Raw genomic sequence first — 72,089 nt, forward strand, 5'->3', positions numbered from 1 at the left:
CCATTCTCGGACCCCAATTACTGTGCCCGGTACTGTGAGGCAGAGTACCGGGTCCTTGCTGTCCTTGGTCGGGGAGCACCCAACAATCAGTGTTGCCTTTGACGTATCTGTTTCCCACTCTTCTTCTTTACCAGCTTTATCACCACCTTCTATGCCACCAGCAACTACTACATCTTTTCCATATTCATCCATGTTTCCCCTAACAACATCATCTCTAACGGTTGTACCTGACCGTGCTAAAAGCGTTCCTCTTCCCCAGTCTCCTGTTCATTGGAATTTGGGGCAATATTATGCTGCCCCTTCTGAAGATCCTCATAGAAGGAGGAATTTTACCCTTTCGGTTTCTACCGAGTGCAACCTTCTTTCCCGGCCGGTGGAGCTTGCAAATTATCTGAAGCCCTTGGCTTCAGAAAAGGATTGGCAAAAGATTCAGACGCTCTCGAGAGAGTATTTGTTGAACAATGCCATGCATAATGCCGCTGCGGTATGTTTCTTTCTTCCTCTGCTATTTTTCAGCTTCAGAATAAGTGCATATTAACTTTTACCTCTTCTTATCTTGCAGGCCAATTTTCTTGCTTCCGAGGGCCTGCAAAGGTTAATCCGCGAGAAGGAGGAACTTTCTTCTGAACGGGACCAGACTGTTCTTTGCCTCTTAGAACTGGAAACCAGGGCCACTGAGGTCATTGTTTTGGAAGCCCGCTTGCAGCAAAGTGAGCAGGAAGTAGAGATCCTTAGCCAGGAAATTGGGCCGCTGAGGACTAGTTTTGATGAACTCAATGCTAAATGGGCTGAGGTCCAGGATGCCATTCTTGCTGCCAATAACCGTGAGGCTGCTACTGCTAAAAGGGTAACTAACTTAGAAGCAGCCTTGATTTCTAAGGTCGAGGAGCTTACTGTTGCGGAGGCAAGATATGCCCGGTTGGAGGAGAAGTATAAGAAAAATATTGAGCATAACAAGCTCTATATTTCAACTGTCCATGATCTCGATGTTTGTCTTCGATCTACTAGGTCCGCCCTGGACAATCTTTCCACCGAGATCACCGAGCTCAAAGAGAAACTCGAGCGTCGAGAGGCTTCCCTCATTTTCGAAAAAAACTTACGCCATATACGGCATAAGGAGAAAAACCTTGGAAGAAGCCAAATCTTGCACTATCGATATTGATGTCGAAATTGCTAAGGTACGTAAGCTTGAGTTGACTGCAAAAAATGGAGTCCCGACGCGGTGTGATGCTCTAGGTTTTTCTGATTCTGATTCTTAGATTTCGGATACTGAAGAGGAATCGGAAGGCGATGATGCCGAAGACCCAGTTGGAGTAGAAGTTGAGCCATTGGTGGCACCACCTACTATTCCCAGGGACGCAGATACTTCTCTTCCTCCCGGTTCCGGCGACGCTGTAGTTTAGCTTTTCCTTTCTCTATTTTGTATTCCCTCTTGGTACATCCTTGTAAATAAAGAAGTATTGTTGCTCAAATATTTGGTTGAGTCCTACTTTTGCTTGGATATCTGTGCAAGTTTTTTTAACCCTTGTATCCTTTTAAGTAATATGTGCATGTTTTCCTGCTTTTCTGCATGTAGTCTCGGATGCATTTTCTTCGATGCACTTTTTTTCTGAGGAAACCCTCTTTTCGAGAGGGTTACAATAGATATTCGCGTAAGTCTGTTTTTTGTGTCTTTTTCATACGTGGCTTCAGGTGTATTTTTTTTCGATAGCATTTTGATTCCGGACATGCATTCTTCCGGGATCATCCCTTTAACGTGAGGGTGTTTTATAAGTATTTGTGCAAGTATTTCTTTTGCGTCTTATTCATATATGGCTTCTGGTGTATTTTTCCCCGATAGAATTTTGATTCCGGGCATTCATTCTTCCGGGATCAAACCTTTAACGTGAGGTTTTTTTTATAAGTATTTGCGCAAGTTTGCCTTTTGTGTCATTTTCCTATGTGGCTTCGGGTGTTTTGTTTCCCGATAGTATTTTGATTTTGGGAATTCATTCTTCCGGGATTAACCCTTTAACGTGAGGTTTTTTTTATAAGATAGGACCCTCTTATGTTTATGGTGCTCTTGAAGAGGACATCTCCTGTTCATTACGGCACTAGCATTTGAAGTACTTGTTTAACGTTCAAATGGCAATGTTACCCCATCGTTCGGACAGGAAACAAGATTTTAGTAAAAAGGGTTTTACTTAATCCCTTCTATTTTCAGAATTTTACATAAGCATTTTGTTATGCAGAAAAGAAATTGCCATGACTTGTGGCTATATTGTACAACTTATTTCTACGGGGCTGTCTATGCAGTCCTCGGTCCCGATGGTACGTTTTGTTGCCGGATTTTCTTTCCTGGTAGATGTGGCATTCAATGTTGCCGAGTATATAATTTGTTGCCAAATTTTCGTTCCCGGTGGATGTGGCATTCAGTGTTGCAGAGTTTATATTTTTTTGCCAGATGTTTTCCCGGTTGACGTGGCATTCAATGTTGCCGAGTATTCTCATGTGACCCCCCCCCCCCCAAGTGTTCTAATGTGATGAATGTGAAATGGAACATTGGAAGTCTTGTTCCACCAATGAATTGCTAGGTAATCCCTCCATTTGGTAACATATGTTGCTTCCCCTTAGGGGTCCATGCTATCGAGTAGAAGGATACCTAATAACCCTTTAGTGGTCCATGCTCTCGGATGATCGGGCAACCTCCATCCGGTAGCAGAATTAACTTCCTGATGGGAATCTGCTATCGAACAAAGATTATATTATCGTCCCCGAGTTGAAATTTGTTTGTTTGCCTTGTCTTCAAAGGTCTTATCACTTCTGTCTTCATGGTACAGTTTTTCGTTGTTTTTCGTTTCTTTGCTATTTGTCAGCAGTAATATATTTTTAGGTGAGCCATGTTCCAGTTGCTAGGTAATTTATCTCCGTTGTGGTTTTCCAACTCGTATGACCCTTTACCGGTGATAGCTGAAACCCGGTAAGGGCCTTCCCATGTAGAGGCTAATTTGCCGGTGTGAGTTCTCGGGTGTTCTGAGTCACCATCCTCAAGACCAAGTCTCCTACTTTGAAATAATGAAGGTTGATTCTTTGATTGTAATACCGCTCCATTCTCTGCTTTTGAGCAGCTATTCTTACATGTGCCAGGTCTCAACGTTCCTCGAGCAGTTCTAAGTTGATTAGCATTGCCTCGTTGTTTGATTCTTCATTTGTCTGGGAATACCTTAAAGTGGGCTCCCTTACTTCCACCGGTATCAAAGCTTCTGCGCCGTACACAAGGGAAAAAGGGGTTTCTCATGTGCTTGATTTGGTCGTTGTTCAGTAGGCCCATAGTACCCCCGGTAACTCTTCAGGCCAGTGGCCTTTTGCTGCTTCTAGCATTTTCTTTATATTTTGCACAATTATTTTGTTTGTTGACTTCGCTTGTCCGTTTGCGCTCGGATGGTAAGGTGAAGAGGTAATCCTTTTTATCTACAAATTTTCAAGGAATTTGTAACTTTTGCGCCGATAAACTGTGGCCCGTTGTCGCATGCAATCTTCTTCGATTTCCGAACTTGCATATGATATTCTCCCATAAGAATTTGACAACTTAGCGTTCTCCGATCTTTTGGTAAGGACCTGCTTCCACCCATTTGGAAAAATAGTCAGTCAAAATTAAAAGAAATCTTACCTTTACTGGAGCCGGTGGTACCGGTCCGACGATGTCCATTCCCTATTTCATGAATGGCCACAGGGACAGAATTGAATGTAGTGGTTCTACTGGTTGATATACTAGTGGTGCGTGGCATTGGCACTTATCATATTTTCGTACAAAGTCCTTGGCATCTAATTCCATACGGGGCCAATAATACCCTGCCAGGACTAATTTTAGCACCAAACAATCTGCGCCCGAGTGGTTGCCGCATATTGCTTCGTGGATTTATCTCATGATGTACCTGGTTTCTGATGCTCCTAAGCATCTAGCCAGCAGGTCTTGGAATGATTTTTTGTACAATTGGCCTTTCTCGAAGCTGTATCGCTCGACTTTTGTATGCAGCGTTCTTGATGCTTTGGGGTCTTTGGGTAGTTTCCCGTGCTCGAGATAATCAATTATCTCGTTTCTACAATCCCAGACCAGATTGGCTGAATTCACCTCATAGTAACCATTCGTGTCTAAGGCTGAGTTCATCAGTTGAACTGCCGTCCCCGATTCTAGTCCTTGAATTTTTGTCGATGAGCCTAGATTTGCCAATGCATCTGCTTCCGCATTTTCTTCCTTCGGGATGTGGGTTATTGACCACTCTCGGAATCGTGACAATAAGGCCTGAACTTTTACCGCGTATTGCTGCATTCACTCATCTTTGGTGTTAATAATTCCGTAGACCTGATTTACAACCAGATGCAGGTCACATTTGATGTTGATGTCTTCGGAATCGAGCCACCGAGCCAATTCGAGCACTGCAATCAAAGCTTCGTATTCTTCTTCATTGTTAATTAACGTAACGGTCCTGATAGCTTGCCTTAAGGATTCCCCCGAAGGTGTGACTAGGACTATTCCGAGCCCGGACCCTTTCACATTTGAAGCTCTATCTGTGAATAAGGTCCAGACTCCTTATGCTGGCTCCGACACCCTTATTGCCTCTTTGGTAACCAGGGGCAATAACCCTGGGCTGAAATCGGCTATGAAGTGAGCCAAAACTTGTGACTTAATCGCAGTCCTTGGCTTATACTCTATGTCGAACTCGCTCATTTCAACAGCCCATTTGGAAAATGTACCCTAGATCTTGGGTTTATGGAGTATATTTCGCAAAGGAAAAGCAGACACCACCGCTATCGGATGGCGTTGGAAGTAGGGCCTCAGCTTCTGGGCCGCTACCACGAGAGTTAAGGCTAACATTTCTAAATATGGGTACCGAGTTTCTGCTCCCGTTAAAAATTTGTTAACGTAATATGTGGGTAATTACCTACCTTTTTTCCTTCCGGACTTAAACTGCGCTTACCGCAACTTCTGAGACCGCCAAGTAAACTAACAATGTTTCTCCTTCTTTGGGTTTCGAGAGCAACGGAGGGCTTGACAAGTATTTCTTCAATTCCTTCAAGGCCCGTCAACACTCTGGTGTCCACTCAAAGTTATTTTTCTTTTTGATCAGTGCGAAGAAGCGATGACACTTTTCCGATGATCGGAAAATGAACTTGCTGAAAGCCGCTAATCTGCATGTGAGTCTCAGTACTTCCTTTACGTTGAATAGTTGATCCAGGATGTCCTCTATGGACTTGATTTTGTCGGGATTCACCTCGATTCTTCTTTGTGAGACCAAGAATCCTAAGAATTTACCTGAACCGCTTTTTTGTGGTTTGTGCTATAATAAGAAGGATCTTGCTATTCTAGGATGTGGTGTTCTAGGTAAGTTCCCCCTTATCTTTTTCAATGCTTTGGGGATCGGGCACAACAAGAAGGTGGAAAGCCCTTGTATAGGTTGGGCGCTAGCTAGCGCCTTCCTTATACTGATATAAAATGTTGGGCCTTCCCCTTATTTATTAGTATTAGGCAAGTTGCTCGAGGACCAATTTCTCTTCTTTCTTTTTGATTTCAGCTTTTTTTTTCCCCGAACGCACATTTCTCGGGGTTAAGCTTCATATTATGCTCCCTCGGTGTGTCAAACATTTCATGCAGATGTCTCGGTGGCTACCTGAATCCAGAGACTTAACGAGCATATCGTCTATATATACTTCCATAGTTTTTCCTATCTATTTTTTGAACATCTTATTTACGAGTCGTTGGTAAGTGGCTCCACCATTCTTTTAGTCCAAAGGGCATTACGTTGTAACAATATGTACCAAAATTTGTTATAAACGAAGTCTTTTGCCGGTCTTCTGGGTTTATCTTGATCTTAAGATACCTTAAATAGGCATCGAGGAAACTCATTAGCTCGTTCCCAGCCGTAGCGTCGATCATTTGATCGATATTTGGCAATGGGAACGAGTCCTTCTGGCATGCCTTATTAAGAACTTTATAATCTACGCACATGCAAAATTTATTGTTTTTCTTAGGAACTACTACCATATTAGCTAGCCAGTACGGATATCTCACCTCTCGGATTGAACCAATCTTAAGTAGATGGGTTACCTCTTCTTTGACGAATTTATTCCTTGCTCCTGCAATAGGGCGCTTCTTTGCCTTACCAGAGGTATGCTCGGGTCCAAGATTAACTTTTGCACGACTATCTCTATTGGGATTCCTATCATATCCTCGTGCGACCATGCAAAACAATCGACATTAATTTTAAGGAATTCAATAAAATCTGACCTGAGCTCTAGGTGTAGTCCAGTTCCCAAATGGAATTTCCTTTCTAGGAAATTTTCAAATAGTGTAACTTGCTCTAGTTCTTCTGCCATGGATTTCATTGCGTCTGTTTCTTTTGGCACTTGAAAATACCTTGGTACATGATATTACTCCAACTCCCCTGCCCCTGGGGAAATTTTCTTTGGTTCGGGGTCGAAAGCCGGTTCCGGTAACTGCTATGTCGCAGGTTCCTTTCCCTTGCTATGAGAGACTGGGACCGCATTCATCTCTCTTGCTATCGGTTTCTCACCTATTATCCGCTTGATCCCCTCGGGTGTTGGAAATTTGAGCAATTGGTGGTACGTCGAAGGCACGACTTTCATCTCGTGCAGCCATGGCCTTCCTAAGATGATATTATAGCCCATGTCCCTATCTTCTACTTCGAAGAGAGTTGTCTTTGTTACGCCATCAGCATCCATAAGTAGTAAAATTTCCCCTCGGGTTATCACATTTGCGAGGTTGAATCCAGCAAGGAGCTTCGTTGCCGGGATGATTTTCCCGGTGAGTTTAGCTTGATCTAGAACTCTCCATTGTATGATATTGGCAGAACTTCCTAGATCCACTAAAACACGTTTAATTTTGAAATTTAACACATTTAAAGAAATTACCAGTGCATCATTATGCGGCAGTAGTAATTCGTCTGCGTCTTCATCCGTGAACGTGATATCATATTCCCGGAGTCTCTTACTGTGGGTTATAGATACTTTTGTCTTCTTTGTGATGGAGAAGGTGTTCCCATTAATCTCATTCCCTCTGAAGATCATGTTGATCGTTTGGCATAAAGGTTTCTCTCTTGCTTTCGAGGTTTGCATGTCGCCCCTATCCCGGCCATAGTTGTTTTTGGCTCGGTCACTCAAGAATTCTCTTAGGTGATCATTCTTTAACAATATTGCCACTTCTTTACGGAGGTGCCGGCAGTCCCAGTTCGGTGACCATTAGTGATGTGGTATTCACATCATAAATTTGGGTCCCTCTGGCTAGGATCAGACCTCATTGGTCTCGAGAACCGCGCCTCCTTGATATCTCTCATGGCCGATACTAACTCCACCACACTGACGTTGAAGTTATATTCTGATAACTTTGGATAGGAAGGACCTCGTGCCCCTGGGATCTCTCTATCCTGCAACGATCTATTATTCCGCACGCGATCAGTTTTCCTGTCATTGATAAACTTGTTTACCAACCAAAAGCTCCTACCGTGACATTCCGTATGCTCGTAGGGTAGAAACCGGCCCCTTGAAACTCGTCTATCTGAGTTGACATCGTCTTTCATTTTTTCTTTGTTCTTCTCCCGGCCCTTTGCTAATGATGAGAAGTCAACCTGATCGTCTTCGATCCTTATCTTTGACTCATACTAGTTGTGGACATCCGCCCAAGTTGTTGCTTGAAACTTGAGCAGACTCTCCTTCAGCTTCCGGGACGCATCTGAACTCCTCAGGGTTAAACCCTTATTAAATGCTTCAGTTGCCCATTCATCCGAGATGACTGGTAACAACATCCTTTCCTTATGGAACCGGCTAACTAATCTTCATAATAACTCGGATTCTCCCTACGCGATCTTGAATATGTCAGCTTTCCGGGCTTGTACCTTTCTGGCACCGGCATGGGCCTTGATGAACGAATTCGCTAGAATTTCGAAGGAATCAATGGAATACTCAGGCAATAATAAGTACCAAGTCAAGGCCCCCCTTGTGAGAGTCTCATCAAATTTCTTTAATAACACAGACTCAATCTTGTGAGGATCCAGATCATTTCCTTTCATCTCTGTTGTGTAGATGGTGATTATGTCCTGTGGATCTGAGGTCCCATCATATTTTGGCACTTCAGGCATTCTAATTCATTTTGGGATTAATTCCGGGGTCGCACTAGGTTTGTATGGTAATTGGATATACTTCTTCGAGCTCGGGCTTTTCAATACTGGGGGTATGCCCGGAAATTGGTCCATGCGGGCATTTAATACCTTCATGAACAGCAGGAGTTCCTCCTTGAAAGGATCGTTATCTCTGTTGATGCCAGATCTACTCCCCCAGCCCTGTCGAAGCCAACTTCACCCATGGAAGTGTTGTTGTCGATTATCTGCGTTGTTTGGATCATAGGAACAATGGGAGGAACTTGATCTCGCCTATTTGCATTATTTGAAGTGCATATTTTAACTCCGTCATAACTTGATCCTGTCACGTGAGATGGGCTACAATGAGTATCTGTTACTCTTGCAGGATCCTTACCGCATCTGCTACCTGCCCCTGGTCAGCATCATCTGGAGTCGTCTCCCGTACTTGTCTGGGGTACCGCCCATCGTACATCGGTGTAGCATCTTTTCCCTCGTTGCAAATGTCGTTGATTGAGTCCTCAAAATAGGGGTGTTCCCCTTAAACCTCAAGATCGCGAGTGTTATTAATAGTATTGATTGCCATTTTTTGTGATTTTGCTAAGACAAGAACAATCAAAGCTTGTGAGTGAAAGAGGTGAGGATCAACTTAACCACACGACTGTCTAGACCCCACAGTGGACGCCAAACTATTTACCGGAAAAATGGTACAGTTGAAACAAAAATAGTATATTAATTCTTAACAGATAAGATGACCATTAATTCATTAAAAGAAATTGTACCACACTACCTATTCAAAGAAGAACTATTTTTAACTGCCCCACAGAATTAATATTAAATAATATACAATAAACAGACCTCGCTTGAAAATAATAAAAAGGCCTTAGTCTATGCTCTATATTAAATTTTTAAGAGACAGATTTATAGCTTGATGGGTTTGATTTTTAAAAATTTAAGCACTGAACTTATTGTACTTTTAAAATTAAAATTTAATTCTAATATTTATTAAGCTTTTCATTGATTTTCACAGAAAACACAAATATATATATATATATATATATATATATATATATATATATATATATATATATATATATATATATATATATATCGAATGAACCCACTACAATTGACTCAAACATATTTGGGTGCTAACTCGTGTAACCTGGTGCCACAGTAGATCAGGCATGATCAAGATTGTTATGGGCCGAAGCTTGGCCCAAAAACTGAAGGGGCAACCACACAAATAGCCAAAATGCATCGAATTGCTCTACGGACTTCCAAATCCAAATCCGGACATACGTCTATTTCCGAAAGAATCATACGAAGCTAATGTCACCATCAAAATCTCATTTCGGAGTCGTTTGTTCAAAAGTCAAACTCCGGTCAATTCTCTTCATTTAAACTCAAAAATAAGAATTGTTCTTTCAATTAAATTCTGAATCTTCCGAAAATGAAACTCAACAACACAAGCGGGTCATAATACATATTACGAAATTGTCCGGACCTTAAGTCGATGAACGGAACGTTAATTCTCAAAACAACAAGTCGGGTCGATACATACACACATAATACGCTGACATCGCTGAAAAATAATACAAGTAAACATCAATTTAAGACAGGAAATGAAGTTTCAAAAGTCAAAACCAATACAATCCTAAACAAATCTACTTACAAGTTGAACTATAGCAATAGACTAACACTGGTTCGATCTATTGTTGGATAAATATCTTTAGTAGATAATAATATCTAAATATGCAAATATCGTAGCAGGAGTATGGTCGGTCAAATCATATGCGAGTTTTACAAAATCTTGCATACTTTAGGTCGTTGTGATATAGTTTAGGATTGCAAATGAGAAAATAGTAGTTACATTTAACTTTCTTTCCCCTATTTTACATGTCAAATTGGTCATCATTATTACGGTAGTACTGTTTTTAACCTTTTGCCTGTAGAGTAGGTCGTCATCTCATTATTATAATATTTAGTTCGTTGCTTCCCATGTTCATGTGACAAGGTTTTTTGTTCGTAATAAAGGCCTATCTTAACATATAAAATATATATCATGAGTGTGTGTTAACCAATTTTTATAATATCAAATTAAATTGACATACAATAATATACGTGATATATTTTATAGCGACGAATTCAAAGAAACTTCAAACTTTGAAGAAGTAAATATAAAAAGTTTTGATCACGGGATGCACCAAAAGTTTTTCAACATATAAGGCAAATCGATATGCCATCAATACATTCTACCTTTGAAATCTTGCTTTACCTGATCCGCTTCTCGACTGTGATCCCTTCGCAACGGCCTAAAATTATTTGTCTAATGTTGTAGATGATATTTCAACTTCCTTGATAAAATATACCCCCACCATCATTAAAGCTTCCTAAAACTTCCAATCGATGATCAATGAGGTAAGATGGACAATTCAAAAAGTGACTAGTACTTTGGTAGGCAATGGTCCTCCTACGAGACATTATTAATATTATTGAAGTTATACACAATAATAGTATACAAAAAAAAAATTCACAATATTTTGTATTTACATGCTGCAGCTAATCTCACATATTATGAACCATTGTCTTTATCTAGATCTCTCTTAGATGGATTATTTGACGACCACCGTTTTGTACTAGCAAAAAAGAAGAAAAAAAGGTGTTTAACTAGGGTGTGTTTGGTATGACGGAAAATATTTTCTTGAAAAATAAGTGATTTTCTTACTTATTTTTTGATATCTGGTTAGCTAGCAGAAACTTTACGGGAGACAAAATGGGAAAGGCAAGGAGGGTGGTAGGCCAGGGTTTTGGGGCCGGAGTGGCGATGGCGAGGTTGGGGCTGGGGATTGGGAGGTGGCTGGGTGGGGGTGGAGGGGTAGGGGTGACAGTGAGAGGTGGGGGTAGTGGGATGTCGAGTAAGGGGTGGAGGGTGGGTGGGCGGTTAGCGGTGGGAATTGGGGTTGGGGTGGGGAATAAGATGGAGAATGTTGAAAAAGAGTTTTGAAAAATATTTTTACTCCAATCGGAGAAAAATAAGTTCATGAGAAAAATATTTTTCAAAATATTAGGCCGACGAAACATGAAAAAATTTAAAAATATTTTAAAAAAAATATTTTCCGTCATACCAAACACAATCATAATGTCCTTTCTAGTTGTGCCTATGAGGAGCAAGCTTTTGCAGTAATATTCATGGAACTTGGATATCTACGCAAATAATTTGCCAGATTTACTGTTAATTTTTTCTAACCAGTATATATAGATTATATATTGGCTTTGCACATCTATAAATATATTATACATACATGAATTATAAATATATTATATATCTACTGATCAGTTTTAGTTTAAACGGTTGGTGAATAAACGACTATTTAAGTTAATTATTCTTTAATTAAATAATGGTTCTTGGCTTATATGTTATCTCTAGTAAGACTACATCACCGGAAAGATGTCCATAAAAAAGCAAACCTAACTGGTTTGGTTAATCTCATTAATATATTTAATGAATATGTATGCGACATTTTTATCATTAAGGTTTAATCATTACTTATTGACTGTAACTTTCTTGAGTTGTCAAAATCTATCTAACAATTTCTTTTAATGAATTAATGGTCATCTTATCGAGTCCCGCGAACTTTATGTTAAGAATTAATATACTGTTTTTATTACGACCATTGAATTAATCAATGCCTTTTAATAAAGAAGAAGAACTATTTAATATTTCTATTGGCGCATAAATGCCAAAAATGATAACTTGTTGAGATAATAATCAATAGCGAAGTCAGAACTTTCGTTAAGGGATGTCAAAATATATAAAAGCAAACATACAACAAAATTAAGGAGAGTCAATACATATAATTTTATTTACCTACCTACACAGTATATTTTTTTCGCGAAGGGGTGTCATTTGACACTTTTTCCTATAAGGTGGCTCCGCCACTGATAGTAATGTACTTGAGTTAAGTTTTATTAATAAGATTCTAAATTCTAATTGTATGTCATCACAATATGTTGTTTATTTTTTTCAATTTTTAGATGTTGTCGCTTATGCCATTGAAAATAGTCCATTGGATAGAGGGATCAAAACTAGAGAAATAAATAATAAATTTCTCAAAATATTGGAGTTTGTTGAGCTATGTGCATAAAACAACAAAATTGAAGAGAATTATTTCACTATGTTTATGTTCAATAATTTCTACATACTACTGTTGAACTAGGTAGGTTTAAAATTTTATTTTTATGCCCCCACACTACCTATTCAATTATCAAAGAATATATGATGCATTTATTTTATTTTTTGAAAAAGACCCAATGCTAATGCTATGAGTATCTCCATTATTATTGAGCCGTTAATTAATCGCATATGCAAGGAATTAAAAGCAAAAGTCTCTCTCTCATTGAAAAGTCATCACAAAGTAGTATTGTAACTTGGGATTTTCCAAGTATTGGTGCGTGCACTATTAAAAAATTTCTTCTAATGTGGATGTAAACAAGAATGGGGTTCAATAAGATGTTTATTGACATGATTTGGAGAACGATGTCCAATAAATGGTACTCTGTAGTCATAAATAGAAGTAGGCATGATTTTTTCAAATCTACTAGGGGTCTGAAATAAGGAGATCCCTGGGCACCATATCTCTTCATCATTGGGGCAGAATTTCTCTCCAAAATGTTCAACAACCTTAACAATGATCAATTCTTTAATGTTTTTACATGGAAAAAATGGGTCTTCAAGTCAATCATTTGAGCTTCGCAGACGATATTATCATCTTCACATCAGGAACCAAAGTTTCCCTTCAGAAGTTTATGAGAATCCTAGGGGATTATGAGAATACTTCTGGTCAGTTGATAAATAAGGCTAAGAGTCATTTCATGATTCCCACATGTATTTTCCAATACAATGTCTCTATCTCTCGAATCACTGGTTTTATCAGGAAAGAATCACCAATCACATACCTTGGTTGCCCACTATACATTGGAAGAAAAAGAATTATACACTTCAATGGACTGATATCTAAAATAGTTAGCAGAATCAGAGGATGGCATAACAGATTGCTCTCATATGGAGGAATAGCTACCTTGATCAAATATGTGTTGCAATCCCTTCCCATTCACCTACTATTAGCTGTTTCACCACCCAAAACAGTAATGAAACAACTGAAAAGACTGACTACTAATTTTTTCTAGGGCATAGAGAAGGACAAAAACAATATCATTGGGCTTCCTGGGAGAAGTTATCTTATCCTCAAGAGGAAGGGGGTGTGGGTTTTAGAACAGTGGCTGATGTTTGTAAGGCTATGGAATTCACGCAGTGGTAGAATTTTAGAACAAAAGAGACTTTGTGGAGTACCTTCCTATCACCCAAATACTGCAAAAGATCTTACCCAATCTCAAAAAAATGGCACCGTGGCAATTCCCAAACGTGGAAAAAAATGATGTGCAACAAGAAAGAAGCAGAAGCTCACATAAATTGGAGGCTACATTCTGCCAGTGCAAGTTTTTGGTAGGACAACTGGCTGGGAACATACCCCTTAGTGTAACGACCCGATAATCGTTTTGCTTTCTAGAACCCCGTTCCCCTAAATAAAACTTTTCGTACATACTTTTACTATTTTATGACTTACAAAAATGGTTAGTTCGGGATTTGGAAGGGTTCAGGTTGAAATCGGAACACTTGGTTCCATAAGGTTGGCTTAAAAGGCCAAGTTTGACTTCGGTTAACATTTTGAGTAAACGACCTCGGAATCAGGATTTGACGGTTCCAAATGATTCGTATGATGATTTCAGACCTGAGTATATGCTCGGTTCAGATTTTGGATGACCCGGGAGTGTTTCGGCGCCTAGTATCAAAAGTTAGTTTTTAAAGCTCTTTAAAATTTGGTTTGGAATGGTTTTTGGTGATATCAAGGTCCAAACAGAATTCCGAAATCGGGAATCCGTAATGTCATTTAAGACCCGCACGCAAAATTTAATGTCATTCAGAGTTGATTTGATAGGAATCGGATGAGCGGAAGTGTTTTTAAAATTTTTGAGTTCATGAGTTAATTCATGCGTTTTGACGTCCGATTCGTGATTTTTGATGTTATTTCAGTGTTCCGATCGTATGAACAAGTTTGTATGATGTTGTTAGACATGTGTGGGTCTTTGGTGTGGAGCCCCGAGGGCTTGAGTAAGTTTCAGACGTGCGGAAGGGATGAAAAACAAACCAGATTTCTGGGGATTCTTGGCACCAGTTGCAGGTCTCGCAAATGCGAGAAATAATTCGCAAATGCGGACTTCGTATTTGCGAGAAGAGCTTCGCAATTGCAATGAAGCTCAGCCTGGGGATGTTTTGCATTTGCGACACCTGAGCCGCATTTGCGAACTCAGCAGTGATCGCATTTGCGACCCATCCGTCGCATTTGCGACCTTAGCAGCTGGAGCCTGGCTTCGCATTTGCGAGAGTTTTGTCGCATTTGTGAACCTGGTGTCGCAAATGCGACATCATAGGCCGGTGTCCAGCTCATTTAATGTGGGACTTAGGCCATTTATTTCATTTTACTTCATCTCTTGGGCGATATTTGGAGTTTTAGGAAGGGGGTTTTCACCTAGCACTTTGAGGTAAGTAATTTCTGTATAACATGAGTTAAATACATAGATTATGGTTAGATTAACATGTAAAAATCGGTACAAATTATGGGTTTAGATAAAAAAACCTAGGGTTTAATAAAAATAAGATTTTACTACGGAAATGATTATCAAACTTAGTGAAAATCATATATTTATGTTCCTAAGGTTTTGGGTAACAACTTTCTTCAAATATTTCCGCAATCCGGGCGTGTGGGCCAGGGGTGAATTTTAGGAATTCTTACAATTTGGGTTGGTAATCACTTTAATAGTGGAGATATAAACTTTTGAGCATAGATTGATCTATTTATATAATGTTTGGCTAGTTCTGAGTCGTTTGGCATCAAATTTGGAGGCTTGAGCGCATTCTTGGATTGGGAAGTAAGCTTTGAGATGAGGTAAGTCTCTTCCTTAACCTTGTAAGAGGGAATTTAACCCCATAGGTGAACTTAGTCAATATGTACTTCTATTTGTGGAGGGCTACGTATGCACGATGTGACGAGAGTCCGTGCGTAGCTACTATTCATGCTTATGTCTGGGTAGATTAAGGTTTATACCATGATTTGTTGATACCGTTGCTTGTTTATGCTTACTAGTTGTTGGATTAAAGTGGAAGTTGAAGGTATCAATATTTAAAGCCCCAAGTTGAATTTCTTATTTTTAAAAAGGAATTGAGAAATACTGTCACGACCCGAAACTCCCACCTTCGGACCGTGATGGCGCCTAACATTTCAATTGTTAGGCAAGCCAACGTTAGAATGATATTAACCAATTTTTAAACAATTTTTAAATTTATTAATAACAAAGAAATAAACGCGGAAGTAAGGTCTGAAATATAGAGATTAATCCATAAAAATAACGGTGTCTAAATACCATCCCAAAATTGGTGTCACAAGTGCACGGGCTTCTAGAATAAATACAAATAAAGGTCTGAATAAAATAAAGCTGTCTGGAAATAAACACACAGCTAAAGTAAAATAGACGGGGACTTCAGAACTGCGGACGCCATGCAGTTATACCTCAAGTCTCCTCTGGTAGCTGAAATCCGAGCAAGTCTATGGTACGCCGATGGGACCAACTCCAAAATCTGCACAAGAAGTGCAGAGTGTAGTATCAGTACAACCGACCCCATGTACTGGTAGGTGCTGAGCCTAACTTCAACGAAGTAGTGACGAGGCTAAGGCGGGTCACTTACATTACCTGTACGTGATATTAGTAACAACAACAATAATAGAAATAAATCGGGTAACTCGTTTATAATAATTGAAGCCAACTCAGCAGTCATAACCAATTATCATTTCCATCATTTCTGTTGCAACGTGCAACCCGCTCTCACAATATATTCACATTTAATTCTGTTGCAGCGTGCAACCCGCTCTCACAATATATTCACATTCGATTCTGTTGCGGCGTGCAACCTGATCCCCTAATATATATATATATATATATATATATATATATATATATATATATATATATATATATATATATATATATATATATATATATATATAAGTCTGTTGCGGCGTGCAACCCGATCCACCAATATGGACTTACCGCAACCCGATCCACCAATATGGACTTTTTAATAAGTCTGTTGCGGCGTGCAACCCGATCCTCCAATATGGATTTTTTAATAAGTCTATTGCGGCGGCAACCCCGATCCTCCAATATATTCATTATCATCAATTCTGTTGCGGCGTGCAACCCGATCCTCCAACATATTCATTTACCAATTTTTATAGAAGAAATTTTCCCAATAAATACAATAATTAATATAAAATTATAAGACAACAAGCATACAAAAATTATGATTTAATTATGAAAACAAACAAAGACAAATATCAAATTATTATAGAAATCAGAGAGAAAATATGCAGTTTAATATTTAATATGCTAAATGTAAAATAACAATTAAGGCACATAATTCAAATAGCATGTAACAATTAATGCAGGAATTCAAGAATTAATATTTGACAAAGAATAGGAGAGAAATAATTATTAATATAATAAATTCATGATTTAAAATAATTTATGATTTTTCAAGTAAGCAGGCAAACAATTAATTTACAACGTATAGACACTCATCACCTCGCCTATACGTCGTTCACATGCAATTCACATAACAAATAATTTAAGGGTTCTATTCCCTCAAGTCAAGGTTAACCACGACACTTACCTCGCTTTGCAAATTCCAATCAATTACTCGACCACAACTTTTCTTTTTAAATTTGTCTCCAAAATCTTCAAATATATTCACAAACAATTCGATATACTCAATACGAATCATAAGAACTAATTCCATATGAATTTACTAATTTTTCGGATAAAAATTCGAAATTCATTAAAATATTTGACAGTGGGACCCACGTCTCAAATCTCGAAAAAACTTGAGAAATCCGAACACCCGTTCCGATACGAGTCCAACCATATAAAATATATCAAATTCCGATGTCAAATGGACCATCAAATCTTTAATTTTCGTTTTTGGAAGATTTTATAAAAATATGATTTTTCTTACATAAATTCACGGATTCATGATATAAATGAGTATGAAATCATGAAATATAATCAATATAGGATAAGGAACACTTACCCCAATGTTTTTCCGTAAAAATCGCCCAAGAATCGCCTTACCCGAGCTCAAAAATTGAAAATTGTTGAAAATGGGTCGAAACTCCATTTCGAGAACTTAAATTCTGTTTTTCAGATTTTTATTCATCGCGATCACGTAGAACAAAATTTGCCCAGGTTTGTTTAACACTACGCGATCGCGTATAATGCCATGCGATCGTAGAGAACAATTTTTCAGCATTACGCGATCGCGTACAGGTTTATGCGATCGCGTAGCACAATTTCGATGCTTCAGCTTCTACCTCATTCCTTCTTCGCGATCACAACTTTGAGCTCGCGTTCGCAGTGCACTGGGAGCTAGCCTTTCGCGTTCGCATGCCTATCTTCGCGAACGCGAAGAGTAAAACTCACGGCTTAAAATTTTCTCTTCGTTATCGTAGGAATAGCTTCGCGATCGCAAAGCACAATGCACCAGAAGCTCAAAACCCAGATTTTCTAAGTTCATAATCATCTCGTAGCTTATGCGAAACTCACCCGAGCCCTCGGGGCTCCAAACCAAACATGAACCCAAGTTCTAAAATATCATACGAACTTGCTCGCGCGCTCAAATCGCCAAAATAATACCTAGAACTACGAATCAGACATCAAATCAAAGAAAGTTTTCAAGAAAATTTTAAAACTTAGATTTTCACAACCGGACGTCCGAATCACGTCAAATCAACTCCGATTCTCACCAAATTCGGCATACAAGTCATAACTATTATAGTGGACCTATACCGGGCTCCGGAACCAAAACACGGACCCGGGGTTATTAAATCCAACACCAGTAATTTCTTAAAAATCATTAAGCTTTCAAGCTTTTAATTTTTATTCAAAATTTCATATCTCGGACTAGGGACCTCGGAATTCGATTCCAGGCATACGCCCAAGTCCCAAATCACGATGCGGACCTACCAAAATTGTCATAACACTGATCCGGGTACGTTTGCTCAAAATGTTGACCAAAGTCAACTCAATTGAGTTTTAAAGCTCTATTTCATATTTTAATCAATTTTTCACATAAATATTTTTTGGAAAATTGTACTGACTGCGCATGCAAGTCGAGGAATGATAAATGGTGGTTTTAGAGGTCTTAGAATACATAATTACTTATTAAATTCAAAGATGACATTTTAGGTCATCACATTCTCCACCTCTGAAACAAACGTTCATCTTCGAACGGAGTTAGAAAAAGTACCTGAGCTGGTGAATAAGTGTGGATATTTACTCCTTATGTCTGACTCGGACTCCCAAGTAGATGCCTCTACCGGCTAACCTCTCCATTGCACCCGAACTGAAGGATAACTCTTACACCTCAACTGTCGGACCTGCCAGGCTAGAATAGCCATCGGCTCCTCCTCGTAAGTCAAATCTTTGTCTAATTGGACTGAGCTGAAATCTAACATTTGGGACGGATCACCATGATAATTTCGGAGCATAGACACATAGAACACCGGATGAACCACTGATAAACTAGGTGGTAATGCAAGCCTGTAGGCTACTTCACCCACCCTTTCAAGAATTTCAAAGGGTCCGATATACCTAGGGCTCAACTTGCCCTTCTTTCCGAACCTCATTACACCTTTCATAGATGAAACTTGGAGCAATGTTCTTTCTCCAACCATGAATGCAATATCACGAACTTTACGGTCGGCATAACTCTTTTTCCTAGACTGAGCTGTGCGAAGTCGATCCTCAATAATCTTGACCTTATCCAAGGCATCTTGTACCAAATCGGTACCCAATAACCGAGCCTCTCCCAGTTCAAACCAGCCAACTGGCGAACGGCATCGCCTTCCATATAATGCCTTATATGGAGCCATCTGAATGCTCAACTTGTATCTATTATTATAAGCAAACTCCGCAAGTGGAAATAAAGGATCCCAAGAACCTCCAAAGTCTATAACACAAGCGCGAAACATATTTTCCAATATCTGAATAGTGCGCTCTGACTGTCCGTATATCTGTGGATGAAATACTATACTCAACTCCACCCACGTGCCTAACTCACGCTATACAGCCCTCCAGAAATGTGAGGTAAACTACGTACCTCGATCTGAAATAATAGACACGGGCACACCGTGAAGGCGGACAATCTCATGAATATAAATTTCAGTTAACCTTTCTGAAGATTAGGTAACTGCCACTTGAATGAAATGTGCTGATTTGGTTAACCTGTCCACAATGACCCAAACTACATTAAATTTTCTCTGAGTCCGTGGGAGTCTAACAACAAAATCCATAGTGATATGCTCCCATTTCCATTCAGGAATTTCTAACTTCTGAAGCAAACCACCAGGTCTCTGATGCTCGTACTTAACTTGCTGACAATTCAGACACCGAGCTACGTATGCAACTATATCCTTTTTCATTCTCCTCCACCAATAATGTTGCCGCAAATCTTGATACATTTTGGCGGTACCTGGATGAATAGAGTACCTGGAACTGTGTGCATATTCAAGAATTAATTCACGAAGCCCATCCACATTAGGCACACAAATACGATACTGCATTCGCAGAACTCCATCTCTCCCCACACCAACCTGTTTAGCATCACCGTGCCACACCATATCCTTAAGGACAAGTAAATGAGGATCATCATACTGCCTTTCTCTGATGTACTCATATAAAGAAGACCGAGCGACTGTGCAAGCTAGAACCCGATTGGGTTCTAAAACATCTAACCTCATGAGCTGATTAGCAAAGTCTGAACATCTGCGGCTAATGGCCTCTCACCAACCGGAATATACACAAGACTGCCTATACTCACAGCCTTTCTACTCAAAACATCGGCCACCACATTGGCCTTTCCGGGGTGATACAAAATGGTAATATCATAGTCTTTCAACAACTCCAACCATCTTCTCTGCCTCGAATTAAGATCTTTTTGTTTGAACATGTACTGAAGGCTACGATGATCAGTAAATACCTCACATGAGACACCGTAGAGGTAATGCCTCCAAATCTTCAGCGCATGAACAATGGCTGCCAGTTCTAAGTCATGAACATGATAATTCTTCTCGTGAACCTTCAACTGCCGTGACACATATGCAATCACCCTTCCATCTTGCATTTATACTGCACCAAGCAAAATGTGAGATGCATCACAATATACTGTATACGATCCTGAACCTGTGGGTAATATCAGCACTGGCGTCATAGTCAAAGCAGTCTTGAGTTTTTGAAATCTCAACTCACACTCGTCTGACCATCTGAATAGGACACCTTTTTGGGTCAGTGTGGTTAGTGGGCTTTCTATAGTTGAAAACCCTTCCGCAAACCGACGATAATAACCTGCCAAACCCAGGAAACTCCGGATCTCTGTAACTGAAGTAGGTCTAGGCCAATTCTGAATAGCCTCTATCTTCTTAGGATCCACCTTTATGCCTTATGCCGATACAACATGCCCCAAAAGGCAACTGAGTCTAACCAAAACTCACATTTTGGAAACTTGGCATATAACTGATTATTCTTCAAAGTGTGAAGCACACTTCGAAGATGCTGCTCATGCTCCTCTCGAATGCTGGAGTAAATCAAGATATCATCAATGAATACAACCACAAAAGAATCCAAATAAGGCTTGAACACCCGATTCATCAAATCCATAAATGCTACTGGGGCATTTGTCAACCCAAATGACATCACTAGAAACTCATAATGCTCACACCGAGTCCGAAAAGCTATTTTAGGGACATCAAATGCCATAATCTTCAACTGATGGTAACTAGACCTCAAATCGATCTTCGAGAATACCTTGGCACCCTGAAGCTGATTAAATAAGTCATCAATTCTTGGCAGTGGATATTTGTTTTTTATAGTGGCCTTGTTCAACTATCGATAATCTATACACATCCGCATAGAGCCATCTGTTTTCTTTACAAATAATACTAGTGCATCCTAGGGCGATACACTAGGTCTAATGAATCCCTGTTCAAGCAAGTCTTGTAAGTGATCCTTCAAATCTTTCAACTCCGGCGGGGCCGTAAGGTATGGTGGAATAGAAAAGTGGTTGAGTGCCCGGAGTCAAATCAATACAGAAGTCAATATCTCTATCGGGTGGCATCCCCGAAAAAATATACAGGAAATACTTCTGGAAATTCACGAACAAATGGTACTGAGTCCATAGAAGGAACATCCGCACTAGGATCGCGAATATAAGCCAAATAGGCTAGATACCCTTTCTCTACCATACACCAAGCTTTCATATAAGAAATAACCCAGCTGGTAGAATGACCAGGAGTTCCTTTCCACTCTAACCGAGGAAACCTTGGCATAGCTAGCTAGGGTCACTGTATTGGCATGGCAATCCAATATAGCATGATAATGGGACAGCCAATCCATACCCAAGATGACATCAAAATCTACCATAACAAGAAGTAGAAGATCCACACTAGTCTCAAGATTACCAATAGTAACCACAGAGTCTCCCATCGGTGTAGAAACACACACAGAAGCACTCAGAGAATCACAAGGCACAACCAAATATGAAGAAAAATAGGAGGACACATAGGAATAAGTAGATCCTGGATCAAATAGAAATGAAGCATCTCTATGGCAAACTGGAATAATATATGTGATCACAACATCAGATGACTCGGCCTCAGGCCTAATTGGAAAAGCATAAAATCGGGGCTGGGCCCCACCATTCTAAATTGCGTCCCTGGGACGACCTCTAACTGGCTGGCCTCCACCTCTGACGGTCTGACCTCCACCTCTAATGGCCTGAACTCCACCTCTAATGGCTTGACCTCCACCTCTAGCTGCCTGACCCCTACCTCTAGCTGGCTGAGCAGGCGGTGAAGCAACCAGTGCCGGTATGATGGCACGAGAATCTGGCCGAGATCTGTTACTCGCCAATCTAGGGCAATACCTCCTGATGTGACCAATGTTCCCACACTCATAACACCCATCCTGATGCAGTGGCTGCTGAAACTGAAGCTGACCCAAATGGGCCGGATAACCGATGTAGTAACTCTGTAGTGGTGAAGCACTGATATGAGCTGAATGTGAACTGAATACTGGCTGCCCAGAGTAAGGCATAATAGGACCGTGACTCCCTGAACCACTGGGAGATGCATGAAGTGTTGAATGAAATGGTCTAGGAGTATGACCCTTACCAAAATTACCCCTGCCTCCAGACGAGGCACCACTGAACTGACGAGGCCTCTTATCGGAACTCTGCCCTCTCTCCTGTGCAAGAACCATCTTGATCCTCCTTGCGACATTAGCAGCCGCCTAAAAAGAAATCTCACTTTCGGTCTCCTTGGCCATCTGAAGTATGATAGGGTGAGTGAGTACCTCAATGAACCTCCTCACTCTCTCTCCCTCCGTAGGTAGTAAAGGAGAGCATGACAGACCAAATCCACAAAATGGGACTCATACTGCCCTGTTGTAGACGCTCAAATTGCTTGCGGAATTCCTCTCTCAGTGTGATAGGGAGGAACTTCTCCATAAATAGCTGAGAGAACTGCTTCCAGGTAAGTAAAGGTGATCCGACTGGTCGGGTCAATGTATAATCTCTCCACCACCTCTTGGCGGAACCCGTCATCTAAAATACAGCAAAATCAACCCCATTGGTCTCAACTATATCCATGTTCCGCAGTACCTCATGGCAGCGTTCAAGCTAATCCTATGGGTCCTCAAAAGGTGTACCACTGAAGTGAACTGGAAAGAGCTTAGTAAACTTATCCAGTCTCAATAAGGCCTCAAAAGACATGGCGGGCCTATCACCGGTCTATGCCGCAACAACTGGCTGAACTACCCCAACTGGCGGGGCTGCTGGAGCCTGAGTCTAGGGAGCCATCTGCTCCGGAGCGGGAGTAGTGGGAGTTTGTGCTCCTCCCCTAGCCTGTGAAATGGCTGGTTCCATTGGAAATGTACCATTCTGGGCCACGCCCTCCATAAGACTTACCAAACGGACTAGAGCATCCTGAAGCACTGGAGTAGCTATGAATCCTTCAGGGACCTGAACTGGTCCAGCCGGTACATTTTGAACTAGAACCTCCTCCTGAAGGTCCACCTGAGGTTCTACAACAGGTGGAGCTGTTCGCGCTCTAGACTAAGCTCTACCTCTGCCTCGGCCTCGACCTCTAGCACAACCTCGGCCTCGACCTCTACCCCTGGCCATAGTTGCCACTGGGGGTTCGAGTCCCTGTCCATCGGTAGAGGTATTACGTGTTTTCACCATCTGCGAGGGAATAAGAGTAGAATGGTTCAATTATCGAAGATAGAATAAAATCGCACGATAGAATATGAAAAAACGGATATTATTCCTAAACTTTATAGCCTCTGAGAGATAAGTACAAACGTCTCTGTACCGATCCTTCGGACTCTACTATGCTTGCTCGTGACTCGTGAGACCTATGTAAACTAGCGCTCTGATACCAACTGTCACGACCCGAAATTTCCACCTTCGAGCCATGATGGCGCCTAACATTTCACTTGCTAGGCAAGCCAACGTTAGAATGATATTAACCAATTTTTAAACAATCTTTAAATTTACTAATAACAAAGAAATAAATGCGGAAGTAAGGTCTGAAATATAGTGATTAATCCATAAAAACAACGATGTCTAAATACCATCCCAAAATTGGTGTCACAAGTGCACGAGCTTCTAGAATAAATACAAATAAAGGTCTGAATAAAATAAAGTTATCTGGAAATAAACACACAACTAAAGTAAAATAGAAGGGGACTTCAGAACTGCGGACGCCATGCAGTTATATCTCAAGTCTTCTCTGGTAGCTAAAATCCGAGAAAGTCTACAAAATCTACACAAGAAGTGTAGAGTGTAGTATCAGTACAACCGACCCCATGTATTGGTAAGTGTTGAGCCTAACCTCGACGAAGTAGTGATGAGGCTAAGGCGGGTCACTTACATTATGTGTACGCAATATTAGTAACAACAAAAATAATAGAAATAAATCAGGTAACAACAACAACATCAATTCTGTTGCAACGTGCAACCCGCTCTCACAATATATTCACATTCAATTCTGTTGCAGCGTGCAACCCGCTCTCACAATATATTCACATTCGGTTCTGTTACGGCGTGCAACCCGCTCCTCCAATATATTTATTTTAATCAAGTCTGTTATGGTGTGCAATCCAATCCCCAAATATATATATGTCGACTTTTAAACAAGTCTGTTCCGGTGTGCAACCCGATCCTCCAATATGGACTTTTAATAAGTCTGTTGTGGCGTGCAACCCGATCCTCTAATATGGACTTTTTAATAAGTGTGTTGCGGCGTGCAACCCGATCCTCCAATATATTCATTATAATCAATTCTGTTGCGGCGTGCAACCCGATCCTCCAACATATTTATTTACCAATTCTTATAGAAGCAATTTCCCCAATAAGTGCAACAATTAATATAAAATTATAAGACAACAAGCATACAATAACTATGATTTAATTATGAAACAAACAAAGGCAAATATCAAATTATTATGGAAATCAGAGAGAAAATATGAAGTTTAATATTTGATATGCTAAATGTCAAATAACAATTAAGGCACTTAATTCAAATAGCATGTAACAATTAATGCAGGAATTCAAGAATTAATATTTGATTAAGAATAGGAGAGAAATAATTATTATAATAATTAATTCATGATTTAAAATAATTTATGATTTTTCAAGTAAGCAGGCAAACAATTTATTTGACGATGTATAGACACTCGTCACCTCGCCTATACGTCGTTCACATAACAAATAATTTAAGGGTTCTATTCCCTCAAGTCAAGGTTAACCATGATACTTACCTCACTTTACAAATTCCAATCAATTACTCGACCACAACCTTTCTCTTTAAATTTGTCTCCAAAAGCTTCAAATCTATTCACAAACAATTCGATATACTCAATTTGAATCATAGGAATTAATTCCATATTAATTTACTAATTTTCCGGATAAAAATTAGATATTCATTAAAATATTCGACAGTGGGACTCACGTCTCAAATCTCGGAAACACTTACGAAATCCGAACACCTGTTCCGATACGAGTCTAACCGTACAAAATTTATCAAATTCTGATGTCAAATGGACCATCAAATCTTAAATTTTCATTTTTGGAAGATTTTATAAAAATCTATTTTTTCTTCCATAAATTCACGGATTCGTGATATAAATGAGTATGAAATCATGAAATATAATTAATATAGGATAAAGAACACTTACCCCAATATTTTTCCATGAAAATCGCCCAAGAATCGTCTTACCCGTGCTCAAAAATTGGAAATGGTTGAAAATGGATCGAAACTCCATTTCTAGAACTTAAGTTCTGTTTTTCAGATTTTTATTCATCGCGATTACGTAGAACAAAATTTTCCCAGGTTTGTTTAACACTACGCGATCGCGTATAAGGCCATGCGATCGCAGAGAACAATTTTTCAGCCTTACGCGATCGCGTACAGGTTTATGCGATCGCGTAGCACAATTTCGGTGCTTTAGTTTCTGCCTCATTCCTTCTTTGCGATCACAACTTTTAGCTCGCGTTCGCAGTGCACTGGGATCTAGCCTTTCACGTTCTCGTGCCTATCTTCGCGAACGGAAAATTAAAACTCACGGCTTAAAGTTTTCTCTTCGTGATCGCAAGAATGGCTTCGCGATCGCGAAGAACAATGCACTAGATGACAGCAGAAGCTCAAAAACCAGATTTTCTAAGTTCAGAATCATCCCGTAGCCTATCCGAAACTCACCCGAGCCCTCGGGGCACCAAACCAAATATGCATCCAAGTCCTAAAACATCATACAAACTTGCTCGCGCGATCAAATCGCCAAAAGAACACCTAGAACTACGAATCGGACATCAAATCAAAGGAAATTTTCAAGAAAATTTTAAAACTTATATGTTCACAACCGGACGTCCGAATCACGTCAAATCAACTCCGATTCTCACCAAATTCGGCAGACAAGTCAAAAATATTATAGTGGACCTATACTGGGATCCAGAACCAAAATATGGACCCGGGGTCAATAAATCCAACACCAGTAATGTCTTAAAAATCATTAAGCTTTCAAGCTTTTAATTTTTCATTAAAATTCCATATCTCGGGCTAGGGACCTCGGAATTCAATTCCGGGCATACGCCCAAGTCCCAAATCACGATGCGTACCTACAGAATTGTCAAACCACTAATCTGGGTCTGTTTTCTCAAAATGTTGACCTAAATCAACTTAGTTGAGTTTTAAAGCTCTATTTCACATTTTAATCCTTTTTTCACATAAAAACTTTTCGGAAAATTGTACGGACTGTGTACGCAAGTCAATGAATGAAAAATGGTTCTTTTATAGGTCTTAGAATACAAAATTACTTATTAAATTCAAAGATGACATTTTGGGTCATCACAAATACTACGATGAATTGAGAAGTTTTATGTTCAATCACTTCGTAAATATATTCCGCGAGCGGGGTAAACTTCTGCTACTCTCATGGGAGCGGGCAGTTTGCCTCAGCAAGATTTATTGATATATTATATGGTTCGGGCCGTTCGACCCTTGGCCGTGCACAATATATTATTATGTATATTTGGATCGGGCCATACGTCCTCGGCATAACTCGTGCATAGTAATACTGAAATCCCTTCTTATATTTAATGATGTTTCATGGACTTGAAAGGTGAAAGGAATAGAAGTGAGATATGGTTTTATTTTACTTGAAAGAAGGATTTACTTACTATCATCTTGTTTTAAGCACTATTATTATTGTATATTACCTGCTTTATACATTATTATGTTTTTGACGCTTAGTAAGTGTCGAAGTCGACCCCTCGTCACTACTTCTTCGAGGTTAGGCTAGATATTTATTGGGTACACGTTGTTTACGTACTTATGCTACACATCTGCACTTGATATGTCGTATCTGAGACAGCTGCATCTGGTTACCAGTTCGGCGCGCACGTTTGACTTGTAGCTCGAGACTACGCGTTGAGCTGCCCTTCCGCGCCGTTCAGCAATAGCCAGAGTCTCTCTTTTGGATTTATATTACTATCTATTTCCTTGAGACAATAGACTAATATTCTTTTGTATATTCTGCTAGTAGCCCACATACTTGTGACACTAGGTCTTGGCACACACTAGTAGACTTATGATTTTGGATTTATTATTATGATTTCGATTTGCACTCAGTTGCTTTTGTTTAATTACTTTATAGTAGTAAATTTCTAAATCTTTTATAAATGTGGAAAGTTATTACTTTGCAAATATATTAAAAGTGGAAACCACTAGATTTATCAGTGTTGGCTTTCCTAACAACATTTTTGGGCGCCCTCTCGGCCTATGATGAAATTGGGTCGTGACAATATGGTATCAGAGCATTAGGTTCACGTAGTTCTCACAAGTTATGGGCAAGCCTAATAGAGTATTGCGGATCAGTGCAGACACGTCCGTACTTATCTTCGAGAGGCTATGGGGTGTTAGGAAACTACTCTTTATTCATCTCATATCGTGCAGTTGATGGTGTACTAAGTTTCTTCCTCTTCTTCTCTCACAGATGGTGAGAACGTGCGCAACACACGTTCCAGGATCGGGAGGGGTTGCTCCCCCTGTGGCTAGAGGCCGAGGCAGAGGTCGGGGGAAGGCACCATCCCGAGGTAGGGGACAAGCATATTGGAGGGCAGCGCAACATGAGCATATTGGAGTCTCACGAAGTGAATTTCACTAACTTTCAGTTGGAGGACAGCGCACGTAGGTGGTGGAAGGCTTATCTTCTTGGCAGACCAGCAGATTCTCCTCCCATGACTTGGGACCAGTTCACCCACCTATTTCTGGGCAGGTATATCCCACCCTCTCATAGGGATGAGTTGCGGTGTCAGTTCGAGCGGCTCGAAAAGGGTCAGATGTTAGTGACCGATTATGAGGCTAGATTCTTTGAGTTTTCTTACTTATGATACTTCCTACTGAGTCGGAGTGAGTGTGGAGGTTTGTTGCGGGGTTGCACTCAGGTATTCAGGATACTATGGCCCGGAAGGTTGAGATGGGGACTTCTTAATAGTTAGTAGTTAGTAGTTGAGATTGCTCGGAGGATTGAGGGTTGCACTCAGGTTAGTAGTTGAGATTGCTCGGAGGATTGAGGGTTACCGTTAGAGGGGTAGAGAGCAGATCCAGCAGGACAAGAGGCCCCATTTTTAAGGAGAGTTTAGAGGTGCCCCAGCTGGGGGTAGAGGTCATTTTGGGAGGGGTCAGCCTAGCAGGCCCCCATATCTGGCACCACTACTTCCACGGGGTTTTCCGGCACGACCCTATTTTAGCGCTATGCCGGAGAGTTCTTACCATCCGCCATCTATTCAAGGTTATTTCAGTGGGTACTTCGGTCATCAGGGTTCTTCCAGTGCCTACTTCAGTGCCATGCCAGAGAGTTCATATCGCCCACCAGCTATCCAGGGTCCTTCCGGTTGGTATTCAGGCCATCAGGGTCAGACTTCAGGGCAGTAGTACACCGCTCCGAGGGGTTGTGATGAGTGCGGGGATCCTAGTCACATGAAGAGCCATTGCCGCAGACTTCGGGGTAAGGCAGTACAGTAGGGTCAGCAACTCATGATTACAGCTCCAATAGCCACACCAGCCGTCCGGCCGCCCAGAGGTGGGGGGTAGGTGGGTAGGGGTCTTCCTAGAGGTAGAGGTTAGGCTAGAGGAGGCCAGCCAGTTGGCACTCCAGCCAGATATTATGCTTTTCCTGCCAGACCAGATGCAGTGGTTTCAGAAGCTGTGATCACATGTATTATTTCTGTCTGCGGTAGGGAAGCTTCAATATTATTTGATCCAGGGTCTACCTATTCGTATGTGTCATCTTTGTTTGCTCATTTTCTGGGTATTCCTCGTGAGTCCTTGGGTACTCCTATTTATGTGTCCACTCCTGTGGGCGATTCTGTTATTGTGGATCGGGTCTATCGGTCCTGTGTGGTCATATTATGTGGATACGAGATAAGAGTGGATCTTTTGTTGCTTGATATGACTGACTTTGAGGTCATCTTGGACATGGATTGGCTATCCCCATATCACGCCATCCTTGATAAATATGCCAAGACTCTTACCTTAGCGATGCCATAGTTGCGTAGATTGGAGTGGAAGGGTTCGTATGTCAGTACATCTAGTCAAGTTATCTCTTTTATGAAGGCTCGACACATGGTCGAGCAGGGTTGTTTGGCTTATCTAGACTATGTTTGGGATACTACTGCAGAGTCTCTGGCGATTGATTCAGTACCAATATTCTGGGAGTTCTCTGATGTGTTTCCTTATGATCTTCCAAGCATGCCACCATATCGTGATATTGATTTTTGTATTGACTTGGCTCCAGGCACTCAGCCTATATCTATCCCACCATACCGAATGGCTCCGAAAGAATTGAAGGAGTTGAAGGAACAACTTAAGGAGTTGCTAGCAAAGGGGTTCGTCAGGCTGAATGTATCACCTCTGGGTGCACCAGTATTATTTGTGAAGAAGAAAGATGGGACTATGCGGATGTGCATTGATTACCGCGAGTTGAACAAAGTCACCATTAAGAACAAGTACCTGCTACCGTGTATTGATGATTTGTTTGACCAGTTGCAGGGTGCTAGGGTGTTCTCTAAGATCGACTTGAGATTAGGGTACCATAAATTGAAGATTCGGGACTCAGATGTTCTGAAGACTACTTTCCGTACTAGATACGGCCATTATGAGTTACTAGTGATGTCCTTCGGTTTGACTAATGCCCCAGCGGCATTTATGGATTTGATGAACAAGGTATTCAGGCCTTATATTGATTCCTTTGTTATTGTCTTCATTGATGACATCTTAATTTACTCACGTAGCATGGAGGAGCACGGGCATCATTTGGGAGTGGTGCTTCAGACCTTGAGGGAACAGAAGTTATATGCTAAGTTCTCCAAATGTGAATTTTGGTTTAGATTCTGTGGCATTCTTTGGGCATGTTGTAATCAGGCGAGGGAATTAAGGTGGATCCCAAGAAGATTGAGGCCGTTCAGAGTTGGCCTCGTCCCACTTCAGCTACTGAGATCAGGAGTTTCCTGGTGTTAGCAGGTTATTATCACCGGTTTTTGGAGGGCTTTTTGTCCATTGCAGCACCTTTGACCAGATTGACCCAGAAGGGTGCTTCGTTCCATTGGACAGATGATTGTGAGGTGAGCTTTCAGAAGCTGAAGACAACTTTGACTACAACACCAGTTCTAGTGTTACCTTCCGGTTCGGGGATGTATACTGTGTATTGCGATGCTTCACGCATTGTCTTGGGGTGTGTATTGATGCAGGAGGGGTGAGTTATTGCATATGTTTCATGTCAGCTGAAGCTCCATGAGAAGATTTATCATGTGCATGATTTGGAGTTGGCCGCGATTGTTCATGCTCTTAAGATTTGGAGGCATTATCTATATGGGGTGCGTTGTGAGGTTTACAGTGATCACCGTAGTTTGCAGCACTTGTTCAAGCAAAGGGATCTCAATTTGAGGCAGCGGAGATGGCTTGAGTTACTGAAGGACTATGATATTACTATTCTTTATTATCCGGGCAAGGCGAATTTCATCGCAGATGCCTTGAGCACGAAGGCAGAGAGTGTGGGTAGCTTAGCATTCATTTCAGCAAAGGATAGGCCACTAGCTTTGGACATTCACTCCTTGGCTAACAGACTTGTGAGGTTCGATATTTCAGAGACCAATCGAGTTCTTGCTTGTGTCGTTGCCCAGTCTTCACTATTGGAGCAGATCAAGGCTCGACAGTCTGATGATCCTCACTTGGCAGTTCTTAGAGAGACGATACTACATGGTGGTGCCAAGGAGGTTTCTATTGGCGAGGATGGTGTCCTGCGCCTCCAGGACCATCTATGTGTTCCTAATGTCAATGGCTTGAGGGAGAGGATTCTAGAGGAGGCGCACAGTTCTCGGTACTCTATTCATCCAGGTGCTACGAAGATGTATCGGGACCTGAGGCAACACTATTGGTGGTGGCGGATGAAGAAGAACATAGTTGAGTATGTAGCTAGATGCCTAAATTGCCAGCAGGTTAAATGTGAGCACCAGAGGCCAGGAGGTCTACTCCAGCAGATCACTATACCCGAGTGGAAGTGGGAGCGCATCACTATGGACTTCGTAGTTTGGTTTCCGCGGACTTTTCGAAAGTTTGATACAGCTTGGGTTATTGAAGACAGATTGATCAAGTCTGCACATTTCATTCTTGTGATGACTACCTATACGTCAGAGAGATTGGCCCATATTTATATCCAGGAGATAGTTCAGTTGCATGGTGTGCCTCTTTCCATCATATCAGACAGAGGTCCTCAGTTCACTTCGCATTTCTGGAGAGCCGTACAGGGTGAGTTGGGGACCCGTGTAGAGCTCAGCACTGCGTTTCATCCACAGACCGACGGGCAGTCGGAGTGGACTGTGCAGATATTGGAGGACACGCTCAGAGCATGTGTGATTGACCTTGGAGGGAAGTGGGATTGGTTCTTGCCCTTGGCCAAGTTTGTGTACAACAACACTTACCACTCCAGCATCGATATGGCCCCGCTCGAGGCTTTATATGGTCGGTGATATCGTTCTCCCATTGGGTGATTTGAGCCCGGCGAGGCTAGGTTGTATGGTACTGATTTGGTGAAGGATTCCTTGGAAAAGGTTAAGTTGATTCAGGAGTGACTTCGCACATCACAGTCCCGACAGAAGTGTTACGTGGACCGGAAGACGCGTGACTTATCATTCGTGGTGGGCGAGAAGGTTCTCTTAAAAGTCTCGCCGATGAAGGGGATCATGAGGTTTGGGAAGAAGGGCAAGTTGATCCCAAGGTTCATAGGTCCATTTGAGGTGTTGAGGCGAGTTGGGGAGGTTTCTTATGAGCTTGCTTTGCCTCCTAGTCTATATGGAGTTCATCCGGTTTTCCACGTGTCTATGTTCCGGAGGTATCATCCCGACTTGTCACATGTGTTAGACTTCAGCACGATTTAGTTAGATGAGAGCCTAGGTTAAGAAGAGGAGCCAATTGCCATAGTTGATAGGCTGGATTGCCAGTTGAGATCCAAGAGGATTTCTGCGATAAAGATCTAGTGGAGGGGCCAACTAGTCGAGAAGGCGACATGGGAGTTCGAGGAGGACATGCGAAGTACATATCCACACTTATTCAACACTTCAGGAATGATTCTAAACCCGTTCGAGGACAAACGTTTCTTTAAGAGGTGGAGAATGTAACGACCCTGTCGCACCCCGTTTTACTCGAGAAATTGGGTTTCGACATGTGACAACTCTTTTAAGGAAGTATTAAAAGAGGAGAGTCTCCACCTAATGGTTTAAGGTGCGTTAGGGCACCTATTATGAAAATGACTATGTTTGACTAGTCAACGCCACCAAAGATCGGGTAAGGGCTCAAGTTACCTCAAAGAGAAGTTGTTAGGCACTCCTCGAGGTCCACAGTTATTGGTCCCGGCTGAACTTAAGATTATGTGGATTATGATTTAGATAGGTGATCAAATAAATAAAGGAGTTCAAAAGTCACAGAACTTTATTACAACATGATTAATACAGATCTTAGTGCGAATATAGGGATACAACTATTTAGATCTAATAATAACATATAAAGAGGAGGGGGGTCCTATGTTTTTTAGCCTAAAGGATCACCCCGTGCAACATAAATAATACTTCGTAACTCCCTCAAGATGGGGTGTTACTCATATTAGTCAGCGAGCACAGACTATCATCTCCTGCTACCCGATTACTATGTTAAAGTTGTTACCTAAGGCGCACTAATTCAATTATAGGGCCTACCTTATGCGTGCACTACCTATTCCATACCTATGGTCCAGGAGGTATTGGACCTTTACTTTGGCTGGTTCTAGACCTCACTTAGGCTGCTTAGAAATGTCAAAACTAGGCAGCATACAAAACACATTAGACTTCACATATAGGCAATCAAGGCTCAAGTTTGTCTCCACACTTAAGCAACAAATGCACGCAAACACTTATGCCGATAAGAAATCTGCAGAATCCTATAGACATGCATTCTAGGTGATCAAAGTATGCAAGTGATTTCAGATGCAGGATATAGCTTATAGACAGAATCATGCGGGTATCATAAGCTAATTGTTGAGAGTTTTAAGTTACCAATACTATATGTGTGATGCTTAAGTGATTTACGCAGTTGGGTACAACAGAATCTGCTAGGGAAAGAGTCCCAGAATTATTCATACGACATGCATAAAGCAGTTCAAACATTGTAGGGAAGGTCTATGGCAGGGATTCATCTTAAAATAGTTCAAACATGATAGGGAAAACAAGTTGAGATAACTGTTCTATAATTTAAAGCCATCATTAAAGGGGTATGAGATCAAGTGAGCATGCTGAGTCACACAATAGTAGAGAAACAAGTCATAGTTAATAGTGAAGGTCTTAACACAGGTTATTACAGATGTGAGGCATTCATTACAGAGATTCAGGATAAAGCAGGTAAGCATATTCATGAACATTCAGACACCAATACACTAGCTAAACGAGCTTAGGAGGGTTCAGATTATCTAAGTTAGACATAGACAATCTCAGAACTAGCAGCATTAGGAGGAGTTAAATGCTAAAGAGATTTAAAACGAGTGTAAAGATAACAGAGTTGTGCATAAAAGTAGCCCAGAAACACATTAAGCCATGCAAATCGGAGACACATAAAAAATGAAATTGCAAGAGATCAAGTGACTTACCAGTTAAACGGACAACAATAAAGAACAAAAATTACACAAGAACCCAAAATCTCAATGCATAAAAGTTCCGAAGAGCTTCAAAAGAACTCCAGGCAATGATCACACCAAGGGAAAGTTCGAATAACAGAATCTCAGTGCCCTTGGCTTTCAACCGGCCAAAATGAAGTACAGAACTAGAGAATGAGGGAATCACATAACAAAGCTCCAATTTTTAGTGAAAGGATGTCGATCCCTCGTTTACTTCAAAGGGGATGGGGAGGGATTTATATATTGACAGAAATTGAACCAATAAACAAGGAAAATTATAAAATCAAACATAAATAAGGAAGTATTAACATGCAGAATCAATAAAAATTGGATTAGGGAAAATATTAGTAAATCCTAATTGATAGAAATCAAAGATTGGTCAAATATCTTGGCTAATCGGACCCATATAGCCATGGTCATGATGTATATGGACTAAATGTTTTCCAGATTCAAGCGATTGAAGTTGAATGGCCGGATTTAGAGAGTGAGTACTAGGTGATACCATACTTTTGTAGAAAATAACGAGATAACACACAAAAGGTAAGAAAATCATGGAGAGAATCCATGGTTGAGACGGATTTGGAGAGATTTGAGGGGGTGACTAGGGTTTCTATAGAGAGAGGAAAAGGTTCGAGAGGTTTTGGGGGCGGCGGACGGGCGAAATAAGGGTTAGGGTTTGGGTGGGGTTAATTTAAAAGGAGAGGATGAATGAAGGCCGTTGGTCTTGAAAGATCAACGATCAGGATTAAAAATTTGAACGGGGCGGGTCGATTGGGCTGGGATAGACTGGGCAAGGTTTGGGTAGTTTTGGGCCACTAATGTGGTACAAAATTGGTTAGAATGGGCTATTTAAATACCCAACATTTTATCAAAATGATTTATACAAAATGCTTAATAAATAAATGAAAATATTATTTATGTACTGAAATGCTTAAAATAATAACTTAGTATTATAAAAAAATATAAATATGCTATTTTGACACAACTAATATAAAATAAAGAGCAATTGTATGTGAATATAAGTCATTATTGCAAAATCAGATAAATAGCTTAGAAATGCTAATATAATTATATGGAATGAAATAAAATATTTGAAACATATATTATAGGTGCAGAAATAATAATTTTAGGTAACTAAGTCATCACAAAATAATTTAAAGGGATAATTACTAGATATTTATATAATTTAAATGCAAGACAATTAATTTAAAGCACTTAAAAATTATGAAAAATTATAGAAAATGGTTGTATAGGTTTGTAAACTAAATAATGATGCAAAAGGTGCTGTTTTGAAAGTGTATATATATATATATATATATATATATTATATATATATATATATATATATATATATATATATATATATTGGAATATATGAGGGCAAAATTAGGTATCAACAGCTTCCCCTCTTTACCCGGGAGTGATGAAAGAGTTGTCGGGTAATGAAAATGATGACCGATTTTGACCGAATGAGGTGATTTAAAAAGAAATGGAGGTTGAACCCTGATTTTTGTGTTGCCTACATATCCCTGGTGTTACGGGAATCAGGCCATGTGTAGTTCTGGATCCAACGGTGAACGAGACCGACGAAGTTGTTATAGGAATGATCATATGTTTCGGAAAGGGTTCCTTTGGGTAGGACAATATCGGATGAGTTTATACGGAATTGTTAATGCGAATCTGAAACGTTATGGATGTGTCTCAAAGCGAGTATCTGAACGATTATCAAGTAAGAGTGGGTAACTGATGGTTATTGGTTGCGTTTGAAGTAATTGCAGGATGTGAACGTTGAACGAAAATCGGAGCGAAGATTTCTCCCGTTAGGAGAACGATTACTTTCTGGATTACATGCAAAACTTAAAACACGATGCATGAAAATATATAGGTTATTGCAAAAATTCAAACTTGATTCAAAATCCCTTTGCACCATAAAGATTGTCTTCGGACGGTGATGATGATATCCTTTGACCATGACGTCCTGGGCCATGAATCATGTGATAAGGAATTCGTAGGCCATGAAATGATGTCCACGGGCCATGAAAATGGTGCCTCTGAACCATGATGTCTTTGAATAATGATGTGCAATATTGAGAGATCCTCAGGCCATGGAATGGTGTCTTCCGGCTATGAGGATGATGCCTTAGGACTATGGCACCTTCGGACAAAATGGCGATATTTCAGCCTATGAAGTGCAAAGATGTGACGCTTGGTCACATGCAAAGATGAGACAAGACAAGGCTTGGTCTTGTGTAAGAGGAGGGTAGTTCTTAGCCCTAGGTGAACAAAGGATAGTGCTAGGTCTTAGATGGCGTAGTGGAGATAGTATTTAATCTTGAGGAAAAGGCAGTGCTTAGCCGTATGCAAGAGGGGGAGGTAGGGCTTAGCCTCATGCAATATAGGAGACAATACTTAGTCTCATGCAAAGAAGGGGAAGCGGTGCTTCGCTTCATACAAAATAGGAGACAAGTTTTAGTCTCATGCAAAGAAGGCAGTGCTTAGCCTTATACACTTAAGGAGGCAATGCTTAGCCTTATGCACTTAAGGAGGCGATACTTAGCCCCTTGCAAATATGAGACAATTCTTAGTCTCATGCAAAGAAAGGAGACAATGCTTAGTCTCATGCAAGGAAAGGCAGTGCTTAGCCTTACGCAATTAGGGAGGCAGAGCGTAGCCTCATGCAAAATAGGAGAATGCTTAGTCTCGATGTAAGGAAAGGCATTGCTTAGCCTTATGCAATTAGGGAGGCAATGCTTAGCCTTATGCGAAGAATAAGAGGCATGTGTAAAAGTATTTCTTAGCTGAAGATATTTGTACTAAATAATCCGAAGGCAGTGTCTTGATGAATCTGTGAGTATCGTTATCTTATTGTACCTGCATTCAAAGAAACATTGTGAGTTCTTTGGGGGAAGGTTGGTCCGTGATTTCGCCTTCTCGCTTTGCTTTTGTTCCTTTATTGAGCTCTTGTTTGAGTTACCCTGGGTAGCATCTGGCTTTTTATAAAAATAAAGTTTTAAAAAGCATGTGTGCATTTGATGAATGTAGTTATTTAAAATATAGTAGTATGCAATATCAACTAAGGTAGATGAACCAATGAAAGTGGCATATTTTAGAGATATTGCGACTTCATTGCTCTAGAATTTTGAGGGTCCTCCTCAAAATTCTTCCCCAGTTTAAAAGCAATTCTTTGACTGTTCTGCGTATGACGAAATTGGCTGGACTTGCTTTAGAAGTTTGAGGGTCCTCCTCAAAATTCTGCCCCAGTTTCTGACCATGGAAAAAATAAAGATTTTATTGAGATGTGACCGAACCCACAGGGCTTCCTACGTATCCCCTCTTAAACGGGAATCGGGTCAAGCATAGTTCAGTTACATCAGATAAAGAAATGTAAACAATCTAAATATAGTATCTTTTGACTGCTTCTGAGTTGATAGGTTTTGGCCAAACTTCTCCGTCCATATCTGCAAGTATGAGAGCTCCTCCTGTTAGTACTCTGTGAACCATGTAGGTCCCTTGCCAATTGGGTGAAAATTTCCCTTTGGCTTCATCTTGATGCGGGAAGATCTGCTTCAGCACAAGCTGCCCCGGTGTGAATTGTCTAGGCCTGACGCTTTTGTTGAAAGCTCTGGACATTCTTTTATGTTAAGTTGACCGTGACATACTGCGTTCATTCTTTTTCCATCAATGAGATCCAGTTGCTCATAACGACTTTGTATCCATTCTGCATAACTCAATTCAGCCTCTTGTATGATTCTCAAAGAAGGAATTTCTATTTCGGTGGGAACAACGGCTTCAGTGCAACAGACCAGCAAATAAGGAGTTGCCCCGGTTGATGTGCGAACTGTGGTACGATATCCAAGTAGGGAAAATGGTAACTTCTCATGTCATTGTTTGTGATTGTCTACAATCTTCCTTAATATTTTCTTGATGTTATTATTGGCGGCTTCCACAGCTCCATTCATTTGTGGCATGTATGCTGTGGAATTCTTATGCCTGATCTTGAAGGATTCACACATGGATTTCAATAAATCACTGTTAAGGTTGGCGGCGTTGTCGGTGATGATTGATTCCGGTGCCCCGAATCGACAGACAATACGATCCCTAACGAAATCTGTGATGACCCTTTTAGTTACAACCTTGTAAGATGCGGCTTCAGCCCATTTTGTGAAATAGTCAATGGCTACTAGAATGAATCTGTGCCCATTTGAAGCGGCAGGTTTGATTGTACCGATGACATCCATCCCCCAAGCGGAGAAAGGCCTAGGTGCACTTGTTGCATTGAGTTCATTGGGTGGCACTAGTATCATATCCGCATGTACTTGGCATTGATGACACATTTGGACATACCTGATGCAGTCCGTTTCCATAGTCATCCAGAAATATCCTGCTCTTAATATCTTCTTAGCTAAAACAAAGCCATTCATGTGTGGTCCGCAAGTTCCGCCATGTATCTCTTCGAGCAATTTGGATGCTTCCTTGGCATCAACATACCGTACTAATCCTAGAGTTGGAGTCCTTCTATACAGAATTCCTCCACTTTGGAAGAAATGGTTGGACAATCTTCGGAGTGTGCGTTTATGAGTATGATTTGCGTGCTCCGGGTTCTCCCATTTTTCCAAGTATTCTTTGATGTCATGAAACCATGGATTCCCATCAGTTTCTTCTTCAACATGAGCACAATAAGCTGGCTGATTATGGATCCCTACTAGAATAGGATCGATGAAATTCTTGTTTGGGTGTTGTATCATGGAAGATAGAGTGGCCAACGCATCTGTGAACTCATTTTGGATTCTCGGAACATGTTTGAACTATATTTTTGTGAATCTCTTCATCAATTCTTTTACGTAGTACAAATATGGCAATATTTTGGTATTCTTTGTAGCCCATTCTCCTAGAACCTGATGTACCAAAAGGTCTGAATCTCCAATTACCAGCAATTCCTGAACATTCATGTCAATGGCCAACTTGAGCCCCAAGATGCAAATCTCATATTCTGCCATATTGTTTGTAGCTTTGCGGATAATGGATAGTGTTGATATGTTTCTGACACTAAAACCACTCCAATACTTACTCCTTTGAAGTTTGTAGCTCCATCGAAGAACATTCTCCAGCCATCATAGGTTTCAGTGATATCTTCTCCTACGAAAGATACCTCTTCATCAGGAATATACGTTTTCAGTGGTTCGTATTCTCCACCCATGGGAATTTCTGCCAGATGATCTGCCAACGCTTTCCCCTTGACCGCCTTCTGAGTTACATAGATGATGTCGAACTCACTTAGTAGTATCTGCCCTTTTTCCAACTTTCCTGTAGGCATGGGTTTCTGGAAGTTATATTTTAACAGATCCATTCTTGATATGAGATATGTGGTAGGCATAGAAGTAGTGCCTCAACTTCTGAGGTATCTACGTCAAAGCGCAATAGGTGCACTCCAGCAAAGAATATCGTGCTTCGTAGGGTGTGAACTTCTTACTTAGATAGTATATGGCATGTTCCTTTCTTCCCGTCTTGTCGTGTTATCCCAAGACACAGTCGAAAGCCCCATCCAATATAGATAAAGAGAGTAGCAGAGGTCTCCCAGGTTCTGGTGGGACCAGAACATGTGGTTTGGATAAATATTCCTTGATCTTGTCAAAGGCTTTCTGGCATTCTTCAGTCCAACTTGTTGCAACGTCTTTCTTTAACACTCTGAAAATCGGTTCACAAATCACAGTTGATTGTGCTATGAAACGGCTGATGTAATTGAGACGCCCCAAGAAATTCATCACATCTTTCTTGTTCTTCCGAGGTGGAAAATCTTGGATAGCCTTGACCTTTGACGGGTCTAGCTCAACTCCTCGGCGGCTGACAATGAACCGTAACAACTATCTAGCAGGGACTCGGAAGGCACATTTTGTGGGATTTAGTTTCAAGTTGTATCTTCGAAGTCGATCAAAGAATTTCCTCAAATCTGCCATATGATATGAGCTTTTCTTGGATTTGATGATGACGTCATCCATGTACACCTCTATCTCCTTGTATATCATGTCGTGGAAAATGGTTGTCATGGCCCTCATATAGGTGGCTCCAGCATTCTTTAGGCCAAACGACATCGTTTTGTAACAATATACTCCCCACGGTGTAATAAAAGCTGTCTTTTTGGCATCCTCTTAATCCATCCAGATCTGATGATATCCCGCGAAGAAATCCACAAAGGATTGGAGTTCATGCTTGGCACAATTGTCAATCAATATGTGTATATTGGGCAAAGGGAAATCATCTTTGGGACTTTCTATATTTAAATCCTGATAGTCGACACACACCCTGACCTTCCCATCTTTATTTGGAACTGGCACAATGTTAGCCAACCAGGTCGTATATTCAAACACTCTAAGAACCTTGGCTTTGATCTGCTTGGTGACTTCCTCCTTTATTTTCAGACTCATATCTGGTTTGAACTTCCTGAGCTTCTGCTTTACAGGCAGACATAGAGGGTTGGTAGGTAGTTTATGAGCCACTATGGACGTGCTCAAACCAGTCATATTATCATAGGACCATGCAAACATATCTGCATACTCCTTCAAGAGCCAGATGTATTCTTCTTTCTTTGACGGTGATAGGTGAATGCTTACATGCATTTCCTTGACGTTTCGGAGTCTCCCAAATTAACTGTTTCGGTCTCATCCAAATTGGACTTAGGCTTGTTTTCAAAGTTTTCCACTTCTCTGACAATTTCCTTGGGTATTATATCCTCTTCCAGATCCTCTAAATCATTATCCTTATGTTGCGTTGTCTCATTACATGTCATAGCCGTAGGTTCATCGAGATAAATAATAATAATACTATAGAGAAAAAATGTAAAGAATAATAATAAATACTAAAATAACAATGCATTAGATAAATCTTGAAAACATCAAACAAGTACGGCTCGATGACTCGAGCAATTATTTCAAAACAAAATATGCTTAAAACAAAATACTGAAAATGTCTTAGATGCTCATAAAATTGCTTTCAAAATAAATGATGCTAATTGCCGACTACCCAGGAACTCGACGGGCCCTTGATGGTGCAATAGTCTAGTTCTTGAGAATAGCTCCCTTCTCCACAGTCTGAATAATAAGGCCTTCCTCCTCCTCCTCCTCCTCCTCCTCAATTATCGCACTGCAATCCATGTCTTCATCATCCAGAAATAGATTCCTCATGCCAGCTAGAACTTCATCTTCTTCGGATTCCCACATCATGTCAGCTTGATGAAATGACTGGCTCAAATATGGTACTGGTCGCTCTAGAGGGTAACAAAGGCCACGCCATGGTGGCGACCAATTCTGATACTCGTGCCAGGTGTATTCATACCCAAGCCCAAAGGTTGTGCCGTGACGCTTTAGTTGTATCGATTCGGTGATCCCCTAGAGATTCTTACCGAGACCCTTCCCAGGTTTATACCCTGTCCATGCCAATATTCCTTCTATCTTACTGCTCATCGATTTGTCCTTTTCAATTGCATTGACGCGCTCGACATGATAGTATGTTTGTCCACCCAACTTCCTTCTATTTTCGATGACCGGAACATTTTGATTGGTTTAAATGGGATTACTTCCATCCCCATGGATGATAACTTCCTGATGGTTCCACTGAAACTTCGCGATCTGATGTAGAGTAGAAGCTACGACCCCAATGACATGTATCAAAGGTCGTCCCGACAATAGGTTGTAGGTAGCAGCTATGTCCAACACTTGAAACTCTTTTATCAAAGCAGGTTGGGCCCATCTGTAGGATGAGGTTGGTCTCCCCAATTGTGGCCCTTTGAGACTCATCAAATGCTTTCACATTCATACTTCATGTTCATATCTCGTGCAGGCCTTAACCCAATCTTTTCAGAGTAGTTAGTGGACATATGTTGAGACTCGAACCCCTATCTATCAGGACTCTAGCAGTGAACTTGTCCTCAAAGTGCACTGTGATATGCAGTGCCCTGTTGTGACTTAGTCCTTCTGGTGGCATCTCGTCTTTATGAAAAGTGGTCTTGTGGCTTTCGAACACTGGCCCTACCATGTTGGCTATCTCTCCGCTGGTGATGTTGTTGTTGAGGAGTAGGTATCTATGTAGGGTTGTGGTTCTGAGGAGGTGTGTTGTATTGATGTGGCGCGGGAGGCTTTTGCGAATTTTGTGTGTTTTGTGGAGGTACCGGGTTTTGGGCGTTTGTGTTTTGTTGGTTAAGGCCGGGGACGTTTAGGGCGAGGGAAAGGTCTGCCAAGTTCTGTACCTGCTCAAGTTCCCCTTGTAGCTCCAATATTTTCTGTTCCAGACGTATGACCGATTCTTTTTGTGCTGGAGTATTCCGACTGTCCGAGGTTTCAATGTTCTCTGCATTGTCCTTTCTGATACCGCTTAAATCGTCCATTTTTTATTTCCCTTTACTTCTGCCTTTATGATCACTTGGTGGAGGAGGAGGTGGAGGACCTCTGTATCTAGTGTGATATATAGATGATGCTAGTATGCACGAACCAACCTTTGGGAATGGGAGTAAACAAAACAAAAGAAAAACAAAAGTTAACCAAGTCAGTAAGGGATATTGAAAGGAAGTTTGCGATATTGAACATGTGTTACAAATCAGTAAATAAATTTATATCCTAATTAGGGGGACCTCGTTGTGCCTGAGGTAGGCCTAAACGACACATAGACTTGGAGAAAATTGATGCCAATAATTGTGTCGTTTCATTAATGCAAAAATGAATCATATCCATACTAAAACGACAATAATAAGAAAATTACTAACGGCATTTGCCTTATTACAATTGAAATCTAAAAACCAAGCTAAAATGTAGTAAAGAACATCATTTCCTAATCTATTTGGCCCCAGATGGACCTTCTCCATGCTTGGCCTTCTTGGATCCATCAATCAAGTTCCCCTGGTCGCGCATGTCCAATAGTAGGTAAGCCCTTGCTAGGTGCCCTCCCTCATTGCCTTCCGTATTATGACAATCTGAGAGCCTCTTCCTCATCTTCCCCTCATGTTCCATTAACCCTTGCTCCAAATATTCCAATCTTTCTGTTGATTTAGTACAAATTTCTTTCCATTCACCGATGGCTTCCATATCCACTTTGTGTTGTTCCAAATATCTAGCTTCAGACTCGAAAACCCTCTTGCGTAGTATCCTATACTTGACTTGTGCTTCAACAACGTCATCTATAACCCTATTTTTCAGAATAATCCCTGGCTTGACATCTCCTGCTATATCATCTACCAACCATGATGGGTAGAATTATACATGGCCGGCATGGTACCTGTCTGTCTTGATAATGTCTTTTTCTACAACGACCTTTTGATTCTACATATGTTGCGCCTCGAACTTGAACGGAATGATGTTCCCTTTAAAGTCTGCTTTATACTGGACCATGTTAGAAACCCAAGGTATAACCTGCTTTCTTCCCGCTAGCCTCATTACTCTTATAAGAGCATAAGGATAGATTCGTCTTAACCAAACCAACACTAAATAAGTGGTTTCTCTTGACCTAATAAAGAACTAGCCACTAGGGAACCATTTGAACATCCAATGTACCCTTACGTCAGTCAAATTGCTGAAGAAATGCACCCAACTCACAGTATTTCCAGGTTGCGCGAACCTATCTGGGATAAATGTCATTCTTCTTGGATGGTGGTAGGCTATGTAGTCATTCAATGGTCGTCACAGAAGTTCCTGGCTATATTCACCTCTATGGAAATGTTCTAATAACCAAATCTGTAGCAACAAATCATAACCCTCAAAATGCCCATACCCCTGCTTGCATCGATCTAGAGCTCGGTACATTTCGGCCAAGATCATGGGGATGATAGTGTAAGTTTGTCCTTCAATTCCTTCCATTAGAGTCCTGGTGACCATGGCTAAGAGAGTGTCGATCCTCCCCCCATTCATCGGAAATATCAGTAACCCCAAGAAACAAACAACGAACAAAAAAGCTCGGCGGTGTGTCCAACCCAAAGAAGTAATGGCAAGTTCATCATGGTGAAGGTGATATGACATGCTATGCCCATGACGTTCATAAAGAAATTCAAATTGTATGCATGACTCCTTTAGACAGGGTAATTCATCATTTTTCTCGAAACATATCATTTTCAAAAAATCGCGGGGAGTGCGATTTTTTGGTACTAATAAACCCGGACTATCCCATGGCATCCTAGAAAAGCCTCCTATTTCCTCTAAGAGAGGGGTCATCTCTACATTACCAAAGTGAAAGACAACTTTTTTCTCATCCCAAAACATAGTGGCGGCCTCAATCAATGCGTTATTTGGCCGAATGTCCAATAAGGAAGGTAAATTTCCGAGGCCCCTGTTCACATGAGTCTGGTCACTAGGTGAGAGGTTCTTCCACCAATCAAGCAGCAAAGGTGGGATGTTTTGAACCATGCCGAACCTGGGGACTTCGTGCCTCATTTTCTGCAAAAAAAATTGGGTTAGCCCTTCCACCTTCGGGTCTGACTATTTACACATTAATGATCAACATACCGACGTATTTTCTCCAAGTAATGCACATAACATGATAGTGTCCATTGGGATTATGGAAATCCCGCCAGGCTTTGGACAAGGCTTATCTTAGTGGATTATCATGTGGACAACGTTCTAACCCATACTAGGTTTGACATGATGTATGCACAGTTGATATTGGATTGAGGTTTCTAGAAGGGTATAAACAGGTACTCTCAAGTGGACAACTTGAGAGGGAAAGACACGGAATCGTCGACTGCACCGCTGATCGACTAGTTTACCGCAAATAAGCCTTTCCAATTTAAAGAGTAATTTTTGGAAGAGCGCGTACACTCATCAAGTGCCACTATGATACTAGTTGGGCATCAGTGGAATATGATATAGATCATGCTTTATGCAAATATAATAACACATTGCCAAGTATTTGCATGATAAATATGTAAAAAGCGGTAAATACAGTGTTAAGGTAAAATATAAAAGAGAGACAAATGAAGAAGTTATTCCATGAAATATATGCGAGAATGTAATAAAGCAAACAATATAGTATTCTTTAAACAAATGAAGAGCAGTTAGAGAAAAATAAGGACAAATAGGGAAAGAGATATGCATGTCGTAACAAATTTAAGAAAATAAAGGTGGAGAAGGGAAGGGACGTGCATTTTATAACGAGTTTAAACAAGTAAAGGATAACGGGAAAGGGATGTGCATGTAATAGCAAAATTTAACAAATGAAGATGGAAAAGGAATGCGTGTTTATAACAAAGAAAACTAATCCACAGAAGCCAAGTTCATTATGGTAAGAGCCTAAGTGTAAATCCCTAGTAGAGTCGCCATACTGTCGCACCCCATTTTTCTCGCGAAATCGGGTTTCGACATGTGACAACTCTTTTAAGGAAGTATTAAAAGAGGAGAGTCACCACCTAATGGTTTAAGGTGTGTTAGGGCACCTATTATGCAAATGAATCTGTTTGACTAGTCAACGCCACCAAAGATCGGGCAAGGGTTCAAGTTACCTCAAAGAGAAGTTGTTAGGCACTCCTCGAGGTCCACAATTGTTGGTCCCGACTGAACTTAAGATTATGTGGATTATGATTTAGATAGGTGATCAAATAAATAAAGGAGTTCAGAAGTCACAGAACTTTATTACAACTTGATTAATACAGATCTTAGTGCGAATATAGGGATATGACTATTTAGATCTAATAACAACATATAAAGAGGAGGGGGGGGGGTCCTATATTTTTTAGCCTAAAGGATCACCCCGCGCAACATAAATAATACTTTGTAACTCCCTCAAGATGGGGTGTTACTCATATTAGTCAGCGGGCACAGACTATCATCTCTTGCTACCCGATTACTATGTTAAAGTTGTTACCTAAGGTGCACTAATTCAGTTATAGGGCGTACCTTATGCGTGCACTACCTGTTCCATACCTATGGTCCAGGAGGTATTGGACCTTTACTTTGGATGGTTCTAGACCTCACTTAGGCTGCTCAGAAATGTCAAAACTAGGCGGCATACAAAACACATTGGACTTCACATATAGGCAATCAAGGCTTAAGTTTGTCTCCATACTTAAGCAACAAATGCACGCAAACACTTATGCCAATAAGAAATCTGCAGAATCCTATAGACATGCTTTCTAGGTGATCAAAGTATGCAAGTGATTTCAGATGCAGGATATAGCTTATAGACAGAATCATACGGGTATCATAAGCTAATTGTTGAGAATAATAAGTTACCAATCCTATATGTGCGATGCTTAAGTGATTTATGCAGTTGGGTACAACAGAATCTGCTAGGGAAAGAGTCCCAGAATTATTCATACGACGTGCATGAAGCCGTGTTTGAATGGTCTAACATTAACCAATTAACGAACATTTATTTCCTATAGGAAGGATCTCTACGATTGATGATTAGAACTCGTTTCATTTATACTTAGTCCTATAAACAGGATTTCTAGTGATCAGTGTAATACCATAACGAATGAAGTGATCATAAATCCTATAGGCATAATTTCTAGTGAATAACCGAAGCGAATTGAAGAAAAATTCATCTATTCCTATAGGCAGGCTTCTAGTATATTTGAAAGTAATCATGCAAGTTGAAGGGGTGCTTACTTCCTATAAGCATACTGTCTATAAACACGTAGCAGTAGACATAGCATTTGAACTCATGATTAATAGTAAACAAGTAATGTGTGTGTGTGCTCCCCTAATGTCAAGATCTCTACAATGCTCATGTAACCGAACAACACATATAGCAAATATATTACCAAGTCCTATAGGCATGTTATCTACCCATCGCATGTAAATATTAGAATGTACCCCATTCATTTTTACTAACAACCCCAATAGTTTATACAAAGATTATTCCAGGCCCAACAATGAGTAAAAGTAACAGTGTTACATAACAGTAACAATAGGCCCACAGCAGGCCCAAATAAAATATTAAATACCCAGCTTTACTGGGCATTTAATATGTCTTACATAGCTTACTCAGGCCTTCAGCAAAGAGCTTCATTCAATACATGACTCAGGGATCCATATAGGAGTCCATACCAATTATATGAGCCACAGCACAAGTGTTGCACCACTTGGGACAGCCAATATAGATATACAGTACATGACAGGAAGTAGAGTATTAGGGGCAGCTTTGGAGGTTGGGAGAATGACTAGGACCAAGTCCTAGTGTGTTAGAGTTCACAAGGGCCACAATGGACCCCGAGCAGTTCTCATACTAGGGAGGTCAGTAGTAAGAACCTTGGTAGCCTTGGCTTTCAGCCAGCTAAGAATGAGAGGTTAAAGATAGCATAGATAACAAATGAGTGAGAGTGGAAAATGGTTGAGGGACAGGAATTGAGGGAATACACTTATAACTTAAAGTAGACATAGCTGGGATGAGAACAAAAAGCAACTAATCAAACATGTCACAATAATTAAACGTAGGTTCAGCAAGGACTTAGAAAGCAGGTTCAAAGGACTTAGAAAGCAGGTTCAACACTTAGTAAAATAACACATAGACGACCACATATTGAAAGAGTTAGAGGAAAAAACAAGTTTGCAAGATTGACAAAGATTATCATGCACAAGTGCATAATACTAACAAGTTGAAGCCTAAAAGATCCAAATTATGCTAAGTATACATACTAGTGTCATAAGACAGACATGTTAACTCTCAACAGGGAACAAGACAACATTTAGACATGATAGGGGAACATACATTATGACAAGTCAAGTAATCACTGGAGGAACAATGAATTAAGTGAGCCAAAGATATGCTGGGGGACGGATTAGCAGGGAAGCAAGGTCATAATTGATAGAAAAAAAAATCTTAACATAGATTAGAACACATTACATATGCAAGATAATCATTACAGAGGTTTAGAACAAAGTGAAAATAAACTCATGTCAAATGGAAAACGTAGGCATTCAAGTATTGACCAATAGACTAATTAACTAGGGAAGGTCTAAGTTATTCCAGTGATTCGTCTTAAAATAGTTCAAACATGGTAGGGAAAACAAGTTGAGATAACTGTTCTATAATTTAAAGCCATCATTAAAAGGGTATGAGATCAAGTGAGCATGTTGAGTGACACAATAGCAGAGAAACAAGTCATAGTTAAAAGTGAGGGTCTTAACACAAGTTATTACAGATATAAGGCATTCATTACAGAGATTCGGGACAAAGCAGGTAAGCATATTCACGAACATTCAGACACAAAATCACTAGCTAAACGAGCTTAGGAGGGTTCAGATTATCCAAGTTAGACATAGACAATCTCTGAACTAGCAGCATTAGGAGGAGTTAAATGCTAGAGAGATTTCAAGCGAGTGTAAAGCTAACAGAGTTGTGCATAAAGGTAGCCCAGAAACACATTAAGCCATAGATTTCAAAAGTGACAACACATGCAAATTAGAGACACATAAAAAATGAAATTGCAAAAGATCAAGCGACTTACCAGTTAAACGGACAACAACAAAGAACAAAAATTTCACAAGAACCTAGAATCTCAATGCGTCAAAGCTCCCAAGAGCTTCAAAAGAACTCCGGGCAATGCTCGCACCAAGGGAAAGTTCGAATAACAGAATCTCAGTGGCCTTGGATTTCAGCCGGCCAAAATTAAGTACATAATAAGAGAATGTTGGAATTACAGAACAAAGCTCCAATTTTTAGTGAAAGGATGTCGATTCCCTGTACGCTTCAAAGGGGATGGGGAGGGGTTTATATAGTGACAGAAATCGAACCAATGAACAAGAAAAACTATAAAATCAAATATAAATACGGAAGTATTAACATGCAGAATCAATACAAATCGAATTAGGGAAAAAATTGGTAAACCCTAATTGACAGAAATCAAAGATTGGCTGAAAATCTTGGCTAATCGGACCCATATAGCCATGGTCATGATGTATATGGACTAAATACTATCTAGATTCAAGCGATTGAAGTTGAATGGCCGGATTATGAGAGAGAGTACTTGCCATGTTTAGGCAAGTACTAGGTGATACCATAGTTTTGTAGAAAATAACGAGATAACACACAAAAGGTAAGGAAATCATGGAGAGAATCCATGGTTGAGACGGATTTGGAGAGATTTGAGGGGGCGACTAGGGTTTCTGTGGAGAAAGGAAAAGGTTCGAGAGGATTTGGGGGCGGCGGACGGGCGAAATAAGGGTTAGGGTTTGGGTGAGGTTAATTTAAAAGGAGAGGATGAATGGAGGCCGTTTATCTTGAAAGATGAATGGCCAGGATTAAAATTATGAACGGGGCGGGACGATTAACGCGCACCGACCGAGTTTTGGGTTAAGGGGTTGTTTGGATTTGGGCTGGGATAGACTGGGCTAAGGTTTGGGTAGTTTTGGGCCACTAATGTAGTCCAAAATTAGTTAGAATGGGCTATTATTTAAATAACCAAAATTTTATCAAAATGATTTATAAAGAATACTTAATAAATAAATAAAAATATTATTTATGCACTGAAATTCTTAAAATAATAACTTAGTATTATAAAAAAATATAAATATGCTATTTTGACACAACAAATATAAAGTAAAGAGCAAATGTGTATGAATATAGGTCATTATTGCAAAATTAGATAAATAGCTTAAAAATGTTAATATAATTATATGGAATGAAATAAAATATTTGAAACATATATTATAGGTACAAAAATAATAATTATAGGTAACTAAGTCATCACAAAATAATTTAAAGGGATAATTACTAGATATTTATATAATTTAAATGCAAAAAAATTTATTTAAAGCTCTTACAAATTATGAAAAATTATAGAAAATGCTTGTATAGGTTTGTAAACTAAATAATGATGCAAAAAGTGCTATTTTGAAAGTATATATATATTTTGGAAAATATGAGGGCAAAATTGGGTATCAACAGACCCGACCGGTTATTTTTCTTTCTAGAACCCCGTTCCCCTAAATAAGACTTTGCGTACATAATTTTACTATTTTATGACTTGCAGGTATGGTTAGTTCTAGATTTGGAAGGGTTCGGGTTGAAATCGAAAAACTTGGTTCCTTAAGGTTAGCTTAAAAGGCCAAGTTTGACTTCGGTCAATAATTTGAGTAAACGACCTCGAAATCAGGATTTGGTGGTTCCAATAGGTTCGTGTGATGATTTCGGACTTGGGCGTATGCCCGATTTAGGTTTTGGATAACCCGGGAGTGTTTCAGCCCCTATTATCAAAAGTTGGTTCTTGAAGCTCTTTAAAATTTGGTTTGGAACGGGTTTTGATGATATCGAGGTCCAAACGGAATTCCGAGACCAGGAATAGTTCCTTAATGTCATTTAAGACTTGCACACAAAAGTTGGTGTCATTCTGAGTTGATTTGATAGGAAACGGACGAGGGAAAATTGTTTTAGAAGTTTTAAGTTCATGAGTTAATTCATGCGTTTTGGCATCTGATTCGCGGTTTTTTATGTTATTTCAGTGTTCCGATCACGCGAACAAGTTTGTATGCTGTTGTTAGGTAGGTGTGGGTGTTTGGTGTGGAGCCCCAAGGGCTCGAGTGAGTTTCGGACGTGCGGAAGGGATGAAAAACACACAAGATTTCTGGTGTTTCTTGGCACCAGTTGCAGGTCTCGCAAATGCGGACTTCCCATTTGCGATAAGAGCTTCGCAATTGCGAAGAAGCTCAGCCTTGGGATTTTTCGCATTTGCAACACTTGAGCCGCATTTGCGAACTCAGCAGTGATCGCATTTGCGACCCATCTGTCGCATTTGCGACCTAAGCAACTGGAGCCAGGCTTCGCATTTGCGAACCTGGTGTCGCAAATGCGACATAAGAGGCCTATGCCCAGCTCATTTAATGTAGGACTTAGGCCATTTATTTCATTTCATTTCATCTCTTGGGCAATTTTTGGAGCTTTTGGAAGGGGGTTTTCACCTAGCACTTTGAGATAAGTAATTTCTATACAACATATGTTAAAAGCATAGATTATGGGTAGATTAACATGTAAAGATCGGTAGAAATCATGGGTTTAGATGAAAAATCTAGGGTTTAATAAAAATGAGATTTTACCATGAAAATGATTATGAAACTTAGTGAAAATCATATATTTATGTTTCTAAGGTTATGGGTAACAACTTTCTTCAAAAAGCTCCGGAATCCATGAGTGTCGGCCCGTGAGTGAATTTTAGGAATTCTTACAATTTGGGTTGGGTAATCACTTTAATAGTGGAGATATGAACTTCTGAGCATAGATTGATCGATTTTTATAATGTTTGGCTAGTTCCGAGTCATTTGGCATTAAATTTGGAGGCTTGAGCGTATTCTTGAATTGGAAAGTAAGCTTTGAGACGAGGTAAGTCTCTTTCCTAACCTTGTAAGAGGGAATTTAACCCCATAGGTGAACTTAATCAATATGTACTTCAATTTGTCAGAGGATACGTACGTACAATGTGACGAGAGTCCATACGTAGCTACTATTCATGCTTATGTCCGGGTAGATTTAGGCTCACACCATGCTTTGTTGATACCGTTGCTTGTTTATGCTTACTAGTTGTTGGATTGAAGTGGAAGTTGAAGGTCTCAATATTTAAAGCCCCAAGTTGAATTTCTTATTTTAAAAAGGAATTGATAAATACTATGATGAATTGATAAATTATATGTTCAACCGCTTCGCAAATATATTCCGCGAGCGGGGTAAACTTCCACTATTCTCATGGAAGCGGGTCGTTCGCCTCGGCAGAATTTATTGATATATTATATGGTTCGGGTCGTTCGACCCTCGGCAGTGCACATTATATTATTATGTATATTTGGATCGAGCCATACGTACTCGGCATAACTCGTGTGTAGTAATACCGAAATCCCTTCTTATATTTAATAATGTTTCATGGACTTGAAAGGTGAAAGGAATAGAAGAGAGATATGGTTTGATTTTACTTGAAAGAAGGATTTACTTACTATCTTCTTGTTTTGAGCACTATTATTATTGTATATTACATGCTTTATACATTATTATGTTTTTGGCCCTTAGTAAGTGTCGATGTCGACCCCTCATCACTACTTCTTCGAGGTTAGACTAGATACTTACTAGGTACAAGTTATTTACATACTCACGCTACACTTCTACACTTGGTGTGCAAGATCTGAGGCAGTTACATCTAGTTACCAGTTCGACGCGCACGTTTGACTTCTAGCTCGAGACTCCACGGTGAGCTGCCCTTCCGAGCCGTTTAGCAGCAGTCGGAGTTTCTCTTTTGGATTTATATTTTTGTTTATTTCCTTGAGACAATAGACTAGTATTATTTTGTATATTCTTCTAGTAGCCCACATGCTTATGAAACCTGGTCTTGGCACACACTAGTAGACTTATGATTTTGGATTTATTATTATGACTTCGATTTGCACACAGCTGCTTTTGTTTAATTACTTTACAACAGTAAATTTCTAAATCTTTTATAAATGCGGAAAGTTATTACTTTGCAAACATATTAAAAGTGGAAGCCACTTGATTTATCAATGTTGGCTTGCCTAACAACGGTGTTGTGCGCCCTCACGGCCTTTGATGAAATTGGGTCGTGACACTTAGCTAGCTACAGAACTGAGGGAGAAAAGCCAAGCAACATCACTGTCTCTCAATTTTGGGATTCTGGAAAATGGGATCTTCAGAAGCTCCACAACCAAGCCCCAGCCAATAAAATTACAAATATTATTCAGATCCCAATTCACTTCTCTTCCCACACCCCTGATAAACCTATATGGACACCAACTACCTCTGGCAAATTCACTTGTGCTTCTGCATGGGAAACAGTCAGAAAGAAAAAGAAGATCCTCTTCACAACAAGATGACATGGCACATGAGAATCCCTTTTAAATGGTCCTTTTGCATATGGAGAGCCCTCAGAAACAAACTGCCAATTGATGATAGGGTCATCACCTTTGGCCAACCTACTGCCACCAGATATGTGTGCATCAGGCCTCAAGCTGAATCAGTAGACCATATTTTCAGTATGGGGCACTTTGCTAAGGCAGTATGGAGGCACTTTACATGCCCAACTGGCTTCCTTCTTCAAGCCATGCCTCTTAGATTACTACTGATGAAACGGTGAATGCAGAAGAGCAGGAATGATATACATAAACTCATCCTGGATATATTTCCAATCATCATTTGCTGGAATTTATGGAAAAAATGATGTAGTATTAAGTATGGCTCCAAGCAATCATCTATGATCAGAGATATATTCTCCATCAACTCTGATATCAATCTGCTCCTTAGAGCCACCTACCCCTCCTTCCAATGTATTCATCAATGGAATGAACTCTACTCCAAAGCTGACACAATGAAACATTACATTTGCACATCAAAGGTTACCTTGCAAAGACCTGAGAATGGATTTGTTAAGCTGGCAGTACCCTCAACAATCCAGGTAAGATTGGTGTAGGGGCAATTATTAGAGATCATCTAGGGAGATTTATCCATGCCATAGCAAGACCACTTAGAGAAGGAACCAACAATATGGCAGAAATTGAAGCAGCCATCATTTGCATGAAATGCTGCTTGGAGAATTGTCACCTCAAAGAGCATTTAGAAGCTGATTCTGCACTACTTGTTCATTGGATCAACCATGAATCTGACCCCCTTGGAGTTTATAGATGCAACTGCAAAATCTGATTGAACTGGGCTCCCTGTGTCATGAATTCAAATGTTCTCATGTGTACAGGGAAACTAACTGTCCTGCTGATTCTTTATCTAAGCTCAGCCATGATCTACCTCAAATCACCTACTTTGAGAATATTCTTGACCTCCCCAGCCAAATAAGAGGACAAATCAGACTTGACCAAATGAACACACCAACCTTTAGACATAAGAAAACAAGCAAACTTCAATCTTCATCAAATCACACTTCCACCTCTAACTCTAATGGACATGGTTAAACAACAGAAAAACTTGGGAGCAAATCACACAGTTCAAACAACTGACTTTTGGGGCAGCAAAGAGGGCTGAAATGCCCAGTCTTTCCTTATCACTGTTTTCTCCTTTTTGTTTTTTGCAGGATGTAAGGATAAACTCAGATTACTGATACACATGCAAGGAGTGGTATTAGCATCCCATATGCTCAACATCCTGCAGATGTGTTAGTTCTCCTGGGCATATCACACGCATCATGCAATCTTACCACAAATACAGTCACCTATAACATGGAGGATCCATCAGGAACACACAATGAGAACTCCATGCCATAATTAGTTAGAGAAGGTTGATCCTAGGGGTTCAAACCTAACTAAAAAGCCCTGTTTCCCATCAGTTATCACCAGCTAATGGACATACAGTGCTTCAAATTTGGAAGCCACAAGACAATCTTCAAGGATTATTGGACGAAAGTAACAGGCCATTGCCCACCCTCATCTGTCAACAACATTAGGCAGCAACAGATGCAACACACATGCCCAGTTTCAAGGGTCCTTTTGATACATATCTTCAACTTGGCTTTCTTTGTATCCTATGTCAAAGCAAAGTAGAAGATAGCCCCCACCATTCTCAATTATTTTTTGTCACATTATCTAAGGAACATCTACACTGTCTAAACTGTTCGTAGTTGTACAACTTGTTGTATATGGAAGGAAATCTTCCAACTCACTAGATTAGTAGATTTAGGATGTCTTGTGCTTTTTTGTATAGTTGACCTAGACTAACTTTAAAATGTTTTTGTTTACCCAAATGCCTATCAATGTTGGATAGACAATGGAATCCCATCATAGGGCTAACTTCACATAGCTCCAAGGGTACAGTTTGTTGTCATGTTTGGACGACTAAGTGTACATCAAGCTTTTTTCTAGAGGTAAGGTTTATGTCCCCCTTCATTGTTGTACTTTATAATTTTCTTATCTATAAAAACCAACCCTAGGCCTAAGGCCTAGTTGACTTTATTATAAAAATAAAATTAAAAATAATATGCCTATATACAATAAACAGACCTCGCTTGAAAATAATAAAAATACCTTAGTCTATGCTCTATATTAAATTTTTTAGAGAAATATTTATAGCTTGATGGGTTTGACCTTTAAATATTCAAGCACTGAACTTATTGTACTTTTAAAATCATAATTTAATTCTAATATTTATTAAGCTTTTCGTTCATTTTGACACACACACACAGATATATATATATATATATATATATATATATATATATATATACACACACACACACATATACACACACACACACACACACAGACACCATTATAACTACTAAGTTCGAATGAACCCGCTACAATTGACTAAAAAATATTTAGTTCTAACTCGTGTAACCGGGTGCCACGGTAGATCAGGCCTAATCAAGATTTTTATGGGCCGAAGCTTAGCCCAAAAACTGAAGGGGGAAGTACACAAATTGCCAATTTTAGGACTGTTATTTAGGGTTTAGCCAGTACTTATTTTGACTTGAAAATTTAAAGTAAAAATCTTAACTTCAGGACTTTGTGTCCTAAAAAATTAAACTGAAAAACTGAAATTCAAGACACATTAGCTAATTTTTAAATAGTATCACTCTAGAGACTAGAATGGCTACTTGATGTCATTTCTACAAAAACTGAAGTAGGCAGTACAAGCCCAAAATAGTTCATAATTGTTAAATTTTCATATGTATATTTTGATTATTCCATTCCAAAATATCAAGAACTTGAGAGTATAACAAGAGAATATCACTTGTCCAACTCTTCAAGCAGTTTGAGCAAAGACATTTATAGCCTGTTTGACCAATCTTCTCAAGAGGTCAAAAGTATTTGTTTTTCTTTCTCTCAAAAGCACTTTTTTCCTTTAACTTGAGGTGTTTGACCAATCTTTTTTGGGGAAAAAAATACTTTTGGGAAGAAGCAGAAAAAAGTAGCTTCTTCCCAAAAGTAGAAGCAGAACCATTTTTGACTTTTTTTTTTTACTAAAAATACCCTTAACAAAATATAGTATATACCAAAATAACCGTTAAATCTAATACTTAGGATATTAATGTATAAATATTTCTTATTATTTTTAGGATAACTTTCTAATATATAGTGACTTTAGGGGTGAATGCTTTTATATTTGTTGAATGATTTTTAATATATTTAACTTATATTAAAAGAATTAAGTACTTTTAAATTTTATTTTCATATTTTACTTAATAAAATGAAAAGATTTAATTATTGCCTGTAATAACAAATTTTTAAGATTATTTATTTACTTATAATATTAACTATTAAGTAAATCTATTCATGTCCTTATTCGTAATTTGATACTTAAAACACTTTTTGAAAAACTTGGCCAAACACAAATTATTGCTCAAAGGTGATTTTCAGAGTGATTAGCCAAACACAAACTGCTTCTATCCATAAGTACTTTTTTCAAAAGCACTTCTCAAAATAAACTTATTTCTCCATCTTGGCCAAACATGCTATTAATCAGTTTGAGCAAAGATATTTAATCATTATCCAACTTCTTTAGATGTAGGAAAGGCCAAACATTTACCAAAATCCAGATCTCCAGACTATACACGTAGATACAGGGCTTGGGCTTGGGTACACATATTTTACCGTTATTATTGTTTAGAGCGGGTATATCTTGAGAGTATTATTATTTCTCTTCTTTTTAGAGCTTTCTAGAGAAGTTACAAAGACATGGTAAGTTTAATGATCGTGGATAATAGTTAGAGTTTAAGTTTTATATATATATATATATATATATATATATATAAAAGAGCTTTCTAGAGAAGTTACAAAGACATGGTAAGTTTAATGATCGTGGATAATAGTTAGAGTTTAAGTTTTATATATATATATATATAACGATATAAACTATTTTTAAACAAAGTTATTTAATTGGTTATAGCAAATTATCACTCTATTTTTCAGGGTTTTGTATCAGATTTGATATGTGAAATTACATATTACGTAGGTCAAATTATCCGTGTGTAGAACGTAAACTTAATTAATATATAGCTGGAGTTATTCACTCAGAAAATATAAATATCAAATGCTTTTCTATAAACAAAAATAACTCAACCAAGTTGTAGGGCAAGTTGACATGCAATGCTTATCCATCTTATCAACATTCTCGTCAACTTATTTCATTATAGTTTTATAACGACAATATCGCTCAATAATATAATTGCTAACCACTTTTCACGTTTGTCTGTCTGGTTAATTAATCACATAATAGGGTTTTAAAACACAAAGAAAAAATAGAACAAGTATCAACAGATATTAGCCCCTTTTTATTTACTTGAACTTTTTCAAGGTCTTAATAAGTATATTTTCACTTGGTATATATATATATATATATATATATATATATATATATGTCATGATCCGAAATTTCACCCTTCGGACCGTGATTGCGCCTAACATTTCACTTGCTAGGCAAGCCAACGTTAGAATAATATTATCCATTTTTAAAATAATTTTAATTTATTAATAACAATGAAACAAATGCGGAAGCAAAGTTTGAAATAAAGTGAAATAATCCATAAAAATAACGGTGTCTGAATACCATCCCAGAATTGGTGTCATAAGTGCACGAGCTTCTAGAATAAATACAAATAAAGGTCTGAATAAAATAAAGTTGTCTGGAACTAAACACACAACTAAAGTAAAATAGACGGGGACTTCAGAACTGCGGACGCCATGCAGTTATACCTCAAGTCTCCTCTGGTAGCTAAAATCCGAGCAAGTCTATGGTACGCCGCTGGGACCAACTCCAAAATCTGCACAAGAAGTCCAGAGTGTAGTATCAGTACAACCGACCCCATGTACTGGTATGTGCTGAGCCTAACCTCGACGAAGTAGTGACAAGGCTAAGGCGGTTCACTTATATTAACCTGTACGCAATATTAATAACAACAACAAATAATAGAAATAAATCAGGTAACTCATTTATAATAATTGAAACCAACCCATCAGTCATTATCCATTATTATTTCAACCAATTCTGTTGCAGTGTGCAACCCGCTCTCACAATATATTCACATTCAATTCTGTTGCAGCGTGCAACCCGCTCTCACAATATATTCATTTTAATCAAGTCTGTTGCGGCGTGCAACCTGATCCCCCAATATATATATATGTATGTCAATTTTTAAACAAGTCTGTTGTGGCGTGCAACCCGATCTTCCAATATGCAATTCTTATAGAGGAATTTTCCCAATAAATGCAATAATTAATATAAAATTATAAGACAACAAGCATACAATAATTATTATTTAATTACGAAACAAACTAAGGCAACTAGCAAATTATTATAGAAATCAGAGAGAGATTATGCAGTTTAATAATTAATATGCTAAATGTCAAATAACAATTAAGGCACATAATTCAAATAGCATGTAACAATTAATGCAGGAATTCAAGAATTAATATTTGACAAAGAATAGGAGAGAAGCAATTATTATGACAATTAATTCATAATTTAAAACAATTTATGATTTTTCAAGTAAATACAAAAATAATTAATTTGTCGACGTATAGACACTCGTCACCTCGCCTTTACATCGTTCACATACATTTCACATAACAAATAATTTGAGGGTTCTATTTCCTCAAGTCAAGGTTAATCACGACACTTACCTCGCTTTGCAAATTTCAATCAATTACTCAACCACAACTTTTCCTTTTAAATTTGACCTCGAAAGCTTCAAATCTATTCACAAACAATTGAATATGCTCAATACGAATCATAGGAATTAATTCCATATGAATTTATAAATTTTTCGGATAAAAATCTAAAATTCATTAAAATATTCGGCAGTGGGACCCATGTCTCAAATCCCGGAAAAACTCATAAAATCCGAACACCCGTTCCGATATGAGTTCAACCATACAAAAATTATCCAATTCCGTTATTAATTGGACCTTCAAATCTAAATATTTCGTTTTTGGAAGATTTTAGAAAAATATGATTTTTCTTCCATAAATTTACGGATTCATGATATAAACGAGTATGCAATCAGAAAATATAATCAATATAGGATAAGGAACACTTACCCCAATGTTTTTCGTGAAAATCACGCAAACATTCGCCTTAACCGAGCTCAAAATGATCAAAATGTGAAAATAATTTCGGACTCTTCGATATATACACTGCCCAGTCATTTCCGCACCTGTGGTGCCTAGGCTCGCATATGTAAGTTCGCATTTGCGAGAAATTCTCGCATCTGCGGAAAAGGGGTTGCCAGTGTATGTCCGCATCTGCGTGATTTGGTGCGCATCTGCGGACACGCTTCTGCGGACGCGCGGGTGCATGCAGATTTTCGCACCTGTGGACTTTTGCCCAGCCACGTCCGGGTGCATCTGCGATTGAAGGCAGCTCGACCTGCGGTTAAAAATCCGCAGGTGCGATTATAATAGAAGGCAAAAATACAGATTTTGTTTAAGTCCAATTCTTGATCCGATTTCAATCTGTATCACTCTCGAGGTACTCGGGCCCCCGTATGAATATACCAACAAGTCCAATAACATAATTCGGACTTACTCGGGGTCTCGTATCACGTCAAAAAATACTGAAATTACAATTCACACCCCGATTCAAACTTTGAGTTTTAAACTTTTCAATTTGCAAATCGCGTGCCAAAACATATTAAATGAATCCGTAATGACTTCAAATTTGGCACACAAGTCATAAATGACATAGCGAAGCCGTTCAAATTTCCAGAATCGGATTCAGGCTCCGATATCAAAAAGCCAACCCCGTGGTCAAACTTGAAAATCTTTAGCCTTTAAATTGCTAGTTCCGTTAAATGGTCATAACTTGAGCTAGGGACTTTTAAATTAAATTTCGGGCATACGCCCAAGTCCCAAATCATGACACGGAACTATCAGAACTGTTAAAACACTGATCCGGGACCGTTTGCTAAAAATATTGACCAAAGTCAACTCAGTTTAGTTTTAAAGCTCTATTTCACATTTTAATCTATTTTTCACATAAAAACTTTTTAGAAAATTTTACGGACTGGGCACGTAAGTCGAGAAATGATAAACGATGCTTTCGAGGTCTTAGAACACATAATTACTGATTAAATTTATAGATGACATTTTGGGTCATCACATTCTCCACCTCTAAACCAAACGTTAGTCCTCGAACGGAGTTAGAAAAAGTACCCGAGCTAGAGAAAAGGTGTGGATATTTACTCCTCATGTCTGACTTGGACTCCCAGGTAGATGCCTTTTACCGGCTGACCTCTCCATTGCACCCGAACTAAAGGATAACTCTTAGACCTCAACTGTCGGACCTGCCGGGCTAGAATGGCCACCGGCTCTTCCTCGTAAGTCAAATATTTGTCCAATTAGACTGAGCTGAAATCTAACACATGGGACGGATCACCATGATATTTACGGAATATAGACACATGGAACACTGGATGAACCGCTGATAAACTAGGTGGTAATGCAAGCCTGTAGGCTACTTCACCCACCCTTTCAAGAATTTCAAAGGGTCCGATATACCTAGGGCTCAACTTACCCTTCTTTCCAAACCTCATTACACCTTTCATAGGTGAAACCCTGAGCAATATTCTTTCTCCAAAAATGAATGCAATATCACGAACTTTACGGTCGGTATAACTCTTTTTTCTAGACTGAGCTGTGCGAAGTCGATCTTGAATAATCTTGACCTTATCCAAGGCATCCTGTACCAAATCGGTACCCAAAAACCGAGCCTCTCCCGGTTCAAACTAGCCAACTGGCGAACGACATCGCCTTCCATGTAATAATAGACACGGGCATACCGTGAAGGCGGACAATCTCATGAATGTAAATTTCAGCTAACCTCTCTGAAGAATAGGTAACTGCCACTGGAATGAAATGTGCTGACTTGGTCAGCCTGTCCACAATGACCCAAACTGCGCCAAATTTTCTCTGAGTCCGTGGGAGCCCAACAACAAAATCCATAGTGATATGCTCCCACTTCCACTCAGGAATTTCTAACTTCTGAAGCAAACCACCAGGTCTCTGATGCTCATACTTAACTTACTGATAATTCAGACACCGAGCTACATATATAATTATATCCTTTTTCATTCTCCTCCACCAATAGTGTTGCCTCAAATCTTGATACATTTTAGCGGTACCTGGATGAATAGAATACTTGGAACTGTGTGCCTCTTCAAGAATTAATTCACGAAGCCCATCCACATTAGGCACACAAATACGGCCCTGTATTCGCAGAACTCCATTTTCCCCTACAGTAACCTATTTGGCATCACCGTGCTATATCGTGTCCTTAAGGACAAGTAGATGAGGATCATCATACTGCCTCTTTCTGATGCGCTAATATAAAGAAGACCGAACGGCTGTGCAAGCTAGAACCTGCCTGGGTTCTGAAACATCTAACCTCACGAACTGATTAGCCAAAGTCTGAACCTCTGCAGCTAATGGCCTCTCACCAACCAGAATATACGCAAAACTACCCATACTCACAACCTTTCTACTCAAAGCATCGGCCACCACATTGCCCTTTTTGGGGTGATACAAAATGGTGATATCATAGTCTTTCAACAACTCCAACCATCTTATCTGCCTCAAATTAAGATCCTTTTGTTTGAACAGATACTGAAGGCTACGATGATCAGCAAATACCTCACACGAGACATCGTAGAGGTAATGCCTCCAAATCTTCAGCGCATGAACAGTGGCTGCCAATTCTATGTCATGAACATGATAATTCTTCTCGTGAACTTTCAATTGCCGAGTCGCATATGCAATTATCTTGCCATCTTGCATTAATACTGCACCAAGCCCAATGTGAGATGCATCACAATATACCGTATACGATCCTGATCCTGTGGGTAATACCAACACTGGCACCGTAGTCAAAGCGGTCCTGAGCTTCTGAAAGCTCATCTCACACTCGTCTGACCATCTGAATGGGACACCTTTCTGGGTCAATCTAGTCAATGGGCTTGCTATAGATGAAAACCCTTCCACGAACTGACGATAATAACCTGCTAAACCCAGGAAACTCTGGATCTCTGTAACTGAAGTAGGTCTAGGCCAATTCTGAACAACCTCAATCTTCTTAGGATCCACCTTTATGCTTCTGCCGATACAACATACCCCAAAAAGGCAATTGAGTCTAACCAAAACTCACATTTTGAAATTTTGGCATATAACTGATTATTCTTCAAGGTGTGAAGTACACTTCGAAGATGCTGCTCATGTTCCTCTCGACTGCTAGAGTAAATCAAGATATCATCAATGAATACAACCACAAATGAATCTAAATAAGGCTTGAACACTCGATTTATCAAATCCATAAATGTTGTTGGGGCATTTGTCAACCCAAATGACATCACTAGGAATTCATAATGCCCATACCGAGTTCGAAAAGCTGTTTTAGGGACATCAGATGCCCTAATCTTCAACTGATGGTAACTAGACCTCAAATCGATCTTCGAAAATACCTTGGCACACTGAAGCTGATCAAATAAGTCATCAATTCTTAGCAGCGAATATTTGTTTTTGATAGTGGCCTTGTTCAACTGCCGATAGTCTATACACATCCGCATAGAGCCATCTTTCTTCTTTACAAATAATACCGGTGCACCCTAGGGTGAGATACTAGGTCTAATGAATCCCTGATCAAGCAGGTCTTGTAACTACTCTTTCAATTCTTTCAACTTTGGTGGGGCCATACGGTATGGTAGAATAGAAATGGGTTGAGTGTCCGGAGCCAAATCAATACAGAAATTAATATCTCTATCGAGTGCCATCCCCGGAAGATCTGCTTGAAATACTTATGGAAATTCACGAACAACTGGTACTGAGTTCATAGAAGGAACATCCGTACTGGGATCGGGAATATAAGCCAAATAGGCATGATACCCTTTCTCTACCATATGCCAAGCTTTCATATAAGAAATAACCGTGCTGGCAGAATGACCAGGAGTTCCTTTCCACTCTAACCGAGGTAACCACAGCATAGCTAGGGTCACTGTCTTAGCATGACAATCCAATATAGCATGATAAGGGGATAGCCAAACTATACCCAAGATGACATCAAAATCTACCATATCAAGAAGTAGAAGATCTACACTAGTCTCAAGATTACCAATAGTAACCACACACGAACGATAGACATGATCTACTACAACAGAGTCTCCCACCGGTGTAGATACACACACAGAAGCACTTAGAGAATCACAAGGCACAACCAAATATGAAGCAAAATAGGAGGACACAAAGGAATAAGTAGATCCTGGATCAAATATAACTGAAGCATCTCTATGGCAAACTGGAATAATACTTGTGATCACAGCATTAGATGACTCGGCCTCAGGCCTAGCTGAAAAAGCATAAAATCGGGGTTGGGCACCACCACTCTGAACTGCTTCCCTGCGATGACCTCTGACTGGATGGCCTCCACCTCTAACGGTCTGACCTCCACCTTTAATGGCCTGACCTCCACCTCTTATAGCCTGACCTCCACCTCTAGCTGCCTGACCCCTACCCCTAGCTGGCTAAGTAGGCGGTGAAGCAACCTGTGCCGGTATGATGGCATGAGAATCTTGCTGAGATCTGTTACTCGCCAATCTAGGGTAATACCTCCTGATGTGACCAATGTTCCCACACTCATAGCACCCATCCTGATGCCATGGCTGCTGAAGCTGAAGCTGACCCAGATGGGTCGGATAACCACTGTAGTAACTTTGGAGTGGTGGTGCACTGATAGGAGCTGAATATGCATTAAATGTTGGCTGCCCAAGGTAAGGCATAATAGGACCGTGACTCCCTGAAGCACTGGGATATACATGAAGTGCTGAATGAAACTGTTTGGGAGGATGACCCCTACCAAAATTACCCCTGCCTCCAGATGAGGCACCACTGAAACCACCGAACTGACGAGGCCTCTTATCGGACCTCTGCCCTCTTTCTTGTGCAAGAACCATCTCGATCCTCCTTGAGACATTAGCTGCCGCCTGAAAAGAAATCTCACTTCTGGTCTCCTTGGCCATCTGAAGTCTGATTGGGTGAGTGAGTCCCTCAATAAACCTCCTCACTCTCTCTCCCTCCGTAGGTAGTAAAAGGAGAGGATGACATGCCAAATCCACAAAACGGGACTCATACTATGTAACAGTCATACTGCCCTACTCTAGAGGCTCAAATTGCTTGCGGAATTCCTCTCTTAGTGTGATAGGGAGGAACTTTTCCAGAAATAGCTGAGAGAACTGCTCCCATGTAAGTGCAGGGGATCCGATTGGTCGGGTCAATGTGTAATCTCTCCACCACCTCTTGGCGGAACCCGTCATCTGAAATACAGCAAAATCAACCCCATTGTTCTCAACTATACCCATGTTCCGCAGCACCTCATGGCAGCGTTCAAGATAATCCCATGGATACTCAGAAGGTGTACCACTGAAGTGAACTGGAAAGAGCTTGGTAAACTTATCCGGTCTCAATAAGGCCTCAAAAGACATTGCAGGCCTATCATCGGTCTGTGCCGCAACAACTGGTTGAACTACCCCAACTGGCGGGGCTGCTGGAGCCTGATTCTGGGGAGCCATCTGCTCCGGGGCGGGAGTAGTGGGAGTTTGTGCTTCTCCCACAACCTGTAAGACGGCTGGTGCCACTGAAAATGTACCATTTTGGGCCACATCTTCCATAAGACTCACCAATAGGACTAGAGCGTCCTGAAGCACTGGAATGGCTATGAATCCTTCTGGGACCTGAACTGGTCCAACTAGTACATTCTGAACTGGGACCTCCCCCTGAAGGTCTACTTGAGGTTCTACAACAGGTGCAACTGCTCGAGCTCTGGACTGAGCTCTACCTCGGCCTCTAGCACGACCTCGGCCTAGACCTCTACACCTGGCCATTTTTTCCACCGGGATTCTGGTCCCTGTCCATCGGTAGAGGTATTACGTGTTCTCACCATCTGCGAGAGAATAAGAGTAGAATGGTTCAATCATTGATGATAGAATAAAATCGCACGACAGAATAAGAAAGAAGTGATATAGTTCCTAAACTTCATAGCCTCTGAGAGATAAGTACAGACGTCTCCATACCGATCCTTCAGACTCTATTAGCTTGCCAATGACTCTTGAGACCTATGTAACCTAGTGCTCTGATACCAACTGTCACGACCCGAAATTCCCACCTTCGGACCGTGATGGCGCCTAATATTTCACTTGCTAGGCAAGCCAACATTAGAATAATATTATGCATTTTTAAAACAATTTTAAATTTATTAATAACAAGGAAACAAATACGGAAGCAAAGTTTGAAATTTAGTGAAATAATCCATAAAAATAACAGTGTCTAAATACCATCCCAAAATTGGTTTCACAAGTGCACGAGCTTCTAGAATAAATATAAATAAAGGTCTGAATAAAATAAAGCTGTTTAGAACTAAACACACAGCTAAAGTAAAATAGACGAGGACTTCAGAACCGCGTACGCCATGCTGTTATATCTCAAGCCTCCTCTGGTAGCTGAAATCCGAGCAAGTCTATGGTACGCCGGTGGGACCAACTCAAAATTCTGCATAAGAAGTGCAGACTGTAGTATCAATACAACCGACCCCATGTACTGGTAAGTGCTGAGCCTAACCTCGACAAAGTAATGACGAGGCTAAGGCGGTTCACTTACATTAACCTGTACGCAATATTAATAACAACAACAAATAATAGAAATAAATCAGGTAACTCATTTATAATAATTAAAACCAACCCAACAGTCATAATCCATTATTATTTCAACCAATTTTGTTGCAACGTGCAACCCGCTCTAAAAATATATTCACATTCAATTCTGTTGCAGCGTGCAACCCGCTCTCACGATATATTTATTTTAATCAAGTCTGTTGCGGCGTGCAACCCGATACCCCAATATATATATATATATGTATGTCGACTTTTAAACAAGTCTGTTGCGGCGTGCAACCCGATCTTCCAATATGGACTTTTAATAAGTCTGTTGCGGCGCACAACCCGATCCTCCAATATAGACTTTTTAATAAGTCTGTTGCGGCGTGCAACCCGATTTTCCAATATGGACTTTTAATAAGTCTGTTGCGGCGTGCAACCCGATCCTCCAATATGGACTTTTAATAAATCTGTTGCGGCGCGCAACACGATCCTCCAATATAGATTTTTTAATAAGTCTGTTGCGGCGTGCAACCCGATCCTCCAATATGGACTTTTAATAAGTCTGTTGCGGCGTGCACACTTGACCACTTCTACGAGACTACACGGTGAGCTACCTTCCGAGCCGTTCCGCAGTAGCCGAAGTCTTTTTCTTTTGCTTGTATTTCCTGTCAACTTCATTTCAGAAGGTAGCGTAGAACTCTTTTGCATATTCTACTAGTTGCTCGTATACTTGTGACACAAGATCTTGGTGGTTTAAGCTAGTAGACACGTGATGATTTTGGATTATCTTATTTATTTCACTGCTTTAAAAATTTTGATTTCTCATTTTATTTAAATGCTTGCTTCTTGATTATGCACAAAGAAAAAATCAACTATTTCAAATCTTTAAAAGGAAGGATCACAAAGCTAGTTCACTATCGTCTTGCCTAGCGATAACGTTGGGTGCCATCACGACCCATAGGATAAATTGGGTCCTGATAGGTAGAGTGTATGCAGACTTTACCCCTATCTTGTATGGGTAGAGAGACTATTTTCGATAGACCCTCCACTCAAGAAGTTTTTCTAAAACTATATTACACTCAAATATATGATAGTAAACTAGTAAAAATACAAAATTAATATAATATAAATAATTTAATAGTGAATAATTTTATAAATTTGTAGAGATTCTCAAGTAAAGGGATAAAAAGTGCACATTTCAATTAATTGAAAGTTAAATGTGCTTATTTTTTGTAGTAAGAAACTAAACTTAAAGTTTGTCTATATTGAAGGACTAAAAGCGCAAATTTGTCATCCCAATAATAAATAAAACCAAAGAAAACCATCACCTCATAGAATATGCTTGGTGTTATGAAAATATTATTGTGGATGTCCATTTATTACTCCGCTATAGATAATCTTCCTGAAGAATATTATCCATTTAGTACTCTATTGAAGTTTATCAACAAGCAGCTGATGCAGGCAGGTTGCAAGCAACTCAATGAAATGATTTGCAGTAACTTCTTATTAAACAGGCAGGTTGCGAGCAGCTCATGTAGATAACTTACAAGCAGCTCAAGAAAAGTCTCGCAGCTGCTTCCTGAAAAGCCTTGCGGCTGCTTCATGAAAAACTTCGCAACTGCTTCCTTTCTTTTATAAATTGAGGAGTTTTCAGTTTATTATGTACATCAGTTTGAAGTTGAATAATATATCAGTCTCTCTCTATACTTGTTTTTGATTTATTTACTTCACAATCTTTATTTTATAATACGTTATCAGCACGAGACTCTGAAAGATATATTATTGTAGTTATCCTCATCCAAAGGCATCGGTTCTCACGCAATGTTCGTAGCAAAGGACTCGTGACATTAATTGTTTCACTTTCATATATTTGCTTAACACTAACTATTCGTTGAGTTGAGTTAGCAAACGTCTATGTCTATAAATCAGATCCAATCGCCATCATTAAGAATTTTACTCAAAAGGTTAGTACTTCCTTCATATCAGCTATTCCTGTTTTCTGCTATTAATAGTATGATTTTTGTTCATTGGCCCTAAGGAGCCTAATTGGTTCTCTTGGCAGTTCATGCCATAAATTTGTTCCTGAAGAACAATATTACAAGAAGAGACCATGATTTATTATTTTCAACTTTATTGATGGCTACACATGGGAGTTTGCGAGAAATATATAGCCACCAGTAGTGGCAATATTTACTAAGTCTTGTTATGGCTTAATTTTATGGTTATCAGAAGTGAAAATATTTCGTATATCTCATTGTAACTAAATCTTGTTAACCACAGGAAGTGATATATGCCTATGACTAGCAAAAGCGATAATTTAGGCTTGTTATGGATACAATTGAAGATAAGTTAAAGACAAATTCTCCATATTACATACATGCCTTGATTTGCTCCTAAAGTAGCAAATATCTTAAAAAGAGGTTCGAAGCATTACAATATGATGTGGTTAATGCACGTTCAGATAATTATATTCTATTACCCGAAGGATGAGAATTTTTGATAAATATTAATCTATTCCATGAAGTGAATGGGACAATATTAATAAAGATTGTAAATGTGAACGCGCTCTTGGTTGTGAATATATCACAACTCACCTCCAGAAGAGGCAATACGATTGACAGAACACATCCTTAATCTTTCGTACTTCAAATTTGCCCCTAAAGTAGTAAACAATTGAAATTTCCTCCTGAAGCAGAAAAATATTATAAAGCGGTGTAAATACTCCAACTCACTTCCTGAAGAGGTAGAATAACAAAATATATAAAATATTCAAATGTTAATGTCATTTCTCCCTGAAGGATACATTTGTCACAAAGTTAGTGGTAAGAATACTTAAATTCTTAATTTTTGTCATTTATAAATTTAGAGTTGTCTTTATATTGTTCATTTGATTATGATTTTCTCTCATGATATCATAAGTGTCCAAACAATATTTCATAGTACAAATATATCAAAAACTCCTGAAGAGCTAACTGTTTTTCTAGAAGACACATGATACCAGTACTGCCCGAATAATATTAGATTATGGATAATAAATGAAGGCTCTTTAAGAGCTTATATACAGATATGTCATTCATATTATATGATTATGGTCAAAACATATGTTGTAGTAAACCCGAAGTTTACTAATAGAAATGGCTATCGTACTGAGACTACAAATGATTGAAAATCTTCATGTTTTTACAATCATAAGGGGTAAAATAATATATATGTGAGAAGTTACCCGCCTTGTTCTTTAATTCGTACTACATCATGTATCACAGTAAACTAGAAGTTTACTAATACAAAAGTAGCTACAGTAAATCAGAGGTTTACTTATACAAAATTTTATGCCATAGTAAGCCAGAAGTTTACGAAAAGATAGCACGGATCATGATAAACTTGAAGTTTTTATTTGCCATCTGGTTTAAATATGATGAGCTAATTGAGAATTCAGATCAGCATATACTGAAGAACTAGAAGATTCTTCAATAATTCTCTTGTATTGCTTGTTCTCATAATAAATTGATTATACCAGCTAAAGTTGGGACTAAGATCCCTGAATGATGTAATATATAAAAGGTGAATATGGGCCCATTAACCTATCATATGAACCACTTATAGATTCATATATGAGATGGTTACATGTGTGTTTATTGTCAACCTCTAGTTTGGCATTTGAAATTGCTTTTCTCAATTAAGAGCAAAATTTTCAGATTATGAAATCAAGACAGTTCATCTTGATAATGCTGGTTTATATCCAAGATGGTTTAGCATTGAATACCTACTATTAATATCTAAACTATTGCTTATGAGAACAAAGATTCCTTTGTTGGTCTATGATTTTCTAAAATACATACAACAATACTTGTATGCATCAGACCAACAAGATATGATAAATCCTCCACTCACAATTTATTTAGGATCAGAAACCAAATATTTTTATTATCTAATAGCTTTTGATGTGTGGTATATGATTAATTTCTCTATCACAATGTACAAGGATTGGTTCCCCAAAGAAGAATTGGGGATATATGTTAGTTTTTCTAACATTTGGGGGACGGAATAAGCACCTGAAAAATATGATATATGAATCGAATTATCATTAATATGATCCTCATTCAGTAGAAAATTCAAGTCAAATGCCAGAAGCATTTGCTGATCCAAAATTAAATATCATATTTCAGCTGCAAATGCTCCTATTAAAATTAAAATCCCTAAATGATAAGAGTTTACTGCATGCATGAAGCGTAGTAGATCGATTAGTTCCAAAAGTAATAATCCTTGAAAAATGATAGGAGCAAATGATCAACATGATCATAATGAAGAAGATATAAGCTCTAGAAGAGCTCATTACATAATATTTCATAAAAATCCAGAAGAAGTTCAAGTACAGGAAAATAAAGAAAGTGATGAGATCTCAACAATTTATGTCTCTTGCGAACCGATACCAAATGATCGTCGATGATATATTTGATACAATATAGTGCACAATATTATAGAAGATTGTAAGGATCAGACATGTAGTCCAGACACATGAAGATGTCATACCATTTAAATGCATGTCATAACCTATATGACTCATTTGATCAAATATATATGAAGATCCCTGAAGTATTTAAAATGCTTGAAGAATATAATTCAAAGTCTCAAGAAATGTACTCGATCAAATTACAAAATCTTTGTATGGTTTAAAGCAATCTGGGCGCATGTGTTATAACCACCTCAGTGAATATATGCTGAAATAATGTTACATAAATGATGTTATTTGTCCATGTATTTTTATAAAACAAATGTCATCAGAATTTGTTATACTTGCTATTTATATTGGTGACATAACTCTTGTTGGAACTCCATGTAATGACCTAGCCGGTTGTTTTGAGTATTATAACCTCATTCCCCAATTTACTGCTCAATTTATGCTTTACAGTTATTATGTGACTTACCGGGGTGATTAGTTTGGGTCAGGTGAGGTTTTTGAATTAAATTGGAACACTTAGTTCCAAGGTTTAAAGTTTAAGTTAAAATAGTAACCGAATATCGACTTATGTGTAAACAACCCCGGAATAGAGTTTTTCTGATTCCAATAGCTCCGTATGGTGATTTTGAACTTGGGAGCGTGTCCGGAAAATTATTTGGAAGTCTGTAGTAGAATTTGGCTTGAAACGGCGAAAGTTGAATTTTTGGAAGGTTTGACCGGGGAGTTGACTTTTTGATATCGAGGTCGGAATTCAGTTCTAATTATTTTCATAGCTCCTTTATGTCATTTATGACTTGTTTGGAAAATTTGAGGTCAATCGGAATTTATTTGATAGGTTTCGACATCGAATGTAGAAGTTGAAAAATCTTAGTTTCATTAAGTTGAATTGGGGTATAATTCGTGGTTTTAGCGTTGTTTGATGTGATTTGAGATTTCGACTAATTCGTATAATTCGTGGTTTTAGCTCATTAAGTTGAATTGGGGTATAAATCTTGGTGTATTTTGTTGAGGTCCCGAGGGCCTCAGGTGAGTTTCAGAAGTTTAACAGATAGAAATTTCGACTTAAGCAACTGCTGGAAATTATAGTCTTCTAGTGCAATCACACCTACAGAATTCAGCTCGCAGTTGAGGCCGAGTTCCAAGAAGCGAGCAGTTGAGGCCGAGGTCTAAGAAGCGAGTAGTTGAGGCCGAGGTCTAATAAGTGAGCAGTTGAGGCCGAGGTCTAATAAGCGAGCAGTTGAGGCCGAGGTCTAAAAAACGAGCAGTTGAGGCCGAGGTCTAAGAAGCGAGCAGTTGAGGCCGAGGTCACGACCAGGCATGGACCGACTTCGAGGAAGCGACCAAGCATGGTCCGAGGTCGAGGAAGAAACTAAGCATATGCTGAGGTCGAGGTCGCAAAAGCGACCAGACATGGGTTGAGGTCGAGGTCGCATAAGCGACTGATCGACCACAGAAATGGCTAAGATAGGCGTAGGTGCGAAAAGCCCCTGAACAGAATATATAAATTTGGGGGTTGGCCATTATTACCCATTTTTGGATTTTTAGAGCTCGAGTGAGGCGATTTGTAGGATATGTTTCAAGGAAAACATTGGGGTAAGTGTTCTTAACTCGGATTTTGTCAATATACACGAATATTTCATTGTTTTCATCATATAATTAGTGATTTGAGATGGAAATTTAGGGAAAATTGTAGAAATTTCATAAAATGAATTTTTGAGATTTCGTTGTCGATTCAAAGTCAGATTTGAGTGGGGTGGATTGTAATTGAATGGTTCCGAGATGTGGGTCCCACATGCAATGTTTGAGTTAAATATCAGATTTTATTGGAAAATTAGTATTTTCTTATGGAATTAATTCCAATAATTTGTATTGATTGAATCAAATTATTTGTGACTAGATTCGAGGCGTTTGGAGGCCAATTCTCGTAGTTAGGGCATAGTGGAATAAAGAATTACACGGTTTGAGGTAAGTAACGGGTCTAAATTTGGTCCTAAGGGTATGAAACCCCGGATTATATGTTATGTGATTGGTTTTG

Source organism: Nicotiana tomentosiformis, chromosome 6, assembly GCF_000390325.3.
Source record: "Nicotiana tomentosiformis chromosome 6, ASM39032v3, whole genome shotgun sequence".
Classification (NCBI taxonomy): domain Eukaryota; kingdom Viridiplantae; phylum Streptophyta; class Magnoliopsida; order Solanales; family Solanaceae; genus Nicotiana; species Nicotiana tomentosiformis.